Source organism: Doryrhamphus excisus, linkage group LG15 (assembly GCF_037039965.1).
Source record: "Doryrhamphus excisus strain RoL-2023G ecotype Guam linkage group LG15, RoL_Dexc_Guam_v1.1, whole genome shotgun sequence".
NCBI lineage: Eukaryota > Metazoa > Chordata > Actinopteri > Syngnathiformes > Syngnathidae > Doryrhamphus > Doryrhamphus excisus.
Window position 1 is genome coordinate 12,835,948 of NC_136371.1, and position 68,980 is coordinate 12,904,927.

The 68,980-nt window shown below is 44.7% G+C and overlaps 7 protein-coding genes and 2 long non-coding RNA genes across 13 annotated transcripts in view; 5 read left to right on the top strand and 4 right to left on the bottom strand.

The window, feature by feature from the left end:
• Positions 1-588: 588 nt before the first annotated feature.
• Positions 589-26,005, top strand: xkr7b (XK, Kell blood group complex subunit-related family, member 7b). The gene is made up of 4 exons (XM_058051216.2): positions 589-1,299; positions 20,446-20,645; positions 21,149-21,368; positions 21,748-26,005. Exons 1-4 carry the CDS (start codon positions 668-670, stop codon positions 22,550-22,552), a joined length of 1,857 nt encoding a protein of 618 aa, XP_057907199.2. The 5' UTR covers positions 589-667; the 3' UTR covers positions 22,553-26,005.
• A 1,655-nt stretch (positions 26,006-27,660) lies between these two features.
• LOC131104700 (class I histocompatibility antigen, F10 alpha chain-like) lies at positions 27,661-34,003 on the top strand. The gene is made up of 6 exons (XM_078796821.1): positions 27,661-28,170; positions 29,051-29,231; positions 29,372-29,434; positions 33,137-33,186; positions 33,237-33,415; positions 33,496-34,003. The coding sequence occupies exons 2-6, from the start codon at positions 29,108-29,110 to the stop codon at positions 34,001-34,003; spliced, it is 924 nt and encodes a 307-aa protein (XP_078652947.1). The 5' UTR covers positions 27,661-28,170; positions 29,051-29,107.
• Positions 34,004-38,054: 4,051 nt separating this feature from the next.
• LOC131104035 (major histocompatibility complex class I-related protein 1-like) lies at positions 38,055-40,690 on the bottom strand. 3 transcript variants are annotated; one of them, XM_078796738.1, is made up of 7 exons: positions 40,523-40,689; positions 39,665-39,931; positions 39,201-39,479; positions 38,829-39,137; positions 38,560-38,726; positions 38,348-38,365; positions 38,055-38,273 (listed from the first exon to the last, which is right to left on the bottom strand). In XM_078796738.1, the coding sequence occupies exons 1-7, from the start codon at positions 40,575-40,577 to the stop codon at positions 38,238-38,240; spliced, it is 1,131 nt and encodes a 376-aa protein (XP_078652864.1). In that variant the 5' UTR covers positions 40,578-40,689; the 3' UTR covers positions 38,055-38,237. The 3 variants fall into 3 exon arrangements, 2 of the variants coding, with proteins under 2 accessions (XP_078652864.1, XP_057906721.2); XM_058050738.2 differs by having other exon boundaries at positions 38,056-38,273; positions 38,560-38,670; positions 40,523-40,681; XR_013629863.1 differs by having other exon boundaries at positions 38,348-38,726; positions 40,523-40,690.
• Positions 40,691-41,575: 885 nt separating this feature from the next.
• On the top strand, positions 41,576-49,626 carry LOC144901775 (uncharacterized). Its single transcript, XR_013629864.1, has 2 exons — positions 41,576-41,796; positions 41,897-49,626. It is a non-coding gene; the product is annotated as an uncharacterized LOC144901775 (long non-coding RNA).
• Positions 43,152-49,946, bottom strand: LOC131104034 (uncharacterized). 2 transcript variants are annotated; one of them, XM_058050734.2, is made up of 4 exons: positions 49,717-49,946; positions 45,517-45,786; positions 45,035-45,313; positions 43,152-44,867 (listed from the first exon to the last, which is right to left on the bottom strand). In XM_058050734.2, the coding sequence occupies exons 1-4, from the start codon at positions 49,799-49,801 to the stop codon at positions 43,735-43,737; spliced, it is 1,767 nt and encodes a 588-aa protein (XP_057906717.2). In that variant the 5' UTR covers positions 49,802-49,946; the 3' UTR covers positions 43,152-43,734. The 2 variants fall into 2 exon arrangements, with proteins under 2 accessions (XP_057906717.2, XP_057906718.2); XM_058050735.2 differs by having other exon boundaries at positions 45,517-47,034; positions 49,717-49,930.
• Positions 49,947-54,636: 4,690 nt separating this feature from the next.
• Positions 54,637-58,641, top strand: snx21 (sorting nexin family member 21). 2 transcript variants are annotated; one of them, XM_058052114.2, is made up of 6 exons: positions 54,637-54,793; positions 55,879-56,163; positions 56,223-56,397; positions 56,484-56,625; positions 56,690-56,913; positions 56,997-58,641. In XM_058052114.2, exons 2-6 carry the CDS (start codon positions 55,887-55,889, stop codon positions 57,448-57,450), a joined length of 1,272 nt encoding a protein of 423 aa, XP_057908097.2. In that variant the 5' UTR covers positions 54,637-54,793; positions 55,879-55,886; the 3' UTR covers positions 57,451-58,641. The 2 variants fall into 2 exon arrangements, with proteins under 2 accessions (XP_057908097.2, XP_057908098.2); XM_058052115.2 differs by having other exon boundaries at positions 56,223-56,404; positions 56,690-56,855; positions 56,997-58,635.
• Positions 57,850-66,401, bottom strand: LOC131104669 (uncharacterized). Its single transcript, XM_058052111.2, has 6 exons — positions 66,166-66,401; positions 62,443-62,660; positions 61,983-62,166; positions 61,458-61,553; positions 60,908-61,391; positions 57,850-60,759 (listed from the first exon to the last, which is right to left on the bottom strand). The coding sequence occupies exons 1-6, from the start codon at positions 66,190-66,192 to the stop codon at positions 59,822-59,824; spliced, it is 1,947 nt and encodes a 648-aa protein (XP_057908094.2). The 5' UTR covers positions 66,193-66,401; the 3' UTR covers positions 57,850-59,821.
• On the top strand, positions 64,531-66,448 carry LOC144901740 (uncharacterized). The gene is made up of 3 exons (XR_013629830.1): positions 64,531-65,118; positions 66,154-66,351; positions 66,435-66,448. It is a non-coding gene; the product is annotated as an uncharacterized LOC144901740 (long non-coding RNA).
• A 629-nt stretch (positions 66,449-67,077) lies between these two features.
• The window catches only part of LOC131104862 (uncharacterized), an 8,336-nt gene continuing 6,433 nt past the window's right edge, over positions 67,078-68,980 (bottom strand). Inside the window, exons 5-6 of the mRNA XM_058052466.2 lie at positions 68,277-68,368; positions 67,078-67,987 (exon numbers count right to left, since the gene is read on the bottom strand). Of these exons, the coding sequence (XP_057908449.2) occupies positions 67,470-67,987; positions 68,277-68,368 (610 nt within the window). The 3' untranslated portion in view covers positions 67,078-67,469. The remainder of the gene's footprint in view (positions 67,988-68,276; positions 68,369-68,980) is intronic.

The window sequence follows — 68,980 nt, forward strand, 5'->3', positions numbered from 1 at the left end:
TGCCTCTCCCACCACCTTGCTTGACAGTCAGCAAGACACTCTTATACCACCAAAACAGCCCCAAACAGCAGAAAATATTAACAAAATAAAAAAGAACAGCAAAAATGGCAAGAAAAAGCAAAAGGATGACAAAGATGAGATGCTTTTTCTTCTTGACATTTGCATCACTTCAGACGTTCGAGTCTCCAATATGAGCCTAACGTATATGTTTTGTGTTTTGGGGGGGTGACGGTCACACTCAATTCCAAACTCATGATGGTGTCCACCAGGGGGCGTTTGACCTTTACTCCAGCATGTAATCACCTGGATTTAACCTGAAGATGTGTACAGCTTTATGCGACGCTATTAGCTGTTTTTGTTTTTATTTATATACATATATATATATGTAAGAAAAACAGCAGAAACAGACACGTGGTATTCCCAATATTCCATTATTTTGGGAATGTCGTCAAAGATGCATGCAGCATTGATCTGCTGCAGACTTGATCTTTTTGGGGCCAACCTAGCCTAGATCTGCTGCGAGGAACGCGAAATACTCCTTGACGCTTAATTGGCTAATGATGAGGCTAGTTATGACGTCATCCCTCTAAGCTGCTGCACGCCGACAGCCCCCTCCTCTCCTCCAACACCTCCTCCTCCTCCGTCTTTCTCTCCTACCCCATCCAACATGGCCGCTAAGTCTGATGGAGCAGCGGTGGCTGTGGAAGATGACAACCCGCCCAGGAGCCTCTCGGAGCCGGGCCACGCCGCCGCCTCCACCCCCGCTACCGCCGCCGCCGCCGCCGCCGCCGCCGCCCGGCCCCGGCGCGGCCCCGTCGGCGGAGAGGCTTACACGCTGCTGGACTGCTGCTGGGTGCTGTGCGCCCTGCTCGTCTTCTTCTCCGACGGCGCCACCGACCTGTGGCTGGCCGCCGACTACTACCTGCGAGACGACTACTGGTGGTTCGGCCTGACCCTCGTCTTCGTCGTGGTGCCGTCCGCCGTCGTGCAGGTTCTCAGTTTCCGGTGGTTCGTGTACGACTACACGGAGCTGAGCGGCGGGGACGGAGGGGCGGCGAGCGGCGCAGCGGCAAGCGCGACGACCGGGGACGCCGCTTTAGGCACCAAGGACAGTGACCAGCGCGGCGCGGGCGCGGCAGCGGCGAACGCCGCCAACGCCACCGCTGCTGCCGCGTCTTCCTGCTCGCCTGCGGCGGCGGCGGCGGCCGAGAGAGGCGGGCGACCCCGGAGATGTTGCACCGTGTGCATGTGGGTCTTTCAGTCGGTGCTGCACGTCTTACAGCTTGGACAAGTATGGAGGTAGGACACGCGTGGATCTACAGTATGTGTATATGTAGCTGTGTGTGTGTGTGTGTGTGTGTGCACCATACATGCTGGTTGATTTTTGCTCGTGGCAACACACACGTGTCCGCTTCATGCATCAGCACACCCCTGCTGGTGTGCGTGTGCCTGTGTGTGTGCGTTCGTGCGTGTCCAGCTACCACTATTGTTCCACACTATTGTCAAGGTATTTGACAATGTAGTAAAAAAAACCACACCATTGTTTGTTTTGTGAAAAGTAAAGATGGCAACGTTGTCGGAGTGATGTGTAATGTCCATGCCAGGCCAGTAGTTGGCGATGTGGCTTTGCAAAGAACCACCACGCGACACTATTAGCTTCAAAGCTAATATAGCTATGGAAGTCACGTGACTGCGTTGGACCATGAGTTGGCTAGGAAACGTACACGTTGATGGGGAAGTGGTAGAGATAGCGTTTCAGGATGGAACGTACACGTTGATGGGGAAGTGGTAGAGATAGCGTTTCAGGATGGAACGTACACGTTGATGGGGAAGTGGTTATGCGCCAAAACAAGTTTCCGCCTGAGACCATCTTTAGCTGAAGAAAAAGGAAACAAACGCTCAGCGCATCCTCTTTGAAGGGTTTCGACATTTTGGTGGTGTCCTCGTCACTTTCATGTTGTTGTAAAACATACAGGGGCTAAGCTTCTACTAAGCTAGCCACAATCACATCTAGCTCTGCCTGTGCTTTAAAGTATCTCTGGACATCCTGCATGTTACGCTTGTCGTACTGCTACTGCTGGACCAGCCAAGTTCTTGGATGTCAAAGTATAATAATAATAATCGTAATACTGCCATGTCTATTTTGCACTGAACAGGAAGTGAGTGTGTAAAGATCACTTTGCCTGTTGTTTACTTGAAATGTTTGATTTTTAGAAGGCGCGGCGGGCGGCATATGGACCCCGCCCCACAGTGTGGTTACTCAGGTGAACTTACACCCTTAGATGACCTGCATGCCAGCTCCTTTTCAAAGCGAGCATGTGGGATTTGACGTAATTGCGTGCGGAGATTGTAATAAAGAGCATTAATGATCAACAGCAACAAAAGCTGACACATGCACATTAACCGTGAGCCTGAACACAACACTGCCAACAGTTCCTCAACGTCGTCTTCTTATCTGGTTGGTTTCACTCTCTATCTGCTGCTTTTCAAACCCATCCCACCGGCCCGGCTTTGCTTTTTCATGATATTACGGAACATTTTATCATCCCATCCATGGCAAGGCGCACAGCGGCCGCGTCCTGCAGTCTGGGAGCTGTCCGTGGTCCTGAGATAGACAGCACAATTAGAAAAGGCAATTAGAGCAATAACCAATTTAAAGACCAAGACTATTACATAAACCCAAAAAAGCAAAACAAGCAAAAGTCATCACAGAAAAGCTATAGAAGAAGCAAAAAGGCACAGTATCATTACAAAACGCAAACAAAAACTATAAAAAACAGCAAAAATTTAAAAAGGAACAATACAATAACAAAAACAAGGAACATTCATTTTAAAAAGTAGCAAAAGTGCAAAAATACAGCAAAAAGGCACACTACCATGACAAAAAGCAAAATGGCATAATACACAAAACAAAAAGCAATTACAAAAACTGCAAAAAAGGTCAAAAGGGAGTAAAATAATAAACAATAAATACAAAAGCGATTACAAAACGTAGCAAGAGAGCAGAAATCTATCAAAAAGGAACAATACAGTTACAAAAAGCAAACAGCAAATGCAAAAAGAGAGCAAAATGGCTATCAGGAAAAAGAACACAGGGGCATAAGTGCAAAAAGGTATAATAGAATAACAAAAAAGCATTACAAAACTAGCAAGAGTAAAAAGGAGAGATACAATTAAGCAAACAAAAACTCTTAGAAAAACAGCAAAAGCAAAACGTGTAAAAATGCACAATCCCATAAAACCCATAAAACAGGTGAAATCCAAATATAAGTAACCCAATAAAACGTCAGAAGTCAGGGCTAGCTCAAGGATTCTGGATGATGGGCTGTTACCCTGCTGCACTTTTTTTTACACCTGTGTGGCCCTTAACTCATTCAATCCCAGACATCTTTCAAAAGCCATCCCACCTGGCACGGGACACTTTTCATGATTTGGACTCATCTTTCAAGGCACACAGACCATGGTATTCTTGAAAAAGGCTTTCTGTGAAAAGATATCTTACATTCCAAGCATAGTCGGTCTCCAATCATACATAAGCAGAAAGAAACAGTGGCAGTGGTAGTCGGCCATGATGTTAGTTTTCAGGCAATTTAAGGGCTTCCCCTCCCCTGTGCCAGACCAGATCAATCAGGCTCTCCCACAGGGGGGCTGCCTGTGGCGGTTCGGGGTGGACCGACGGCGGCTGTGCCGAGTCAGTGGTACTGCTGCTGATAATCAGCCAGAGTGGATGGACCACTGGCAGCCCAACTACACTTCATCATTCTGTGTGTCTGTGTGTGTGTGTGTGTGTGTGTGTGTGCACACATTATTGCCCTCACATTTCATTTTAATTTCACCGTCCTGTCACTTAGACTCACTAAAATGTGGTTGCCGTGGGTAACGAGAGCTTGACGGTCATTTAACAAATAACAAAGCAACCCGTTTTTTTTATTTCTTTTTATTTACTGCATCCTCAATTGTCATTCATTCATTCAGTCCATTGGAATGCAGGAAAAAAATGTCGGCAGACACATGGCGCTATCATACCAGGTTTAACATAAGCATTGCTAACATTAGCGTTGTAGCAATTGATCTGTTTCATGAGTGGAAACCAATGCTAATGTTAGCCTCATTGCATTTTTGTCAACGACATTTCTTTGGCAATTTCACTGCTGTGTTTTTGTGCAATGACAATAAAGGAAGTCTATCTATTTATTTTAATGAGTATTCAAATATGAAGACAATTAGTGCTAGCTTGCATGCTATTGTGCATGTTAACGTTAGCATAGTAGCCATCATTGCCATTTTTACAGAAACACATGCTATCATGCGAAGTGCCAGCATGCTCACTTAACATCTTTGCATTTATAGCGTGCTAGCATGGTAGTAAGTTTCTCCATTTTTATTAGTTTTAACATGGGCAGACACTTAGCGCATCATACTAGGTTTAACATACTGCAAGCATTGTTTACATTAGCATTGCAGCTATATGGCTGTTTCATCAGTGGAAACCAATGCTAATGTTAGCCTCATTTTAATGAGTATTAAAATATGGAAACACTACCATGCGCTACCATGCTAGCAAGTGCTAGCATGCTCACATTAACATGTTAGCATTGCTACCATGCTACCATGCTACTTATCCTTTTAATATCCTTTTAATCCATTTTCATTAGTTTTAACATTGACAGGCACTCGGCGCTATCATGCTAGGTTTAATGCTAGGTCAAACTGATTAACACTCGTACTAGTGTAACCCTTGCCCACACTAGCATAATAGCATTTTAGCTGTTTCATGAGTAGAAAGCTATTTAAGACTGAGACTTGGTGCTCAGGTGTGAGCATGTTAGTTCGATGTTAATATTAGCATAGTTGCATTTTTACATTTTACATTTTGGTAAGTATTAACACACGCAGACACTTATCTCTACCATGCTGGGTGTTCATTAACATGTTAGCATTGTTATCATGATAATCATAGCATTTCCTGTTGTTTTTATGAATATTAAAATATGAAGACATTTAGAGTTACCATGCTTATTAATTGCATGTTAATGTTAGCATAGTTAGCATGTGTTTCTGCTACTGTGATAATGTTATGTTGCACAGTGATAGCATGGTCATGTTAGCATGTTAGCATTGCTAGAATGCTAACATTAGTGCAATAGCATTTTAATACATGTTCATTCGTTTTAACATTGGCAGACACTTACTGGTATCATGCTAGGTTTAACATGCTAACATTAGCATTGCTAATTGCATAGCTTTTTTGACATTTTCGTAAGTATTAACACACGCACACACATACTTCTACCATGCTGGGTATTGTATGTTAATGTTAGCATGTTATCATTGTTAGAATGTTATTGTTAGCATCATAGCGTTTTACCCATTTTCACAAGTAGACACTTATCTGAACAATTAGTGCTCTCATGCTCGGTACACCCACTATCTATTCAGATCATAAAAGTTGTAATGATACCAGAATAAAGTCAAAATACTGTGGGAATAAAGTGAAAATCAACAGTGGAAGTGGAAAAAACACAGCTGCAATTTTACAAGAATGTAGTCAGAATATCCAGTTAAAACAATCCCAGTTGATCCGCTGCCAAGCTGTGGTTTATTTTTGGGCGGCGAAGATGTCGCGACAGCACACCGCTCCCGATTTTTGACCCGTGACGGACTCCCGCGGCCGGTGTGCGCGTCTCTAAAAGGGCGTGCCTCTCCGTCCGGGCGCACAGAACTTCATGTAAAATTCAATAGAGTTATTGATTATGAATAAAAAGACGCCTGCGGGGAAAGTGTTGATGATCCGCAGCCACCTGCCTGTCTGATGCTCCGACTGATGTTTGTCTGTCAGACGCTGCTGAATTATTCACTGCGGCCCTCTGGGGAGCTGTCAATCACACGCCTTGTGTGTGTGTGTGTGTGTGTGTGTGTCTTTGAACACTCTAGTTCTCACTGCCTACAGGTATGGCAGAGGCTGGCTCAGATAGAACCAACAGAAGCTAGACATATTTTCTCCCTGCTAATCATTGGCCCCGACATCTAAATCGATAGCGATGTTGGCCCAAGTAAGAGGACAGTATTATTATGAACAGACAGGAGGACGTGATTGGAAATCGCTACGCCAGCAAGATAGAGCATCCTTGCAAAATCTGATGATATGTGAGCGTACTGTAGTTTGGTAGTATTTTTCTTCCCATAGAAATCCACTTAATGCTCTTGAAGAACGTACTCATCCCCACCGCGAACGGCAAAGTTCATCTCGTTTTACGGCCTTTTGCTCCAAATGAAGCGCGCCGTCAGAATTGCCTCCGCGTTAGCGTTTTGGAATTCAATCTCCAGAGGAGCGGACGCACTTTGAAAGGCAAACTATTTTGCTGCTGAATGAACTCTGATGGCTTTGGAGCCCATTAGCGGCAGAGCGAAGGAAATCAGCTGTAATTCTCTGCAGCTTTTATGAGATGTAGAGGCGCTCGGCACACTCGCACGCCTCAGATGCCACGCTTTAATGCGCAACGCTGTTGCTTCACGTCGCAGGGACGCGTTCTGCTGAAGAAAGGAGACTCGTCACGTCGCTGTGTGGTGTGCATGCATCACATGTGACAAAACCCATAAGGTCAAACCTTATTCGTAGATCCCAGCCTGCTGACAGATTTCCTTTCTCTGCTTTAATAATGTCTTTCTTTTCTGCGAACATCAATAGAAAGCGGTTTGATGGCGCTGTCTGAGTGCTGCGGTTACTGCACGACTGAAAGTTCATTCACTCAACATTTTCCAGCAGGACGATGCTTCGGCAAGGCGTGATCTGGTGTATGTTTCAACACTTGACGCGGTTCACAACTTTGCAACTCGCAACTCAAGCACACGCTCTGTGATGGGTGGCTCGAGTGGCTCCTGGACCCGATTCACAATATCCAAGTTTCTCCACATTGCTCAAGTACGTGTTGCACACTTTGCAGTTTCTACATGCGCTCTGTGACAGGCGACTCGGGTAATTGATTCACAACCTGTTGGGCATGTGTGAGTTTCTAAGTAAAATGCGCTGAGCATGAACTCGGGCAACTGATTCACGATTTCATATGCTCTGTGATGGGTGACTTGAGTGAATCAAGTACTTGATTTACAACTTGACTTTCTATGCATTTCTACTGGGCGTACAACTCGGTGTATCAAGTACCCGATTCCAAGTGCATCACTGCAGTTAGTAAAAGGATGGAGTCTCCCGTCACTACCTCATAACGTCTGCCTGTAATTGGTTCTTAGGTTTACACTAATTTAAAAAGCATTTCATAACATTTCATTCATTCATTCGTTCATTTTTTACCGCTTTTTCCTCACAAGGAAATCACAGGGCACATGTAGACAAACAACCATTCACACTCACATTCATACCTATGGACAATTGATTGATTGGACAATTTGGAGTGGCCAAATAACCTAGCATGTTTTTGGAATGTGGAAGGAAACCGGAGTACCCGGAGAAAACCCACACATGCACGGGGAGAACATGCAAACTCCACACAGAGATGGCCGAGGGTGGAATTTAACCCTGGTCTCCTAGCTGTGAGGTTTGCGTGCTAACCACTCGACCACCATGCCGCCCTATAACATTTCATAAGCATTTAATTTCATAGTGTAAAAGGAAGCGAGCAGCACACCATGATGAAAGAAGCCTTTTTGTGATACCAAAGTTTGTGACCTCCATGCTGTGTGTGTGTGTGTGTGTGTGTGTGTGTGTGTGTGTGTGTGTGTGTATGTGTGTGTGCGTGCAGTAAACATGCAGTACATTCCAGTTCCTAAGTTCCTATTCCCGATGTGTAAATGCATGCATTGATATTCTGCTGCTGTACTGGAACCTTCACTTCACATTCCAGTGGTGTAAATGCATGCATTGATACTTTGAAAGATGAATCCAGCAATGCTCATATTCTTTGGGAATACATGAATGTGCTTTAAATATGCACAGTAATATTCCAGCAACACTGCTGATGGGAATGCAGTCACCTTGTTCACTTCCAATAATATTGACAAGAATAAGAAGCTGGCTGGAACGAGTACTCGCTTTGAGGAAGATACAGTTAGCATGCCTGCTAACAACAAGTGACACAAGGAAAAGAGATTTGTGTTGTTTTGAGTACATTCCACTCCTCCACTGTGTTGCTTCTATTTGATGGATGGTTGCTGCTGGATCGGGGCCCGCCCTGATCCTGGTGACAGATGAGGCTCTGCGGGAATAGGCCCCATCAATCAATCAGCGACGGAGCCTCCAGCTCTCGCTCTGGAGCGCTCCACTCGCCGGGCCCGTTTGCCTCCCAGCTGGACTTTAAAGGGCAGAAATGAAGCACTTTTTATTCATCACGCATGACTGAAGTGTAATATTTCTCCTCGTGGCTTCGCAGGACGCCGCCTCGTATTTGCCATCGATTGGTGGGGGGAGCAAATACAGTGGAACGTCCAAAATCCCACGCCGTCATCAAACTTTATGAAGTGTACATGTTTGACGCCACATTTTGACATTCTTAAGAGTCATGCTGGTGTACAAGGACGTTACCAGCAGCATGTCATGCACTGCCATGACAACATTAAACTCATCACACAGCCGCTTAACACCCAAGAGTTATACCGCAGGAATATACAAACATAGCAATACAAGTTTCATATGAAACCAACATATTGACGTTTTTATTGTTTTTATTTTATTTCCATATAAACGCTGTAGTTGTCACTGTGTAGCTACAAGCGGGAGCAAATGTGTAGAGATGGAGAAAGAAAGCTTCAATTCTTGGCAGATGGCTCTCGCGACAAGACCCCAGTTATTTGCATCTCCTGCCACTGTGAGTGGAACTGTCACGGTCTACGTCGTCGTTGACTTGCCAGAGAGAAGCGGGAAGGTACTGAAGCACTCGGACGTTCATACAGTGGTACCAAGGCCTACTAGCGTCTCAACTAAGGACCCAGCCGTCTCTGGGCTGACGGTTTGGTTGGAGATGCAAGGTCAAATTTGGGTACGTGTTGCTTGTTAACGGCAGGCATGGCATTAAACATCTATGTCGGGTCTTGTGTCATTTCAGCGCTAACAGCTCTCTGGGCAGCGCTGGTATTAGCAAGAAATAGTAGACCATTGGCTGTGTTGGAAACCGCATACTAACTACTACATACTTCCACGCCCATACTATCCACACTCCAATCCATCAGACAGTATGCAAAGTGTTTACACTACAGCGTACTACATGATAACCCACAATGCATTGCGCTCCTACCCCAGCCGAAATCGACAGGCTGAAGCTGATATCACTTTAGCTCTAAACTCTTTAAATACATCACTGATTTTTTTTTAAAATCAGGCGAGAAAGTGGCCGTTTAGATCCCGAGTGTGCCATTTATTTGTCCAAATACCAACCGGTTACAATTTTGTTCGGACGAATTCGGTAAAATTTAAGCTAGCCGAAGTGAGCAACGCACTTCAGGTTATTTTCACAAAATAAAACACCCCCTTACTTTTCTCATACAAAAAACCATAGTGATAAATCACTGCTTTTACTTTGAAAACAAGAAGCGAACCAACTCACAATATATCCTGCTTGACACCGCCGTTTGGTCCATCCTTGTTCAGCCAACGCTGACGTCCTGTTGCATTGCATCCTGGGTAATTTGAGTGTGAGTAGTAGGCTGATGATACATACTCAACATTTCTGGGGAATGCAGTATGCATCCGGAAACTACTCACATACTCAAAAATGGCATACTGCCAGTGTAGACACACTGCATAGTCTAAGACGGGGGTCGGGAACCTTTTTGGCTAAGAGAGCCATGAAGGCCAGATATTTTAAAATGTGTATCTGTGAGAGCCATATACATTTTTTTAAACATTGAATGCAATAAAATTTGTGCATTTTTATGTAAGACCAACAGTTTTAGATAATGGGCTCTAATTGTGTAGACCAGGCACACTACCGCACGCCAATGGGGTGTGGCCAGCACACTTTCGTGAGCAGCACAGTGTCTAATAATAAATCAAATACTTGTTGCCATTAATACAACTTCTGCTGCTGCATAATTTTGCACCATACTCAGTATATTTCATTCTTTTGGCCATCTTTGCCAGAAGGCTTGGTTCTGCAGCTTTAGCTAGGTGACTATTTGACTAAAGGAGGAAAGTTTATATTTACATGTTGACATCTCAATGACCGAGGTAGACTACAGCATTACCCAGTAATAATCGAGTTTTGGTGTTTGAGCTGGAAAATATCAGGAAAGATGGATATGGTTGGCCGTAAATAGATGGACGAATTAAAATGCATAAAAAAGTTGTTGATTATTTTTAACAGTCATTTCTGTGATGTTTACTTTAAAATGTTAGCAAAAATAAATTTTTCTGGTAAGAAATGCTTGAGAGCCAGATACAGTCATCAAAAGAGCCCTACCTGGCTCCCGAGCCATAGGTTCCCTACCTCTGGTCTAAGAGTTAGTATGAGTAGTAAGTAGTATGAGTAGTATGCACTTTCCAACACAGCCATTGACACATCAGTAAAAGATGACATTATCTTTTATTTTAGTAGGTGTGTTCAGGGATGGTCATAAATGTGGGACAAATCACAGCTGGCATTAAGCATTCATGCCGGGGGGTGTGAATAAGTGATCATAATGGCCGAAGTGATGCTTCTTTTTTCTACTTTAAGCCTCCTTCCTGCTCTTTGCCCATTCTCTTTCTGCAGCTAATCCAGACTTACCTTTCTCTCTGGAGTTGTCATGCATAGAAGAATTAACGAAGCTAGAGCTGTAGCACGGCGTCACTCGGGGCCAATAGGCAGCCAACGCATCGCATTTTCGCTCACAAATTGCGTGCCAAGTGTGTGAACATAACGCTAACAGTGCACAAACTGACACAGCTAGTTGAAACCAACGCTGAGCAGCGTTTCTGTGTGGTAGAAACATACCCTGGACGCCGGACTCATGTGGTGTACGAATAAACGGAGAAAGACGCATGTCATATTTTACGTCAACCGCAAAACTGGAAATAATTATCATGAAATCATAAAATCTTGATAAACTGGACAGAAAAAACAAGTCAGATTTCCGCTCTTGGATTTTTTCTAATTTTGGTTCAGAATCCATGCCAGCCTGACCCGACCATCCCCCGTGCGAAAGCGATGGTTGGAGCCAGACCCTAGAACGACGATGCCCATCACCCCTCCTGCTTGCTCGAACCAGGACATGAAGCGCCAGCCTTTCACTTGACAGGCTGTATTGTGCGACATCATTCCGCTTTGTCTCCAATCATCAGTGGAAGAAAACGTCATGGCGCCGATGAAAGGCAGCAAGAGTCGTTTTGCGCCCTTCCTTTTGTTTCCGACAGCCGTTGTTTGAGCGCCAGTCAAAAGAAGAGACAATAATATTTGTTTTAAAGAGCTGGGGCTGCTTCTCTGGCATGCAGCACACTTAGGGTAGCAAGGCGAGGAAAGACAGAGCGACCAACATGATGAGGAAACGATGGATGGTGGCCAACCAGGAAGAGGAAGAGGATATTTGGTATTTGGACTGATAGCCATAACGATTGCAGCGGAAATAATCAAACGACCCAATTGGATATAATCACTGACAGACAGACGCATGCAAAGCAGCAGCAGCAAAGCAGCAGCAGCAGCAAAGCAGCAGCAGCAAAGCAGCGGTAGACAGTGTCTACAGTGGAGGCAGAAGAGCGGCCTGCAGCATGCAGCTGCCAAGGTCACAGCTTCGATTTCTCACATTTTTAAAGGAAATATTCACCTAATATACCAATTCCTCTTGTGAAGCCGAACACAACGTCGTGAAAATGTACTCGAAATGAGCCCGAGTCGCGCGCACACACAAACACACGAGCATGCTAGCTAAGCTAACGCCTGCTGGCATGCATCTATTACGGTTTAGCCAACTTTGGCCGGCGATGATCGCCAATTCAACCCGATTGTTCCGTTCATTCCATCTTATCTATCCGCCGTCATCCACTGGGCTGGTTTACGTTGTCTTTTATAGCAGAAATTTAAAGCCAGGAATTTGGAATGGTCTCAACGTGGGACCCACATTATCTTTATCATGGTCTTTAAGTCGCCACCCACTGTTAGTGAAGTCATTTTGCTCACATTCATTATTATTTTGTTTTTCCTGCTTTTATTTCAGTCATGAGCACCAAATATAAAGAACAAACACATTTTTGTATATAACCAGCACACAAAGCTTTCTAGATCTTCCACCATCTGCACCTATTCAACTGATTTCTTTGGATTTCCTGCGTCTTTTTTTATGTATTCCACCCACGGCCCGCCTCCAGGCACGCCCACTCTGCTGTGGTTGGTCACACTGCCGAGTGCATAGAAAGAGTTCTGGCTTGTGGCGCTAACTTTATAGAAGTTGAGTTGATAATAAAGGCGATGTATCTTTTTCAAGTGTGGGCTTTGAACATCCAGCCATATTGTGTTGGATCCCCAACCGCATCCGGAAGTAGAGACAGTCCAAGTTCCTTCAAGACGTCTCTCAATGGTAAGTAGCTTAAGTAGCTACGGCATGGGTAACCTCTAATGTGTTTTGCGGGACTACACGTGTTAAAAAAACACTGGGGTAGAGCCACTAAGTGTGGTGGGAAAAGGCTATTAGCAACCTCGCTTCCTCTATGCTATAATGCTACACAGACGAGCGCTTTTGCTCTATGACTTCCACTAAATAAAGACAGTTAGGACACTCGTAAACTGTTAATTACTGCTGGCTCTTCTTACTCTTCCACACCACCGAGTAACGTTGGAAAGGCGTAGGGATTCAACAAGTTTGTGGGCTAGTCCAGCTGCATAGTGAACTAACGTCATAGAAGATTTTCTGTTAACAATTTAAAGTCTTCAACGAAATCAACTGAGACAATGATACATTGTTTACGGAAACATCAAACACAATTCGGAGTCGTGGACCAACCTATTAAAAGAATTTTCCTAAACAATAAAGATGATTTTGATCTAGCATAGCATAGCATAGCATAGCATAGCATAGCATAGCATAGCATAGCATAGCATAGCATAGCATAGCATAGCATAGCATAGCATAGCATAGCATAGCATGGCAGTCCTGAGGCCCAAAAGTGTCAGCTCCTTTCCTGCTATGACCAACCAAACAAAACATGATACCTTCTTGGATGTTGTGCATCCAACAGAAGCTTCATTAGTTTTCTGAGCATGAAAGGAAAGATGGAAGAGAAGATGCTAACGTCCTCGAAGGACTTTGCTGTTAGAATCCCATTTATCGCTCTTTTACTTCCTAGTACTTTATCGTAGTCATGTGAACTACTTTTTATTGAAGCTACAAAAGAAAGAATCATGACAACAATTTAGTTGAAGAAGAGGCACAATAATAATAATATTGTGTTATTTTGAGTGCTGGTGAAGTAGCATGACATCGTCCACGCTCTTGGAATGTCAAGTTCCCGTGCTTTGACGTGAAAAGCGAGCGCTGAAAGACGACCTCTTCTCTGCCAAGATGTTGCACCTGCCTGCCCTCCAGCAGCCGAGTCCTCCTCTCCTTCGGCTCGCCGCTCTTGCCTGTCTTTGCATCACTCTCCTGGTGTCAGCCTTCCTCCTCGTCCTCCTCCTCCTCCTCCTACTCATGTCCAGTGTCGTCACCCAGGTCCAAGATGCATTCCACCTGGAAGCCACGTTGATTGCTATTATTATTTATTGTTATTTATTGTTATTCATTTCTGAAGCAAGCCTGAAAAGATAACAGTAGAGCACTTGAACACCGAGACTTTTTAGATACACTGCAGGAATTGTCTGTTCTGGGGTCAAACTGTGGCCATCGTAGAACTATTGTCAACCCAAAGTGATTGTGTTGAATTGGTGGAATTGGAGGATTTTTATTGGGGGGGGGGGGGGGCGTTGGAACACTTCCCAATAATGGGAACAAAACTGCCCCCAACAAAAATGACACAATAAAATGGTGAACAACATGTTCTTGAATAAATGAATGAATCAGTAAATATGAATAAAAATATATAACAGTTAAAAAAAATTATTTTAAAAAATATAAATGAATAAAGAAATGAATTTAAAAATCCAAATATCCAAAGAGAAATAGAAATGGAAAATATTAATTTAAAATCTGAAAAAAATTAACATTTTATTTGAGAAATATTTTATAAATATATGAATGAAAAATGTAAATAAAAAGACATAGAAAAGGAAAAAGAAGGAAAAAATAAATAAAATGTAATCAATTGTTAAATTAACAACAAATAAATAAATACAAATAAAATAAATAGAAAAGTAGAAATTTAAAATGTAAAAAAAATAATACAAAAATATTTTATGAATTAATGAATTACAGAATCTAAATAAAAAGAAAAGTAAAACTACAAATTTAAACTGGGAATGAATAAATAAGGAAATATATTAAGTATGAAGTCGAAATTTGTTTTAAGAAATATTTCCTAAATAAATGAATGAACAATATAAATAAAAGAACAAATAAAATCTAAATTTTATTTTTTAATTAATAAAATGTATTAAAAAATCATTTAAAATGTATTTATTTAAAAAATATATAACATTTTATAAATTATGATAAATAAATGAACAAACCAATAAATAAACACAAATAAAAAGAAAAACACGAAAAAGGTGTAATTTACTTTAATGAATATCAGAATGAATGAATAATTACAAATTAAAGGAAATTGAAAACATTAAAAGTAAAAACAAGTAAACATTCAAATCATGAATGTAAAAATATTTTGAAAAATAAGTAAAATACATATTGTTAAACATAGTACTTAAGTAAGTGAATTCATTAATAAATACAAAAGTAAACATTGAAATTTAAAATGTAAAAAATAATAAAATAAGGAAAAAACTATAAAAACCAGTTCAATGTTTATTTTTACAAAATCTTTAATAAATAAATTAATGAGCAATTAAATACAAATAAAGTGAATTTTTTTTATTACAAAAAACCCAAAAACATATGTTCACATGAAGTAGTGCGATCATCACGTTAAATGTTCATGTGGACTACTGGCTGCTACAAAATGTAATATTTACATTTTCCACTTTTTCCCAGTCAAAGCATGCAGCGAACGTTTGGAACACCGTATGGAATATGCTAAAACACCTAAACACAATAGCAATAGCAGCAAAGCGTGAGAGGAACAAAAGCATCAATAATATTAAAATATCCAAGGCAAAAGCCAAATGATTGGACGTGGTGGACCTCATATCTACTGCTTGTGTCGGGTTCTAAATGTGACATGCTAGAAGAAACATCAAGAAGTCAACACAATGACCTTCCAAGTGGTACTGTAATTCTGTTTCCATCGTTTTTCCTCCCGGAGCTTTCACACCAGCGTCGTCTGTGCTGCGGGTCGCGGCAGGAAGTCCACGCTAAAAGTACACAATGAGAGAGAAAGCCAGGATGGCGCTTCTAATTTGGGATGTGGAATGAGCATGAAGAAGGCGAGGGTGTGGACAAACAGAAAAAGGAAAGGAGGACGAGGAAGATGGCGGAGACTCATCCTGGCTAAAATATTCCTTCATTAGTCTCCGCTTCATCACAGCTGCCGCTCCTTTCACGTCTTTATGGCGAGTGTGAATGACGCTAATGAGGAATATACAAGCAGGAACATACCACTGTGGGTGTGTGCGTGTGCATGTGTGTGCGTGTGTGTGTGTGATGAAACTAAACGTGTACATCCAGCAAAAAGCGCCGAAGAGGAAGAAACAGCTTCATGGAAAGAGCCGGCCATGATGAGTCGTCATTTTGGGCCCTTCGTGTTGACTTGTGGGCTCACACGAAGCTTTCTAGAGCTTCCCGAATCTGCACCTATTCCAGCTGTGTTTCCTTGGATTCCACCCACGGTCCGCCTCCATGCACGCCCACTCCGCTGTGAGTGGTCACACTCCCGAGGGTTCCTGAGGACTCCCGGACAGCTGCCGAACCCTGCTTTCAAATTTAGTGGGTTGATGATTAATGTAGTGGAAATGTGGCGGATAGTCCGGCTTCATGTTGGAAATGCCGTTGATAGATGACAATGTTTTTCCCTCGCTGGCCGAGAATCAAGCAACTCCAACCACTTATGACCGGAAGAAAGCCGTCGCAAACACAGAAATAGGGCAGGCCGACATTTCAACAGTTGTAGGTCAGAAAAGTGGGGGAGATTTGGTCCTTTTGGTGTAGAGTAAAGTATCTGAAATGTCCACTGGTGTGACTAATAATACGCCAAGTAAGATCCACCAGCAGGGGCGCTGTTTTTACTCGCCTGTAGCAGGTATTCTCAAATGCAGGGTTGAAAAACCATGAATAGGAACCACCGAGCCACACCGAGCCACCAACAGCTTCATGTGCGGTTACTGCTTGAGGATGTACATGACCCTGCCACTGAGCTAAATAGATCCATATTTCTGTCCGCTTCTCGTCATTTTATCATTTCTTCTCATAATATTATGGAATGAAAAGGTGACTATAGGGGTGTTATTTCATGGTGAGAGGACTCTAATAACATTGAAACTGTGTTTACAAGGTGCTAAACAGATTTCCTATTTCTTATTGTCTCTTATGTCTACTATATTGGGTAATATGAGTGTAAAGGTGAATATAGGGGTGCTATTTTATGTCTAGAGGACTCTAATAACGTTGCAACTGTGTTTACAAGGTGCTAAACAGATTTCCTATGTCTGATTGTCTCTTATGTCTACTATATTGGGTAATAGGAGTGAAAAGGTGAATATAGGGGTGCTATTTCATGTCTAAAGGGCTCTAATAACAATAAAATCTGTATTTCGAAGGTCGCCGGCTGGTTTTCTATGCTGTAACTTTGTTAATATTCATAAATAAAGAATCCTATTTGTGAAAATTCCGTGATGGCGGTGGGCTCTGTGTCCAGTTTAGAGCGATAAAGGAGGCATTAGTGCTTCTGCAAATACTGATGGAGGTTAGAGGTTGAAGTGTACAGTGAAGGGATGTTCCTGCTTGCATTAACGATGATGCGTGTCGAGCCTCAAGCATCATAAAATGTCACATTTACTGGCCTCCACGGTGGCTAAGATGCTAACCTACATTCCAGCCAACACCTCATAAAGCCAATCAAGTTGCAAAGATTTAGTTTAGTGTTTCACATGAGTATCCCCTTTTGAGTTGGACTTCCTTGGTCCCAAACCAACACGGATGAATTGAGAGATGTCAAATGTGGGGAGTCCAGGACTTAACCACAGGGGGCGCCACCACTACTGTGTAACCAATATTAACAAGAGAATCCCCTGATAAGGAAAAGCTGAGTGTGTGTGGTGGGTGGGGGGGTCAATATGGTAGTAGTAGGATTAACATCCTGTCAAATGATTCATCTGAAAGCGCCGCCGGCGTTTGGCCTGAGGGGGGCGCTGCATTTGTTTTCTCTGCACTGATTGGCCTGAGGGAAGCCTGCATCACTAGCAGGGGGACGACGTGTTTATTTTGCAACAACACACACACACTTTCTTCTCCCTGGATTTCAAACACACAGCTCAAAATAGCACACACACACACACACACAGCTCACTTGAGTGGCTATGTGGGACAGCAGCTTGGGGATAGACAACTGATTCACTTTGAGTGGCACATGGATATTTATAGTGTGTGTGTGTGTGTGTGTATGTGTGTGTGTGTTATTATGGTAATGTGGTGCTACTCCTTGACATCTCACTGGGAGGACCTTTCTCCTTAGCAGGGACATTTTAGCTGCTCCACACAAGAACAAGAACAGTCCTAACACCAACTCACTGCGTGTGTGTGCGCGTGTGTGTGTGTCTGGGACTCACTGTCCAATATAGCTTTTCCCAACACGTCGCTACCATGGTTACACAGTGACATGAAGACGAGTCGTATGAGCATCCACACTGCTGATCTGTCTCTTTCTCACACACACACACACACACACACATGCAGGATGGATACAATTAGATTTGGTTCATGTTATTTGTGCATATTGAGTGTTTTGTATACAAAGGAAAAGCTAATATGCTAACTTCCTTAGCACAAGCAGAAGCTGATGTCGGTTCTTGTGGTGAAAGGCCATCCTGCTTGGACGACTCGTCAACACGTACGACCCCCCACCCCCGCTTCTTGTGATTGTTGTTGAGGAGTTGACACCAGCAACTGACGCAATGGAGACATAAAGGAGGCTGAGCAAGAGTACATCCTGGCATTTGAATGGTCCTAAGACACTTTTTTATTAGTGTTTTCTTATATTTGTTTAAGTCATTGTTTAGTCTCAGTTTACATGAAGGTACACAAAAACACACCGGTTACAGCGGAACTGATGACTAGGGGTTATGTAATTATTAACTACCGTAAAACGGGGTTAAAAGGGACGGCGGGGTAATTAGGGACAATTTTCGGGAAAATGTTTTTTGAACGATTTGTTCAAGAATCTTTGCTTCTTTGAAAAAACAACACAAAGCAGTTTCCTGTTTAACATGAAAAGGCAGAATTACATATAAAACATTTTCCCAAAAATTGTCGCTTATTACCCCGCCATCCCTTAACCCCGTTTTACGGTACTATTATTAATTATTTTCTGTGCCTTATTGTAAAGTGTTACCCATTATCACTTTCATTTTCCATTAATTCTTACACTCATTGAAATATTTTTTCTTTTTTTTTACTTTCAAGTCATTTTATTCATTCATTCCTTTTATACCGCTTTTTCCTCACAATGGTCACGGGGGTGCTGGAGCCTATCCCAGCTGTCTTCGGGCAAGAGGCGGGGTACACCCTGGACTGGTGGCCAGCCAATCACAGGGCACATATAGACAAACAACCATTCACACTCACATTCATACATATGGACAATTTGGAGTCGTCATTTTATTTGTATTTATTATAATTATTTTGTACACTTTACAGCATCTTTATTTTATTTGGGATTTTTACACTTTCTCTTAAGTCATTTGTATTATTTTTTTTAATTGGCTTTAATTTTTATTTACGCCATTTTGTTTATATTTTTGTCATTTTTCTTTAAGCAGTACTGCATTTATTTGTATTTTTTCACTTTTATTCAGTCGTTTCTATGTAATTTCAGTTTTCATGCTGAAAAACATTTATTTGCATATATAGACACTAGTTTATAGTGTACTGTAGGTAGGTAGAAAGGATACGTATGTCAACCTCCATACCACCCGCGGTTACCAGCTGATGTGGGTTCACGCACCCTCTTGTGGCGAAAAGCGGTAGTGCGCGGATTGTTGCATAATAAACAGCGATTGATCCGCACTCCTCAGCAAAGCGAGTCCAAAAGTGTTGAAAAATCTGCTGCCTTCTCTTCTTCTTCACCGCTAATCTTATTTTCCATTCCTGCTTTCTAATCCCGCTTCGTCACATTTCCCGTCCCCTTTGGAGTAAATTAATTAATTTGATGTAAAGTTCAGTGACTAGTGACGCTTACACTGATTTATGGACGGGGGGTGGGGGCGATCTGGACGCTGGAGGCGGATGCAACGCGGAAAAGGAGGACTTGGTCATTTGGACGAGGAGAAATGAAAGGAAAGGCTGACTGTGTTGACTTTGACCCAGAAAGAAAGGCATCGTTAGGGCAAACAAGCTAAAAGTAAAGGCAATGATGGACGGAGCAGATACAGTTCAACACAAAGCTCCACTTGGGCCCTCGATAAGGGAGGCTGTATATTGATGCAAGGATGCAAGGGCCACTTTATTGTCCAATTCCAACCTTTTTGCTCAGAAATGTTGCTCTCTTTATTCTTGGAAAATCACAGCTTTTCTTCTTAATACATCTTAATATAACCGTAAATGTTGTGTTCGTCTTTGCCGAACATGCTAACCTAGCATGATGTTGCTATTAAAGTGTGAATGTCATGTTAGCACTGTAGCTCACAAGGCTATGCTGGTGTTGCTAACGTTTGTGCTCTCCTCAGGGTTCCGTTGCATGTGATGTGGCATCTATTACGGAGGTGCCTACAGTGCATATGTACACAATAGCGTTTCTTGGAGGCACACATGCACAAACACGCCTCATTAGCACACGGAACAGCGGCCGTGTTCCCAACAGGGATTGCTAGTAGCACTGAGCTCTGAGCTGGGGTAAAATTCCCAATATTCCACCGTGTCGGGCGGTAAACGGCAGTCTTTTTACGCTAAGAGGGAGAGAAGTCTCAGAAAAGCGACAGTTGGAAAGCGAGACGAGCCAATAGATCAATAAAGAGATAAGCCAGTGTGAGATAAATGGATTTGTACAAGTCGACACAATAGAGTGGAGGCGCAGGCAGGCACGGGATAGCGGCAGGCAGTGCTTGGCTAGCAGGTTATTTGCAGAGCCACACGTTATGTGTGTTATTCTTATCTCTCTATTCAAAATGACTTTTCATTCTCCTTGGCTTCATTTCTACACCACAACATGACCTCCGACCAACGTTGGCCAATGGGCGTCGTCACCTTGCTCATACCTTCTTTCGTCAGGTACATCCACGCCCTCTACCTGGGCGCCCAGAGTCGTTGGCACGGCGACAGTTCCCGCCACCGCTTCCACTGGCGGCTGATGTTCGAGAGCGCTGACATCACCATGCTCCGCCTCCTGGAGGCCTTCCTCAAGTCGGCACCACAGCTCGTCCTCCAGCTGAGCATCATGATCCACGGAAACGCAGTCCTGCCGCTGCAAGGTGAGGCCATCGCAGGGAGCTGAGGTCGGAGGTTACACTCGATATGTGTCAGAAACCTTTAAGAACCTTAACCCAAACCTCAAGCTCTCACCCTAATCGCCTGTCCTCATCACAGCGCTACTCCATCTTTAACCATGAACCCAAACCCAGTGAACCTACCTGTGGCTGTGGGATCAAGGGTATCTAAGATACAGGCTCTGACCTCGCCATCATACCTACGCCAATTTCTAACACTAACCATAACCTTAACCCTGACATAAATCCCTAACCCTAAAGCTATGCTAACCGTTAAACCCTTAAGCCTCTATTAATGCTGACGCCGAATCTCAAACCCAACCATAACCCTAGACTTAAACCTAACATCAAAACCCACCCTAAACAAATCACTAACCCAAACACCCAGCAAAGACTTGAAGACAAGAATGCTAGATGTAGAACAACGTAAGATCATTTTTAGCACCTTCTTGTATAAGTAGTCGGGTCCATGTGGTTTCTGGGCACAGGTTTGTCAGCCTCGGCCTCCCTTGTGTCTCTGGCCTGGATGATCGCGTCCTACCAGAAAGTTCTGAGGGACTCACGAGATGACAAGCTGCCCATGTCCTACAAGGCTGTCATCGCCCAGATCTTGTGGCACCTGTTCACCATCGGGGCCAGGACGGTGGCCTTCGCCCTCTTCGCCTCAGTCTTCCAGCTCTACTTTGGAATCTTCATTGTCAGTCACTGGTAAGACCCGTTCTGGCAGAACAGCAGAAGTACTGCTCAGCGTTTCTTCTGTCTTGTTCATCTAGACTTTGCCCAGCCTTGCTTTTTGTGTCTGTGGCTTCCTCAGTCAAATGAAAACCAAATTGAAATATTAGGCAACTGGGCTTCTTGGTTGTTGAAGTATCATTCTGGATCCAAAAGGCTTCTACAACTTCTGGAGGAGTCTCTATATTCACGCCTGTGGTAGGAGTGTCCTTCAAGGGATGAATTTCCATAAATGTCTTCAGCAACCAGTCCAGTTGTAAATGAAACCCTGATGAATTAGCATGACCTGGACGCCACAAAAACACCGGCTGTGTTTGTTAACAAGTCACAGGTTTGTGTTCGATTGGTCTTTCAGGTGTATAATGACCTTCTGGATCATCCAAGGCGAGACGGACTTCTGCATGTCTAAGTGGGAGGAGATCATCTACAACATGGTGGTTGGCATCATCTACATCTTCTGCTGGTTCAACGTCAAGGAAGGGCCCAGTCGCCTCCGCATGACCGTCTACTACACCGTGACGCTGGCCGAGAACGTGGCGCTGACGGCTGCCTGGTACACCTACCGCGGCCCCCACACCTCTGACTCCTACGCCCTGGTGGTGGTGTGCCTGGTGGCCTGCAGCTTCGCCTTGGGGACCTTCTTCATGCTAGTCTACTACTGCTGGCTGCACCCGGACGGGCCGGTCCTGGGCACAAATTGGGCAGGGTGTGTGGACGAGGGCATGGTGGCTGCAGGCGGCGTGGCTGGCGTCATCGATGCCTGCCTCACCCCCTCTCAAGGTTCACAAACAGACATGGTGATCACCAGTCCTCCCAGGACTCTGCCCAGGACTAAAGACACAGGGGACATGATTCCAGGTGAGCAGGATAGGGACAGGGACAGGGATCGGGACAGTTGCCTGCCAGTCTTTCAGGTACGTCCGTCCCCTTCGTCCTCGCCGGCACTCCTCCACAGGACCTCCTCCTCACAGGAGGGCCCTGTGATCCGTATCGACCTCCCGAGGAAAAGGTATCCGGCCTGGGATGCCCACTTTATTGACCGCCGTCTCCGCAAGACCATCCTACTTCTGGAGACCACGTCGGCGGTCAGTCCCAGGATACAATACAGGAGTAGCATGATGGGAAGCAAAGAGGTGCTTGAGTACGAGACCACGGTTTAAGCCAACCACGGAGCTTTTCAGTTTGGAAACATAGTCTGGGATTAAGGCATAGCCTTCGGCCGTGCACAGACTGCCCACGCCAGGAGACGGGGAACTATTTTTACACGAAAAATGGCCGTCAAAACGTGACAGTAAAATGTGAAGCGCAATCGTGGCAAAGGGTGACCCGGCCCAGGATAAGGCGGCATTGGTGAACCGATGAAGGAGAAAGGACTTCATTCTTCACCGTCACAATGAGATTAACGAGACGATGCATGAACACCTCGGACTGTGGAGACCAACCTAGAAAAACAAAAAAGAGTTCCGAGGTTAGCGGGGACACATGCAGTTATTGTGGTGTTTACTGACACAGCCTCTCTCACACGGCTCCGGCATTTATCCGCCTTTGCCTTTTACACAGAACCACGCCAAGGGTGGCATAGCACACAGCAATACAAACATCCCACAGTCAGATAATCACATGACGTCATCATCAGTGTCTGGTGTACTTCCAACACAACAGGGCAGAGATTCTCTTACAAACAAGCCAACCCCGCCGCCCCCACGTTCCGTGTTTAACGCAGCAGCAAAAAGGTGCAAAAATGCCGGATTTGACCGCCAGTGTGGAAGGGGCTGGTTTGATGAAAATTTGGCTTTGGTGTTAAAATGGATAGCAAATGTGGAGTTAAGCTATTAATCTGACTACAAGACGACCCTCTTCTCTACATACTACAGGGTTTGTAGTCATGTGGAAGAATTGGGACACCCCACGGGATGGTGTTAGCTCGTACTGTTGAACTGCTGCTCGCTAAAGTGTGATAATTTGTCAAAACATGCACCGCTATGGTGTTGCCTTCACTACTATTTTTCTTACAAATAGACGACACGGTGATGCCGTTATTAAGCCCCAAGGTTTCTCACAGAGTCCAATGTGCTCTACAAAATACCCACCGTATCTTTAGAGTGTTTGGCCCAATAACCACCAAACTCGGTACACACCTTTATAGGACTGACACGCACATGTGTGTGCAATTTGAGCAAGATTGTGTTTGTGCTTCTGGCCTTAGACCAAGTTTCACCGAGACAACCCAGATGGTAACAATTCTTTTTTTGACGCCTCCAGTGGATTGCACGTTCCTTGCAACCTTTAACGACCTCTAAAAGGCTGTGACGGGGTCTGAGAGGAATCTCCTTGAAGCTTAGCGGAGGCTACAAGTGTTTACGTCACATGACCAAGGCCTGGCAGTGATGTCCAGTGTTAGCTCTGAGCCACCTCACACTGTTGTACAGTCCAGTAAATACAAATGTCAGATATAAGCTACGTAGAAGACGTTGTAGTTACCGTAGGTGACCAGTGACTCCAAGCGCTCGGCAGAGTCGAAATGTCCATACAAGTTTCAAAAAAACAATACTTCTGTCAATACACTTCAGTAAGTATACTGAATACACTTTCTTCCTGAATGTGAAAATGTTTGCGGTTTCGTGCTGCCCCGAATCAATGACATTGGTCCCTCTGTTTTCGTCGGGTTAGGGTTAGGGTCAAAACCAAAACATACAAAAACCGAGGCAATTTTTTTCCCATACCAAATAATGTCCGTGCATCCATCCATCTCAGCCTAAGCAGGGAAGCCCAGAATTCCCTCTCCCCGGCTACTGTATCCATTTTCTCCCGTGTATCCCAAGGCCTTCCCATGCCAGTTGAGACATAGTCTCTCCAACATGTCCCAGGTCTTCCCTGAGGCCTCCTAACAGTTGGACGAACACCAGGCATTCGTCCTGAGGGTATCCTGACCACATCCCCGAGCCACCTTATCTGGCTCCTCACAACGCAGAGGACTTCTCCAGCCACCCTATGGATAAAACTAATTTGGCCAGCTTGTACTCGTGATCTTGTCCTGTGGCTCACTCCCCGAGGTTCCTACCTGACCATAGGTCCTGTATAGGAACGTAGATGGACTGCTAAATTGAGAGCTTTGCCTTTGGGATGCGCTCCCTCTTCACCGCAACGGACCGATGCAGAGTTTGCATCACTGCTGACACCACACCAGTCTGCCAGTCGATCTCGAGAACAAGACCCCAACGTACTCCAAGTCCTTCACTTGGGGCAGGATCTCATCGCCGACTCGGCAATAGCACTAAACCCTTTTCCGAGGGACAACCATAAACTCAGACTTTGAAGAGCTGATTCTCTTCCCTCACACTCGACTGCGAAACAATCCGGTGAAAGTCGAAGATCCAGGCCGCTGAAGTCGCAAAAAACAGAGACCCAAACCTGCAGCCACCAAATCGGATCCCCTCAATGTCCTGGCTCCTGATAGGAAAATTCATACAAAAACTGGTGCGTTGGAAAACCCAGGTTTACCTGTCATGACCATCACATTAGTCACTCGCTTTTTCGTCTTCTTCCTCTCTGCTTTTTACGTTTGGAATATTCTGGTGGTCACTCGCCTTCCGCTACATAGCCAAGATGGCCGTTATCAAGGGTGCTGAGTGTCTCCGTTGGCGCACTTGCGTACTTATACTTAGCTTTTGAGTACATAAGTGCAGTGCACTGTCCTTACCCGGACACTGACCACCCGCGATAGTCGCCATCTTGGCATAATTCCACCTCATTTGACGCAGGGTGAGTAGTTCCCTGAACAGACAAATGGTATGTAAAAAAAAAATGCAAAAAAGACGTCTTTGCGATGAAGCATCATTGGTGGATAAGCGTGGAATGTCTCACTATCGCTTTCTGTGCCAGTGTGAACGCAAGAGAGACTCCCGAGGCGGGTCGTCATCTTTGAGAATGTACATAACGATGGCAGACAGTCGGGGGGAGGGGGGTCACATGACACATGAGACTGAAAAGTTGGACATCAGTGTTGTTGTGGTGACGAAACTTTATGGTGCTGCAAACTCTTATGCCGCCCCCACCGCCCCCCTCCATCATGTGAGACATGATACGCTAATGTACAGAAGTTGTGGGCGGGGCTTGGCTAACGAACCAATCCTGTGGTGTTTGCTGTGGTGATTATTTATTAATAACTTGAACTTTACGGAAAAAATAGCATTCTGTTAATTGATGCAAGTATTTATGTTTATTTTTCTATTTGTTTTATACTTACATTCATTCTTGTTTAATCACTCGGTGGCCATGTCTTTGGTATATGAAGATGTACAAAGTAGATTTTTTTTTACTCATTGCGTCTATACAGTATGTACATAACAGACTAGGGTGTGTGTGTGTGTGTGTGTGCGTGTGTGTGTTGTTTGTGAAGTGTGCGTGTGGGCAAGGGATTTTTTTTTCCTGACGGTGTTATAATTAAATGAGAAAACTATAAAAGAGCTCAACAAGCTGTGCTGATAACTGTAGATGGGAACAATTACTGTAGTAAACATGGCTGAACAGCAGGGGGCGTGTGTCTGCGTCTTATTCCACTGACGTGGTGCGTTTTTGGCATGTTTTTTTTATTGATACAATAAATACATACATAATAACAATAAATATATTTGAACTGTAATAATTTGACATCGTACAGGTATGTGGGACACGGTTGAAGGATTCTGTAACCAGAATGCAACTGGAGCTCCTCCAGCTTTCCCCACACGTCTTCCTCCGCTCTCATGTCTTCCTTTCCAGCCTTCCCTCCAGAGGCGGCAGCAAAGTGTCTCCCTCCGGGCCGCCTCGTTTGATCTCAGCACATCTCGGCCTCCCTCCACCCTGAAGATGTTTATTCGGTCTCCAGCGAGCAAACAAGCAATGTTCCATCTTTCCATCTGTCTTCTCGGTCTGCTTTCTTTTCTTTGTCTATTGTGGTTTTTTTTCTCCCGCCATTCCAGACTTTTCCCCTTCTTTCATTTCCATTTGTTTGCTATATTCCTAATTGTCCCGGGCCTGACTTTGCTATGTCATTTTTTTTAATCCATTTACTACCATTTCCTTGTGGGAAGTGTGCGATAGCTTCAAGGTGATGACTTGTGTGTGTGTGTGTGTGTGTCTGTGCGTGCGTGTGCGTGTGTGAAAGACAATGAGCAGTCTCGGGGCGTGGTTTAATGCGTCAACAAACGTCTCATCAGCAGGAATCGTCGAACAGTCATAGCATAGTATTTCCACTGTGCACAAAGTATTTCTTGTAACTGATTTTCTCACATTGATACTGGCAGGGTGACTCGGTGGTACACTGCCGCCTCCCTGTGGCCAATGTGGCTAACTGTAAGAGAAAAAAATCCCCAAACCGAAACGGTGACGACCACACTGGAAAAGCATTTTATTTCTTTTGTTTCAGTTACACTTGACATGTTGTCACCGGACCAGAAAGATTGGAGATTGCTGTCGTACAAAAATAAGGGGGCGGGGGTCACCGCCTGCTTGGTAATCAGGAAGGATGTCCCTCTTTGTTAGTTTTTAACACAGGACTACATTATGTAGAAAACTCATGAGTCGTACGTTTTTAATCGCCGCGAGTCCGCCATCTTGTGTAGCACAACTTTGTTCGTTTGCGACTTTCGACGTCTTTACTGATGGTCTCTGAAATTCTGGTGATAAGGCATTAAAATGTCCTACTGTGCGCCTGTAAACTACCTATATATGTCTATACACTACGCACGCTGAGCTGCCAAGTTGTGCTACACAAGATGGCGGCGTGTGCACTGAAGCACTGCGCGGCGGCGACACCGCGCTCTGTGTGTTGTGTCGGGGGTGAGCTTTTTACGTCTTTCTATTTCTGTGGTTTTTAAGCCATTACTCATATTATGCTAATATTAATTTCCGCATTCCCGTAAAAGCTCCTTCAGTGATTGGCAGTAAGTTACTTATTGGGCAATGATTGGGTACACTGATGTCACGTGATTTCATCCCGTCCGCTCCAGCGTTTACCCTAAGTGGCCACAAAGGAGAGCTCCATAGCGAGTCCGGCAGAAGACTACTTTGTTTTTAATCCCCAATTCCATTTAATGAGGACACCCAACACAAGACACACGTCTAAAATAAACCATATCCACCTCCAACTTCACGGTGAGTGTGACCTGATTTAAAAAGTGACGTAATCGGCAAGTTGAGTTCCCATTGGTTCAGGTGGTCAACTACAAATGTGGTCTCCTCATTTGCTGGCTTATCATGTTTGCTAGCCAAGCTAGTGTTGGTAAGGTTGTCTTTCTATGTAGGATTCAAGCTAACAAACACTATTTTGTTGTGAACTTGATCATGAACTTGCTTTTCTTATTTGGTATCTGGTAAGTTTACTATTTACACTCTTTAAGCTAACATGACCACTTTGCTCTTCATTGGTGTTCAAGTCAAGTCAAGTGTATTTATATAGCCCTTAATCCCAAAAGAGCCTCAAAGGGCTTAACAAGCAGGCAGCAGTAGATGATAGACAATAGACGACAAACAACATCCCCTGATCTGAACCCCCATCAGGGCAAGGAAAAACTGAAAACCCATTAGGGAAAAGGAAACCTTGAGAAGGGACCGCAGATGGCGGAATCCCCCTTCTAGGATGACCAAGCTGCAATGGATGTCGAGAGGTTAACATGTGACAGTTAAATATAAACAGAGAGTATAATAGTCCAGGTCCAAGATGTAATGCCATTAGGACAGTTGGGCGGCCGCGGGTCTTGAGATGATCACCATCCCTCTGCTGCAGCGCCTCCACAAGGTAGGCCACGTCAGATGTCCAGTTTCGTCAAGGCAACTTCCAAACAGCCTCTCCTGGAGTTTTGAATGAATGTTTTTATTAAGCGAGAAAAAATTGCAAATCTATGTGGCTCCGTGTGATAACTTGCAGTGAGTCTCTTCTAGCGCTGTGGAGGAATTGTTGTCATTCAGCCACATTGGAGGCTTTTCCAGCATGAAGCCTTTTGAAGGTCATGCCACAGCATCTCAATGGGATTCAGCTTAAAATTTTGGTTTGCTTTAGTGGACTTGCTGCTGTGTTTTGGGTCATTGTCCTGCAGAACCAAAGTTGGCTTCAGCTTGAGGTCACCAACAGATGGCCTGACATTGTCCAAAGCAGCAGACCATCACACTACCACCACCATATTTTACTGTTGCTATGATGGGTTTTTTTTAATGCCAGATGTTATGGGACACGTACCTTCCAAAAAGTTAAACTTTTGTCTAGTCAGACCAAAGAATATTTTTTCTAAAGGTCAAAACATAGACGGGCATCAATGTTTTTTTTGTTGTTGTTCAACAATGGTTCTGGTCTTGGTCTTTGTGTTCAGTTGTGTTGTTACTGACTAATATTTACATTTGTGGGATGATCTAAAATATTGCAGTGTGACAAACATAAAAACAATCAGTCACACAACTGTTTAAACACAGTCCAGTCACTAGTAACGACTGGTTGGCGGCGTGTTTTTAAAGCTACCATTGTTTGCTTGGTGTCTGACTCTTAAATCCAAACAAAAGTCAAACTAGAGTTCCTCGTCAGGTTTTGCCGGTTTAGCTTCCATTGTGCTCGCTTTCTCTGCTGCATTGTTGACATCGGGCCTGATTGTGTATAAGAAAACTCTCGTCTTGTTTTTTTCTTTCAGTTATCCACACACTGAAGTTATTCTGACAGCAAGAACAAGAAATCAGAAGCCAGATGGATGAACAAAAGCAGAGTTGAAGAGCCAGATTACTGGCTGAGACAGACAGGAGATGGTTTTGTTCGTGAGCAGAGGTTGAAATGCTGCCCTGACTTTGCTATGGAGGCTTTCAACCAAACTGGAGGTTTGTTTATGTTGAACGTTCTACTATTAAAATATATTTGATGTACTCATACACTTTTTATACTGTAATAAAGACACATTACTGCAGGGATACCTTGTCTTGTTGCTAAGTGGTTACTCAACACTTTGTCGTTCTTTCAGGCGTTCATGCTCTCCAGGTGATGTGCAGCTGTGAATGGGATGATGAGACTGATGAGGTTAAAGGTTGGTTTTGTTAAAACCCTTGTTACCAGGTGGTGCAAGACCCCTTCGTGTGTTGAGGAGGCGTACCTATCTCTCTGACTTCTCAGTTTAAAGGGTTAAAGCCTCCTATGTTAAAAAGGGTGCTCATAAGTCAGGTTGAAGGAAATTCACCCAGGTTTTCACGGCGTAGTTCGAGGCGGCCCCACTACATCCAGACTAAGCACAATGGAGTAGCCTTATTTAAATTGTACCCAGCACTAGACCCTCTACTTATAGCCGCTTGTAGTTCTGTGGAAACTTTACTAATCTATTAGTGATCAGAAGGACCTGTTTATCTTATCATAGGTGTGACCGGAGCAACCTAAAAGGAATCTTCTCATGCAAACAGCTTACTCTTTTATCATACAAGACATAAAAACAACAGAAAAGGTGAATGAAAGAAATTTAATAATAAATTTGGCAAGGGTAAGAAGCAGCAAAATATGTAAAATAATACATTACTTTGTCTTTCAAAATACTGTTGAGCTCCATTCACATATGAACAAAAGTTGTAAAAAATGTCCCAACCGGTAATGTCCAAAGTGGTCAAAAAGGAGGAGTGGGTCTCTACCACACTGTCAGTCTTTTCCCAAAAAGAACAACAACTATGCCACAACAGCATCCAGATAAAAAGAAGTGAAAGTCAAAAGTAAAAAATTGTCTCTTATCACCACTGGAGAGAAAATCCTTATTCCATCAAGGTACTGTCGATAAATCCTCTTTGGTTTCCTGCAAGGCTCAACGTTGCACATGGGAAAAAAGAAGAGAAGGAGCCGCATCTATGTGTGGCTTCCTCTGATGTCCCCAGGCGCTGCTTCTCACTAAGCTGCGCCTTGCTGGTTTAGCTATCAGGTTACACAGTCTGCGTTTCTTCTAACGAGACAACAAGTTGCTCTATTCGCTTGCAGAAGAAAGTCACAGTTTCATAGATAGATGCGCTGCACGGATACTGGGGACTAACAAGGAGGAAAAAGCCCCAAACTGCTTTGGGTGCGGTTCTTATATCTCTTCACCCTTCAGCGTCACAGTTTCAACATTTCTTACCATCTTGGGACAACTCTTCCTGGAACACTACTCTTCCTGGAATTCAAGATGTTTATGAGATGAGGTCGTTTTCAACCAGCAGTGATAAAAAAAATACATCTTTCCGAGCAAGCCTCCTCCTCTCACTGTGTGTGTGTAGGTGTGTGTGTACGTGTTTATGTAAGTGCGGCCCTATCAACACATCACACATGGTGAAGGCTCAACTAACTTGTGTGTGTGTGTGTATGTAGTCCCTCTTAACATTTGCACAATGCATAAAAGAAATACTAAAAGAATAAAAGTATAAAAGAATATACCCTCCTTTTATAAGGCGAGGTTGACCTAAAAATACTAATTGCATAGCCATAAGCCAGGGGTCTCAAACACGCGGCCCGCGGTTCCAAATGTGGCCCACAGGACACTAGTTTGAGGCCCCCGCCTTGATATGAAAGTTTAATGTTAGTGCGGCCCCCACAAGTTTGATATGGATGCTGTATGGTATCATGTACCCAGAAAAAATTATTACGTTTGATTCATGTTCATGTTAAAGGTCAAATAACTGTTAATAGTTATCCTCCCTATCCGTGTGGAAGTGGTAAGTTTTTGGCTATTTAAGTTTAAAGGAAATAACTTGAAGGCTACCGTTTAGGTCGCTAGCTCTCTAGTTTGCGAGTTAGCATGTGTCTCAAGACCCTGCAGTTGTGCAATATGTTGTAAATAAAGAGTATAAATGTGACTATAGTCGTGTTTTGTCATGTCTACAGGGCTCTAATAATGCTTTGTTAATTTTAATCTGAAAAAATAATTTGTCTACCCACCAACTATATGTGGTTTAAGTTTTTATTATTTGCCGTTTTATTATTATTATTATATTTATTTATTACTGATTGATTGATTTTTTTATTCTTGATTTGTTTATTTATTTTTCATCTTATTTTGTGCAGAAAAATACAAATTAAGATATTTGAGAACAGTGGAATGTTTTATCAGAGCTTTTATTGTAGAAAATCGGAACCAAAGCACTGAAAAAGTTTGTATATTTTTTAATGAATGTGTTTTGGGTTTTTTTGAAAACCTGGAGCGGTCCAGCCTTGCCCAGACCCTAGGTCCAGTGGCCCCCAGGTAAATTGAGTTTGAGACCCCTGCCATAAGCACAATCGTTACTGGCTGTAGTTTTATGGCAACATCTTCCAAGGGTATACATAGTGTATACCAGTGATTTTCAACCACTGTGCCGCGGCACACTAGTGTACCTTGAGAAACCGTCAGGTGTGCCGTGAGGAATTATCCAATATCACTTGACAAGTTGTCAGGGTGTGTTCTTCTTTGTGGTGTTTTTCTTCTTCTGTTGTTTATTGGCGGTTGGCAAGCAGCTTTCGTATGCATTACCGCCATCTGTGGAACAGAATCTAAACCCTTCTATACTTTGTTCACAAGTGCAGTTTTATTAAAAAAGAAAATATATATCTATATAAAACATGTCTTGAGTTTAATTATAAAATATTAGCAAGACTGAATTTGATCTTTTCCTGTTTAAATTTATCCCGGGTGCGTTCAGCGCATGCTCAGATATGACGTAACACGCAGATCCAGACGTTCTTCAGTTTTAAAAATGGAGGCCGGCAATCGGCACTGGACTGCTCAGCAAAGTTTGTTTTTGATCCAAACTAAATTTCAAGACTGGACAGACGAAAAACTGGCAATACGGAGTTATTCCAACAAGTGAAAGAAAAACTTGTGGAAGCCGGTATCACGTGATGTTGATGTTTACGTTTTACTGGGCATGCCCTATTGACTATTCTGTTTGATTTTCACGGCACATGTAGACAAGAGATTGGAATATTCCTTTCCATGGATACCAATGTTTCCCAAAAGGTCATTCGGAAAGAGAAAAAGTGGTCATGTAAAAACATGGCTACTGTGGAGTGTCTGTGGTGTAAAGACTGGCAGAGCAATGTAATATTGGTCCGTGTGGCAACACCTACCTTGTTCCTCCGATAGACTTTTTGATGCACGTGTGAGGTCGTGGTGACATTTTGTAACATTTTTGGTTAGTGGTGTGCCACAAGATTTTTCCAATGTAAAAAACGTGCCGTGGCTCAAAAAAGGTTGAAAAGGTTGTCTACAATAGCAAATAGTTACCTTCCCATCCCCCTTACAGCCAGTTACCCTTGGCGGGGACCCTAGACAGGTGCTAACATTCTGGGCCAGAATGTACCTGGACGCGATGTGATGATTTAGAGGTAGCGTCACTCTCCTCAAGTCTTTTCCCCGACTTCATCACCGGATGCCTTTTACGGTCATGCCCAGGACCACACTGGATGCCTTTTACCGTCCTGCTCAGGACGTTGCCAAATACGATAAGATAAGATAAGATATGCCTTTATTCGTCCCTCAGTGGGGAAATTTGCATTGCACAGCAGCAAGAGTACAGAGTCAGTTAAGCAGTACAAAAATACACAATATAGAAAAATAAACAATTTAAACAACCCAAGTATTAACAAAATCAACAGTTTTTCCCAGAGTTGTATACAATACAGTATGTAGATAATACGAAACGAGATGAGATATATGACCAGTCTATACACTGAGATCCTGTTAGAGAGTTAATATGAGGCATTATGGAAATACTTCACATAGAACTTACTTCACCTTTTACAGTCCTGCTCAAGACGTTGCTGGATGCCTTTTTCGGTTATGCCAAGGACCAAGTCCTTGCATAACAGCCAAACAACACTCTGTGCCACAGGATTCTTGACAGTTTCAGGTTGCTTATGATGGAGAAGATCTCCTCTTATTGGACATGAAGACATGGACGTTGACCACTACAAATACAAATCCACAATTTGCTACCAACAAACACAAGTTGGATGAAGACAATCTTTTATTGTACTACGTGAAGTATTACTACACTGAGCGTTGTTCTTCTGAATTGAAGATGTGAACTACAGGAGGAAGGTCCTAACGAAAAGAGGTAGAACCACTTGATACTTTCACCTTTGTAACCACGCCCCCCACAGGAAGATTACTAGCATTACAAGCTACACTCTTTCTACTCTTTTCTCTCCATCGTTCTTCCTTCTCTCCATGTTGGGAAGGAGCTCCATCACTTCCTGTGCAGAGCTTCCAGAGGTGTTTCTCCTCCAGAAGACGCCGTCCTCACCGGTCAGCTGCTTGGCGACAGATTTCTACCCCAACAGAGCGGTCTTGTTTTGGAGGAAAGACGGCCAGGAGATCCACCAGGACGTGGAGCACGGAGAGCTCCTCCCTAACCACGACAGAACTTTCCAAATGACGGTGGACCTGGAAGTGGATATGACGGCCGACGTGGAGAGCAAGTACGAATGTGTGTTTCAGCTGTCTGGCGTCAAGGAGGACATGGTCACCAAGCTGGAGAGAAGAAGCATCCTGAGCAACGCAAGCCGTGAAGGTGAGAAAGTTGTGACCGTTGTGACCGTTGTGGCGGTCATTGTCATCAACAGACAAGGTGAGGGACACAAATGTTGTCTGTCTTCTTCTGGGAGTTGATACTTTCATCCAGGCTGCAAAGGTGCAGCCATGTTTGACTTGACTTTGAGTAGCTTCCACTCAAAGATCCACAGAGACAGAGCACACACTCTCACACACAAAACACGCACCGTGAGGACAAAGTGCACGTCACCTTCTTTCTCTTTCATTTCAGTCAACTACGATCCAGCTGGTAATTCAAACATCTTCTTCTTCTGTGAACATGAGGAAGCAGCTCATGCTGCGTTTGTGTTTGTTGGACAGCTCGTGACGGTGGCATCGAGCTCTGAGAGAGGCTGAAGGCTGAGTTAGCTCACATGGACTGTTTGCACCCCCAAATGTTCTTCTGACTTTTTGAGGATGATCATATGTGTACACAAGTGAACACAAGAGAGATGTCTCCATCAAAGGCCCTTTTCTGGGACGTCATCACACTTGGATATGAGATGGAGAAGTGGTGTGTTCTTCTTCTTTGGCTGTTTATGTTTTAGAAAGTATATCTTGAAATGTTTTGTTAAGGCTTGTCTTGGTGTACCTTCAAGGGAAATGCAGGCTCAGCAAGGGTGCAACAGGAGGTTGTTGTGCTGGCTGAATCCTGAATCCTACTAAAAAGGTGCTTCAAGCTGGAACGTGTGGCTGAATGACAACAATCCTGCAAAGCGGGAACTCATAAGAGACTCATCGCCACAGCAAACCAATCTCCTCCATCCAACCCTGTCTTCTGCATCTGTCTCTCTCACACCAACTACCCTCATGTCCTCCTTCACTGCATCCATAAACCTCCTCTTTGGGCTTCCTCTACGCCTCCTACCTGGCAGCATCCTTCTACCAATATATTCACTATCTCTCCTCTGGACATGTCCCAACCATCTCCAAGGCCTCTAACATGTAATGCCCCTCTGATGTACTCCTTCCTGATCCTATCCATCCTGGTCACTCCCAATGAGAACCTCAGCATCCTCATCTCTGCTACCTCTTTTCAAATCCCAATGTCATCTGCAAACATCATAGTCCATGGAGATTCTTGTCTAAGCTCATGTCAGCCTGTCCATCACCGTAGCAAACAAGAAGGGGCTCAGAGCTGATCCCTGATGCAGTCTCACCTCCACCTTGAACTCTTCTGTCACACCTCCAGCACATCTTACCCCTGTCTTCCAGTCCTCATACATGTCCTGCACCACTTGAACATACTTCTCTGTCACTCCAGACTTCCTTATACAATACCACAGTTCCTCTCTAGGCACCCGTCATAGGCTTTCTCCACATCTACAAAGACACAATACAGCTCCCTCTGACCTTCTCTGTACTTCTCTATGAACATTCTTAAAGCAAATACTACATCTGCAGTACTCTTTTTTTGGCATGAAACCATACTGCTGCTCCCAGATGCTGACTTCTGCTCTTCATCTTCATCTCACTCTTCATCCTTTTCAACGCTCTTCCCACTTCCTGTTTACCAATCTTTGCTACTTCCTGGTCCACAGCAGACACTTCTTCTACTCTTCCTTCTCTCTTGTTTTCCCCATACATCAACTCTTTAAAGTACTCTTTCCATCTTCCCATCCCACTACTGGCATCTGTCAGTACACTTCCATTCCTATCCTTGACCACCCTAACCTGCTGCACGTCCTTCCCATCTCTGTCTCTCTGCCTTGCCAACCTGTATAGATTCATCTCTCCCTCCTTACTGTTCAACCTAGCGTACAAGTCATCATAGACCTCTTGTTTGGCCTTTGCCACCTCTACTTTCACCTTACCATTCATCTCTCTGTACTCCAGTCTACTCTCTTCAGTCCTCTCCACGTCCCACTTCTTCTTAGCTAGCCTTTTTGGCTGTATACACTCCTGCACCTCCTCATTCCACCACCAAGTCTCTTTGTCTGCTTTCTTTCCAGATGACACACCAAGTACTCTCCTACCCGTCTCCCTGATCACATTTGCTGTAGTTGTCCAGTCATCTGGAAGCACCTCCTGACCATCCAGAGCCTGTCTCAACCCCTGCCTAAAAGTCCTACAACACTCTTCTTGTTTCAGCTTCCACCATTTGGTCCTCTTCATCTTCCTCACCATGAGGGTCCTTCTACACCCCCCCATCCTGTGCTGTCTGGCTACACTTTCACCTACCACTACTTTGCAATCACTGATCTCCTTCAGATGACAGCATCTATACAAGCTAGGAGTACACAGGTAGACTACCTACCTGTGTACTCCTACCTCCACTCTTATAGGACACCCTATGTTCCTCTCTCTTCTGGAAGAACGTATTCACTACAGGCAAAGTCAACCACCATCTGTCCTTCTGCGTTCCTCTCCTGAATACCAAACCTGCCCATCACCTCTTCATCATCTCTATTTCCTGCACCAACATGTCCATTCAAGTCTGCCCCAATGACAACTCTTTCCCTTCTAGGGATGCTCTGCATCAATTCATCGAGGTCCAGACACAATTCCCCATCCTACTTGTGGGGCATACCCACTAACAACATTGAACAACCCACCTTCAATGTCTAGCTTCAGACTCATCACCCTATCTGACACTTTCTTAACCAAGTCCTCCTCCTCCATTTCTCTTCCATCTACACCATGATAGAAGAAGTTGAACCCTGCTCCTAAACTTCTAGCCTTGCTACCTTTCCGCCTGGTCTCCTGGACACACAGTATGTCTACCTTCCTCCTCTGCATCATGTCAACCAACTCTCTACCTTTTCCTGTCATGGTTCCAACATTCAAAGTCCCTACTCTCAGTTCTAGGTTCTTGGCGCTGCTCTTCTCTCTCTTCTTACGGACACATCTTCCTCCTCTCCTTCTTTGACCAACAGTAAGCCAATTTCCACCTGCACCCTGTAGGTGAACAGCACCGATGGCGGTCGTTGTTAACCCGGGCCTTGACCAATCCGGTATGGAAGTCTTGTGTTTGATTGGCATAGTTGCTTTGGCAAAATGTTTACGTCGGATGCCCTTCCTGACACAACCCTCTGTATTTATCCAGGCTTGGGACTGGCACAGCAAGGCACTGGCTGCTACCCCATTGGGGCGACATTTGACAACATGCTGACAAGGTAGGCTAAATTAACATAAGCCACCAAGTCCAACAAGCAAGTTTCCAAGCAACAGATAAGCAAGTTCACCAAGCTCCCGATCTAATACCACATCACTGAAAGACAGGAGTAGCCACAACCCTATAGTTGCTCTTTCTATCGACAGCTCTCTGGCTGAAGTCGATAGTAATGTTCACTGGATTCATCAGTCAGTATGAATCAACATTTAAAAACATGTCAAGTTATTGTGACATATACATATATTTATATACTATATGTTACATATCTATACACATATCTGTGTGGAGTTTGCATGTTCTCCCCGTGCATGCATGGGTTTTCTCCGGGTACTCCAGCTTCCTCCCCCATTCCAAAAACATGCTAGGTTAATTGGCCACTCCAAATTGTCCATAGGTATGAATGTGGGTGGGAATGGTTGTTTGTCTATATGTGCCCTGTGATTGGCTGGCCACCAGTCCAGGGTGTACCCCACCTCTCACCCGAAGACAGCTGGGATAGGCTCCAGCACCCCCGCGACCCTGGTGAGGATAAGCGGTGGTAGAAGATGGATGGATGTTGGTTTCACCGCGAGTGTTGGTTTGCTCTGTTTCTCTACAACTTGACTTGTGACTGTACAGATGTTTCTCATTCTGGCATTGTGTCAAAAAATCACACAAAAACCTCAAATCTGGGGAAAATGTGGATTTTTGTGTGTGTGTGTGTAAAAATGCCTAACCTGTATTGAACCCGTCATAGAAGTTAGAATGCAAATGGAAAACGTCCTTTTAACATGTGTACAACAACAAATGCAGTGAAATGCTTCAAGCGACCTCTCATGTTTTGGCTCATTGAATTTTTCCAGGACGAAGGTGGTGTCATGTTTCACTGCCTGTTTACTTTCACTTTCAGGCCCATACAGAAATGGCAAGTCATGGTGCATATTAATCGCACGTCTGGTTTTACCTGACTAGACCTTTAAGAGTTTGAAGCCGACACTTTCAATGTGGGATCATAACCAACATGAAAACCAACAAATTACGAGATGGTGATCATTTGTATGATACTGGAACAATTTATTGAAGGGCCAAGAAGAGGGATGACAATGTCTTGGTTTACACACAAACAAAGAACGTCTTGATGATCCTCTGCTGAACAAAAAAAAACAAGTCAGAAGAACATTTGGGGGTGCAAACAGTCCATGTGAGCTAACTCAGCCTTCAGCCTCTCTCAGAGCTCGATGCCACCGTCACGAGCTGTCGGACACACACAAACGCAGCATGAGCTGCTTCCTCATGTTCACAGAAGAAGAAGAAGATGTTTGACTTACCAGCTGGATCGTAGTTGACTGAAATGAAAAAGAAAGACGGTGACGTGCACTTTGTCCTCACGGTGCGTGTTTGTGTGTGAGAGTGTGTGCTCTGTCTCTGTGGATCTTTGAGTGGAAGCTCCTCAAAGTCAAGTCAAACATCTTTGCACCTTTGCAGCCTGGATGAAAGCATCAACTCCCAGAAGAAGACAGACAACATTTGTGTCCCTCACCTTGTCTGTTCTTGAGACGCTTGACAATGATGACAATGACCGCCACAACGAGGAACACCACAACGAGGACGGCCACAACGAGGACCGCCACAACGGTGATGCTCCATTTGTCTGTAGAGCGGCAAGAAGCCCAAAGAGGAAAACTTCATGGCTACTTAGCATGCATCCTATCAAAGGTCAAGCATTGTTATTGTGACATGGATCAATCATGGTGAACGTTGGGGTAGGAGACGTTTGGAGGACACACCAACTAAATGTGTCTTTCTCACCTTCACGGCTTGCGTTGCTCAGGATGCTTCTTCTCTCCAGCTTGGTGACCATGTCCTCCTTGACGCCAGACAGCTGAAACACACATTCGTACTTGCCCTCCACGTCGGCCGTCACATCCACTTCCAGGTCCACGGTCATCTGGAAGGTTCCGTCGTGGTTGGGGAGGAGCTCTCCGTGCTCCACATCCTGGTGGATCTCCTGGCCGTCTTTCCTCCAAAACAAGAGCGCTCTGTTGGGGTAGAAACCTGTTGCCAAGCAGCTGACCGGCGAGGACGGCGTCTTCTGGAGGAGAAACACCTCTGGAAGCTCTGCACAGGAAGAGCGCCATGTGTGGATGGAGGACAACGTAAAAGTACATTATGTGGTTCTACCTCTTCTCATTAGAACCTTCCTGCCGTAGTTCACAAATCTCTTCAAGTTATGCGGACACTCCTCAGTGAAGAAATACTTTGCATAGTCGAGTTGAGCTTTGTTTTGGTCCAACATGTCTTTGGTGGGGACAGCTTGTGGTTTTGCTGCAGTCCATGTCCAAGTCTTCATGTCCAATGATAGGATGTCTTCTCCATCGTACCCGGCCTGAAACCAACCTTCACTCTCGTCAGTATCTTCATCCCATTCACAGCCAAGCGTCACCTGGAGAACGTGAACACCTGAGAGAAGGACAAAGTGTTGGAAAGCAGAGTGAAACCTCATCACCGTCAGACACACGCAGTTGTCTTTGTCATTATGGGATGGATAGAGACAAGGTGTCAGTGCAGTAATGTGTGTGTTTACTACAAAAGTGTATGAGTACATGAAATATATGTTATTAGTGGAACAGTCAACATCAACAAACCTCCAGTTTGGTTGAAGCTCCTCTTTGCAGTTTCCAGATAATTTCTGTAGAACTGCGGAAGAACCCCGTCCCTCTCTGTCATTCTCTGCCAGTAATGTGGCTCATCTGCTATGATGTTCTCGATCCAGTCCTGTTTGGGTTCTCTTCTCCTGCTGTTGCTGCTGTAGCAGTACATCTCAACTTCATCAACGTAACCACTGTTGGCATAATCTGGAATGTTTGTAACTTCAGAGGACACCATGTAGATATTCTCCAGGATGTGCATCACTGAAAGACAAAAAAACAGATGAGAATTGTGGTCAACAATATTGTACAATTAATACTAATGTCAATTCTTTTTTCCCATTTTTTATCAATTCCCCCTGTGAGTCCATACACGGTAAGTCAGGGGTCTCCAGCCAGCAGTTCAAGTAGCTCTCCGAAGGCTGTATTCATTTATTATCAATCCTATACCAACTAAATTAGCCCATGGGTTCAGTCGTAGGCCACATGGGAGTGTGACCAATCACAGTGGAGTGGGTGTGCCCCTGGGTGGAATGAATGAAAACAGAGCATTTTGGAAATCCAAGGAAATACAGCTGGAACAGGTGCAGATTCTGGAAGATCTAGAAAGCTTTGGGTGCAGGTTATTGTGTGTAGTTGCTCTATAGGAGCCCTCAACTCAATACAAAGGGCCAAAAATGATTCCTCATGGGTCCCCTTTAAGTGAGAAGCAGATGAAAACAATGAAGTGACTCGTGTTAGCTCAAAGACTGTCAATAATAGTCATAAAAATAAGGAGGTCCCGTCAGAAAGGTTTAAGGATATTTGGGATCAGGCAGCACAAAGTGTATTTTGGAGTAAAGGAAGTGGACTTACCAGGCGCCACGCTGTGAATTTCCACAGCCAGAAGAAAGAATAAAAACAAGTTCATGATCAGCTGTCACAAGTGTAGAATAAAACGATGTTTGTAGAAAGAGAAAGTGACGAGCACTAGCTTGACTAGCAAGCACGACATGACAGTCAATGAGGAAACACACCTTGCTTGTTCTACAATTGAACTCAAGAATTTAGCTTGAAGGTGACGTCACTCATTAACTGGTAACGAGCAAAGCCGAAGTCTTCTAGCGCCCCTTGTGGCCACATAAAGAAAATGGTGGAGCGGCTTTCGGTGAAATCACGTGACGTCGGTTTGACCAATCATTGGCTAGGTTCGCAGCCAAAATTATTGTTGCTTCCTGTTACTCGGTGGCAAATTACTCAAATGTCAGGAAAATGATCGAAGACACATTTTTGGTGAAATACAGACCGAGTCTTTCGATAAATATTCAGTAATGTTTTTAAAAATCAGTGAAAGTCGTCCCGTTTTCTATAAGAAACTATTTTGGATAAATGGACAAATAATAATAGTACTATAACTTTTTATCATAAAAGTTATGGTTGGTGGCCATTATGACCCTGGTGGAATCTCGCCTGATAAATCCTCTATATGTACATATGTATGTACTGTGTACATATTTACAGTAACCTACGGAAAATAACAGCAGCAGCGTACCTTGTCATTGTACGCAAATAATAAATACTATACAGAATAAATGTAGTGAAATATCTTCCCCCTGCAGGCAAACTTATAACGTGCTGATTGAAGAGTAGCTTCTTTTCCACAAACAGGCGTCATGTTTCATTGCTTGTTTACTTTCGCTTTCTAGAGCAAACAAAATAGAGCTAACGTGACAACACGATGGCAACATCTTGGTGCATATTGTTATCTGGTTTTACTTGACCGACTTACCCTCAATGTAAATTCATGATTTCAAAATTAGGACATTTTAGACGTCAGTCAACGGGTGTGGATCGATTCCAAAAATCGATTCCAAAGAGGAACCAATGCCCAGTAGTGTGTGTTTCAGTAAGACCTTGAATGATTGGTGAACACTAATACATCACTCAGCCAAGGAGGAAGAAGTCGCCTTCATAAGTTGCCTTTGTAACTCTTACAAGACGCTATTTTACTCCTGTCTAGTCTATGTGGCCAATGATGTAGTATTAGTGTAAGAACCTTTTGGATTCTTAAAGTTGAATAAATACGGTGCCTTTCTAAATGGACGTGCTATTGTTAGCCGCTAACGGTAGCGTGCTAGCAAGTCAATGTGGTCAGTGCAAGTTCATAATTTGTGTTGTGAATGTATTTTATGTTCTCCACGAGATTTTTTTTGATGTAATATTTTAATACCGTTTTCTGTGTTTGTACAGTCCTGACGGCATGCCGCATTTGGTGCATAAAAGGAACATCTCGGTCTGCGCTTTTTCGACTGGAGGGTCGAGTTGGCGATATCACGTGAGGTCAAGTTTGTGCTGTGTCTATGTTGATTACATTATTGTTATGATTATGATTATGTTGATACCGATCCGATACGGATACTTTGTGCAAATTCACTTCACGTGTCTGGTCCAGTTTATCAAGTTCATATATGAATGAAAGAAATGAATAATGATTTGAAGTTACTTTAAAAAGTGTTCCAGTGTACTTAAAAAGTCACAATGCAGAATACACAACAGAAAAAAACAGAACAAGATGATATAAAATGAGAAAAATATGTTTTAAACAAAAAAAAACTTTTACAATAAATGATGAATTATTAAGAAGTATTATGAGAATGATACCACAATATCAAAATGGCCACAGTATGCTGTCTGGGCACTGAACACATGAAATAGGAATGTTTCTGAAATGTTTATTTTGTCAAAGAGTTAAAAAGACAAAAAGGTCGTCAACAAAAACTACCCAGGAAGTACTAGAACCTATCATACTGAAAAAGTTTACAAAAATACAGTATATAGTTACGCAATGTGTAGTAGTACTGTAGTACTGGCTAGACAATCCTTTACCACAAACTGAGCAATTAACAGTTTTTTCTCGTGTGTGTTCTCATGTGACAAGTTAAATTGGACTTCTGACAAAATGAGGCACCACAAACTGAGCAACTAAAAGGTTTTTCTTGTGTGTGTGACCAAACGTTGCTCGAAAGTCCGTCCTTTACCACAAACTGAGCAACTAACAGGTTTTTCCCCTATGTGTGTTCTCATGCGTGTTACCAAATGCTTTGCCACAGACTGAGCAACTAACAGGTTTTACTCCTATGTGCGTTCTCATGTGACTCTTTACATTGGACTTCTGAGAAAATGCACAACCACAAATTGAAATGTTTGTCCTGTATGCCTTCCCATGCGTATTGCAAGTCCACTCTTAAAAGAAAAGCGTCTAGAACAAACTGGCAGATGAAATCATTTTTGCTTGACTTCTTATTTTAGAGGATTGAGAGTGTTTATTGGGAGCGGGAGTCCAAATATTACTTTGACAGTCTGGTTACTGAGTGGTTCTTGGGTGTCATCCCTGCCTTCACTCATATGGACACATATGCACCCTTCTTCGAAGTGGAGGCCTGGAGAGGTCCATGAAGATGCTACAGCAATACACAGTCAATTATTCAATAGCAAACTGACACTACTGAACACACGAAATAGGAATGTTTCACCAATCTTTATTCTGCCAAACGGTTACAAAAAGGTAGTAGACAAAGACTACCCAGGAAATAGAACTTTCCACACACAATATCCTGTGAAAAATACAGTATATATGGTTACGCAATTAACAATTAGTGACATCAACTTACAACTTAATTGTGTATCATTGTGATAACAAAAGTATACCCGGGGAATCAACCTTTTAGAGCAGCATTTTCACCTCTGGGTCCTCATGTGACCTTTCAGATCATGTTTACCGCACACTGAGCAGCCAAAGGTTTTTACCCTCTCTGTATAATGTGTGTCTCTTTGAGGCTACAGTAAGTCTACTGCAAACAGAGCAACTGAAAGGTTTTTCTCATGTGTCAAGTATTGTCAGGTGTTTCATCACATTGGTTGTTTCAATGAACCTTTTTCCCCCGTGTGTGTTGTCATGTATCTTACCAAACTTGCTTCCAAGTCATTGACAAACAGAGCAACTGTAAGGTTTTTCCCATGTGGGCTCATGAATGGGCTCCCACTGTCTTACCAAATAGTGTTGGCTAAACAATCCAAATGAGCAACTATCAGGTTTTTCTCTTGTGTGTTCTCATGTGACAATTGAAATGGGACTTCTGAGAAAATGCAGCGTCACAAACCGAGCAACTAAAAGGTTTCTCTCCTGTGTGCATTGTCATGTGACTCGTTAAAGTGGCCTTCAGAGAAAATGCGGCACCACAAACTGAGCAACTAAAAGGAGTCTCTCCTGTGTGTGTTCTCATGTGTGAGACCAAACATTGCTGACTAGACAAGCCTTTACCACAAACTGAGCAACTAAAAGGTTTCTCTTGTGTGTGCGTTCTCATGTGTATGACCAAATTATGCTTGGTGGTGACTCCTTTCCCACAAACTGAGCAACTAAAGGGTTTTTCTCCCGTGTGTGTTCTCATGTGTGTGACCAAATTATGCTTGGTGTTCAATCCTTTGCCACAGACTGAGCAACTAACAGGTTTTACTCCAGTGTGTGTTCTCATGTGACTCTTTAAATTGGACTTCCGAGAAAATGAGGCGCCACAAACTGAGCAGCTGAAAGGTTTTTCTCCTGTGTGTGTTCTCATGTGAATCTTTAAAGTGTACTTCTCAGAAAATGCGGCACCACAAACTGAGCAACCAAAAGGTTTTACTCCGGTGTGTGCTCTCATGTGACTCTTTAAAACAGACTTCTGAGAAAATGCACGACCACAAACGGAGCAATCAAAAGGTTTATCCCCCGTGTGCCTTCTCATGTGTATCGCAAGTCCACACTTGAAAGAAAAACTTTTAGCACAAACTGAGCAGGTAAAACTTTTTTTGCTTGTCTTCTTTGTTTGAGAGGATTCAGAGCGTTCACTGGCAGTGGGAGTCCGCACGTTACCTTGACAGTCTGTATGGTTACTCAGTGGTTCTTGGGTGTCTTCCCTGCCTTCACCTCCAGTAGAGCGCAAGCTTGTGCTGTCGCTATCCGATAGTGGAGCTAGGAGGGGGTCTGCTCTTGATCCTACACAGTGGTCTACATCAGCTTCTGTTACGTGTTGTGGTGAGCTGCTGTTTGGAGGTGATGAGGTCCAGGGTTCCTCCTCTTCCTTTTTAACGTGGGGGGGCTGTGGCTCCTCATGTTTCCAAGTGGAGCTCACCCACCGCGGCCGAGGTTCTCCTTGACAACCAATCTGCTGCTGGACGTCTGCGGGACAAACAACGCAAATGTCAGATAGGATACACTTGTGACTACCTCATGCACAGCTGGCCTGCCAGAGGATAAGAAGACGTAGCAGGAGAGATCCATGTTGCCAGAAGAGACAAGCAAAAAAAATGTGTCATGACATTTGACAGTGCGGGTCCTCATATCACCTTCACGGTCTGTATTGCTGCTCAAGGCTTTTGGGGTGTCGTCCCCGTCTTCAGCCTCAGGATGAAGGTCTAAGAAGGGTTTGTCTTCATGGTCTTCAGTCTTCACTGACACAACAATCAGTTTTAACTTGGCGAGATCAGCCTCCTCCGGCCCTTGACTGATCCACAGTTCCTCGTCTTCCTTTTTAACATGGGGGGGCTGTGGCTCCTCCTGTTTCAAAGTGGAGCCCCCCCACTGCCGCTTAGGGTCTTCTTGATGACTGACTGGCTGCTGGGCATCTGCAGGAGACATGCCAAATATTATACGCTGTGAAGACATCATGCACACCCGGCGTGATGTACGGACAAGGGGGACGTGTTGCCAACCTAGCATTACCAAAGTCACCCAACGGCTCCACATTCTCTTGCCAAAAAGAGACTAGCAACACATCCGAAGCCACTTTTTTTCCACTGTTTCTCATCAGCAAGAGGCCTCATATCACCTTGGTGGTCTGTGTTGCTGCTCAAAGGTTTTTGGGAGTCGTCCCTGTCTTCAGGTTTGTCGTCATGGGCTTTAGTCTTCACAGACACAACAATGAGCGGCAACTTGGCGAGATCAGACTCCTCCAGCTCGAGAGGACGCTCTCCCTCCTGGGTGATCCAGAGCTCGTCCTCTTCCTTTTTAACATGGGGGGGCTGTAGCTCCAGTCTGGAGCTCCCCCACTGAGGCTGAGGGGGAGGCTCTTCTTTAAGAGCAAAGAACTGCTGGACATCTGCAGGACACAAAGGATAGCTTGTATTAAAAACTGTGGTTAAATGTGAGATCATCCATACGGTCACGCCCATGACAACCATACACTATCGAAGCATCTTCTACCATTTGACACTTTTCAAGTACAATTGGCTTTTTCAGGGTTATCATTGTTTTGATCAGGCTTTGTCTTCAGGTCCATCCCCAAATCAGAGCCAGTAGGTGGTCCTGGAAACATATGGTGGCCCCCAAGTACTATCTTTAGATGTAATCTCTCCCCGGACCCTTTCCACTTCCTGGTGGCACCTCCGCCACCTTGTGGATGTTTTTCCAGCTTAAAAGTGCATCAGATGTGCTGGTTTGTATCATGGAGTTGCATCACCTCTTTGTGTGTCTTGTGCAAAAAACGTAAAGGTGAGTGGCCGGGTTGAAAAAAACGTATCCGTAAATGACTTGAGCATTTTCAAGTGTAAAAATGGCTGAATGATGTCAAATACAAACATCGGGCATTCAGGAGACGCCTTCAAAGACGCACATGTTGATATGTAGTTTCCCCCACCAGCCACTAGTCAGTGCCGGTAATGCTTCATTGCATGTCAGCGCAACAAGGAACTAGCCCTGTGCTAACAGGCAAGTTTCTTTTATGAGCAAAGAAGTTTGGTTGGTGTTTTAAATCAAGAAAATAGGGCGAGATACTGCAACTATTACATCAGTGTACGTGTTACTGCATGATCACAGCATGGATATCAAACCATGCAACGTTTTTAGCGTGTTTTTTTTACAGGGCTTTATAGTCGAAATAGATGTATCCCAATGACAGCATTGTTATCTAGCTGAAATTAACTCATTTTCTCGTGTTATAATAAGGGAGAGAAATATGTGTTCATGTTTCACATAAAGATTGGGAATGATGGGCAAAATAATAAAAAAGTGCACTTCCCCTTTAAAACAACAAAGTTCCCTCTATTCAGTATCTTTGGCTGGTCTCTTCTACGCAGCAGCACGGTGATCCCTGAGCACATTCCAACTGTAGTCAGCAAGCATTCCACAGAGTCCACTTTCCCTGACATCTTTTCTCCATCACTGATATCCTGGTAGAATCGTTGCCTGTATTGCAGCCAAAGGCTTTGTAGGACTCCAGGAGGTTTGCCACCAGCTGCTTATAATGAAATCATAATCTGCCTTGTTGTTTCCAACAAAAGTACATTTTTGCTCCTGTTGATGAAATTTCTCTACATGCACGCATTTTGTCCACTTGCGAGAGAGATTTCTGCAAATAAAAAGAAAACATTAGATGTCAAAACTCCAGACATATGAAAATGAATGTATTGGAATGTGCAGACAGGCTTTCCGATAGAACACACACTACCTTCGGATAAACTAGCATGGGTGCCTTATTTGGCATACATTTCCCATTTTCACCCAATGTTTTCTTTCTTAGCCACCCACACCAAGACAAATGTCTTTTGGACTTTTGGTCCGGGAGCACTTGTAGACCAGTGGAAAGGCTAAAGAGAAGCTAGGAATGTTAGCATGTCTTCAGGGTTAGAGGGGCCCTCAGAAGCATACAATTTGCTGTGGTAGTCTTTGAACAGGATTATGGTGGTTTCCCCCGCTGAGACGATTCACCTCCACCAGAAGTTGATCCACCGTCAAGAATTCACCCGCGAATTCGCCCTCTTCAGATCACCTCACAGATGCTAGATGGGATTCGGATCTGGATTCTGGCTAGGCCATCCCAAAGCCTCCGTCTAAAGCTATTCTTTTGTTGATCGAGGAGTGCGCTTGGGGTCGTTGCCGTTCCTCTTCTTTTTGTGATGCTCTGCCACCATGCTTGACTGTAGCTACAGTATGGCGTTATTCAGCTGATGTGCAGCGTTGGAGTGATGTCCAAAAAGTTCAAACTTGGTTTCACCGGAGCGCATCACATTTTCCCACATGCGTTTGAGAGATTTCTGATGTCTTTTTGCAAAATGAAGCCAGCGTTGGATGTTTTTCTTTTTAAGAGAAGCTTTCCTTCCGTCTTGCCACCCTGGCCGGTGGCCCCGACATTCTGCATGAAGAAGATGGGAGGCTGCTGTCACGTGTACAACACAGACAGTCGTTGCCAGACATTCCCACAACTCCTCCGGTGTTGCCGTGGGCCTCTTGGCAGCCTCCCTGACTGGCTTCCTTCTCGTCTCATCACTTTTGGAGGGACATCCTGTTCTTGGTAATGTCACTGTTGTACCATAGGACTGACATCTTTGAATAACGAGATCCCTCTGATGCTTTGGAAGCTCTCTGCAGGCAATGGCTTGTGCTGGAAGATGTGGCTACAAAAATGTCAGGAAGAACCTACTAGAACAGCTGGACCTTATTTGGGGTTGATCGGAGGCACTTTAATTGGCAACAGGTCGGCGCTTACTCCAGTTGGGAACACAGCCACACCCCCACTTCTAAAAGGGTGTGCACTCTAATCCATCTCAGTTCTTCAGTATCTTCTAAATGTGCAATCTTTCTGATGGATATACTAAATACTGCTATATTAGTGGATTTTTATTTCATTTAATGTAGATGTTTTACTCTCCGACCAATTCAATTATGCATTAATATTCAGTTGCGATATCCATGTCAAAATGTACTTACATACTTGTGGCACCATGGAAAATATAATAATATAATAAGTACGATAACTGTTTTTCCATCAAGTTATCCTATTATTTTTTTCATATTAAAGGGTACTTCATCCTCAGCAAAGGAAACCCCCATCCACATACTGTACAAGTGTTGCAGTACTGCATTTCGTCAACGGGTGGCAGCCGCGGCAAGAGTGGGCACTGGGGCGCTGACTCTCCCGTAGTAGAAGAGCGCATATGATTCAATGAAAATACCATTCAGTGTTCCGCTTCAGCATTATGTCCATGGTGGGTTTGGCCGCCATGACAGAGAGCAGAACATAGAAAGTTTGCACTGAGAACATGCCATCGGTACACTTTTCAGTCTTTAATTCATCAACTAAAATATCCAAAAAGTTCCCAAAAACAAAGACATGTATGTGTGATTATGTTGTAGATCTGGAAATAAACAGAATATTGGGCAGGATTTAAAGTGTATATTGTATGGGACTCCCACACCATATATCTCGACGCTGATTTCTTTCTAGTCTGGGTGACTAGTTGAGAAGTCAGTGACGATTATTTCGATTGTTGTCAATCAAATGTACTAACAATGCCATTACTGAAATAAATATTGGATTGTGTAAATTGTGGAGCAAGAGCGTATAACTATTTTATACTCGTACTTGTTGCTAGCTAGTAAATACATCGTATTTTATTGTCCGCCTAGCCCCGCCCACCTCGTTTACCCTGTGTCATGGCGGACTTTCAGCTGAATGCCATACTTCACTCCGTAGTCAAAGGAATGGAAAGGCCAAGTTAACTGGGAAATCCGTGGTACAGACGCCGGTGCTGACTGTGTATTTCTTATGTGATGTTCCAGGTGGGTTTGTGTATCAAAAAGTGCATCTGTTCTTATCAGCATTTGTATATTAGTTTGCCTGTTAGCAATGGCGCTGCATTCCATTGCCGTCATCTGTGTGGAATATTGGCTAATTATATTGGCTAATACTAATACTGGCGTTAGCATAAACGGCTACTGTGAGCCGCTCACGGCGCCATTGTGAATACGACCCGTTCTTATTCCAGTGATATTCAGCTATTCTTAAAAAGGTGTTTATATTGTCAAATGTTCCATAATTGCAAAGTGTATGGCAGATGTAGCTGTATGTCTACACAAATGATGCAATCAAAATGCCATTCATTCAGACGCCGGTGCTTATTTGATGTTTCAGCACGAAATAAACATTCATGGAACACCTTGAGGAACTGTCATCTTCATGTGTGTAACATCGTGTTAGCAATCTCCCATTCGATGGCTGCAAAGTCAGCTGAAATGGAACATGTAAATATACCTTGAATGTGGAGCACAGTAGAATCCTGTTGTCGTGCCTCATACCCTTTTCTTGACCGCGAAGGTTCTTCCTCGCCCGACGCCATTGTTCTTGCAAACAGTCCAGAAATGTTCCTCAAGTAGTGATGTCGCCAGATGTGCCGCAGCTCCGAAGAAAACTGTGAAAAAAAGAGTAATGGAGATGCGGTTTCCGCGCAGGCTTGCTTCCTCGAGGGGCGGGGTCTGTATGGTGACGTCAGAACCACGTGACTGATTCAGGAAGTGATGCGGTATTTATTTATTTTAGGGGAACAGAACACAAACAATGAACATACAAAGAGTATATACATACAAAAGTGGCAACAATTTCAAGCAAATTCCAGAATAAAGACAAAACAGGCAAAAAGGACAAAAGTAACGGCAGACGATAAATAAAAGGCAATTAAAGTAGCAAAATACAAATAAGGGGAGTAAAAATACAAACAAGAACTTAACCAGGGGTTCCCATTAGGTTCAAAACACTAATTGTGTCTGATAGTTCCACAGCTTGTTTTTTTATGAACGGTGGGGAAGGAGTGATTCTTAAAAACTGGCATTTATTAATTAAAAAAAAATTGCAGAATAATGATCACATTCAGTACATTTTCATGTTTTTTTCCTTTTCCTTCATGTGCCAAAAAAAATCTCTTTAACTTTTTAACCATAAGTCTGCAATGTCGGGGAGTCCCCCCCCCCCCCCCCCCATAAAGCTTTACTATCCAAACTTCAAAAAAATTAAAACTAAAACAAGTGTTCAGTGGTCTCCATGTCCCGATGACAAAAAGAGCAACCATTATCACCAATGCTGAAACGACGTCTAAGAAAATTTTTTGATGGGTAAAAACCAATGAGAGTTTTGTAATGGACGTGTTTGGCTTTAGGGGAAATTGGGGGTTTTATATCTTACTTCTGATTTTTTCCTTTTGAGACAGTGAAAATTGTTGTGAGATTAAGGTTGGGATTGAACCTACAAGGAAAGTGAAAATTAGTAAATAATTCCCTAATTTTAGTTAGTATAACTACAAATAGAACTGAATTAGAAAACTTTTACATTTGGGAGACATTGCAAAATGCAAATGTCATTTAAAGAAGCAGACACATGTTGGGAAGAATATTCCTCACCAAGATGGAATGTGTTTCTAGAGTTATTTATCCTGCATATACATTAGAAATTCCTAAATCAGCAACCAAATGTATTAACAGGCTCAATTTGGATTTCATATGGAAACAAAAGACACAGTATATTAGCCATTATATCAGCCTTAATGGCACCCCCAAAATAAATTGGCTTAGGTCATTGTTAAAACATCACAATAACATATGGTTCCATATCCCAAGTCAAATATTCTCAGACTTGGGGGGCATCAACCTTTTGCTAAGATGTGACTTTGACATTAAAAATGAGCCATAAAATCTTCCTCTTTCCCCCAACAAGTTCTACTACATTGGAAGCTCATTTCTAAACATGACCATAGCCCACACAACATTCCCAAATGGAATTGCCGTTACATCAAAATTTGAAATACATCTGTCTTTATCCAAAAATGGTATGAAAAAGGCGTTTGGTCGGTGATGCACTTATTCAATATTATCAACAATAGAGGTATTATGACTTTTGAGCAGTTGACTTACAGTAGTTCTATCATTTAATCTATGTTTTCATCAGTAGAAATAGTTTTTAGTTGTTCAAGGATTTCAGTACAGAACTGTTCGTAAGGCTTGACTTACATATCCAGTAATGTAAGTTTTTTGTTTTTTCCAATTAATATGTGACATTGATCTGTATTAAGGCGTGATCAGTTCAAGGTGCAGCGGAGACCTCAGCCGGCAACCATATTTTGCTAAATATTACTTGAGACAAGCCAGAAATCGATTGGAGATCTAGCTGAGCCATCTGGTTTGAACCAAGAGAAGGATTGGTAACCTCCAAGGATCTGTTAGGTGAAGCTCTAAACAGAGGTTATGAAAAAACACATTAATATGATGACATTGGAATTTGGAGGGTTTCCACCTCGTTCTGAGAGTTCTTAAACAATAAAACTACGCCATCCCATTTGTTTGTGCCATGACAAAAAATGATTAGAGCAAAATGTTGGATCTGCCTCAACATGCTATTGAAATGTATGAGAACTTGCCGACTTGGCAATAGCCTGTGACGTCATCGTTTGCGTTTACGTTTATCGTTTGGTTTCTAAACCTCCCTAATAGCAACAAGAAGGCATTTCTACAGATTTGAGATTTTTTTTTTATTTCGTTGTACATGCTCATGTACATGTCATGTACATTCCCCCATGGCATTGCGCGTCCGTGTAATGAATGTGGCAGACATTTTCCAGTATACGCATATAACGGATTTTGCTTATATCGGACAAAACCAGTGGGAACAATTGAATCCGATATATCCGAGGTTTACTGTAAATCGAATATTGAGTGAATGGACTGTACTTAAAGTAGACCGATAAGGATTGTAATACAAAAGGTTAGAAACACTAAATCCCTCCAATTAAGGTAAAAAAAAAAGTGCAGACCTCCAAAACAGTCATTGAAAATTGTATCCAAACAGATTAAGAAAGGAACTGCCCATTTAGATGAGGACATTCAGAAGAGAATTGTATTTTACGTAATATTATCATACCTGAGATTACGGATAAGGGGATGTAAATGACTTATTGACTCTGACACTGAAATGATCCAATTTATTGGCTAGCTTGTTGATAGCTCTCCATGACGGCGTTGCTGTTTCCTTCATCCTTGTTTAGCGGTGTCGACACTTTGGTGGGTGTAGGAGGGGTCTTCCTTTTGGTTGACTCCATAGAAACATTCACTGCATAACCATGATCAGTCCTTGGGGAGCTTTTGAGGTCCACCATTAGCTTAGCAAAGGTTTTGGCCTTTGTCTTCAGCAGCTCAGGTCCGTTCAAGAAAAAAAAGCTCTAGACGACAGAATCTTTCTTGTAGCAGTATCTTTCATCTATTTGACGTAAATAAACAGGGGACTAAATGGGCATTTTGGGGATTTAGTTTAAGTTACCTGCTCAGAGCACAGATAATAGCGGCGGTCTCAGAATACAATATATTTGTGATCAGTCGAATTTGGGTATGAATTTCATGTCAAGTTAAAAAATAAAACAAACTTTTCAAAGTTGAAGTCTTGGCTTGGCGATGAATGTCTTTCTTACCTTTATGGTTAGAAATAGTTTCAGTACATATTGCACGATGTTTCCACACAGTCCACGTTGAGGTGAGGAGCCTGGAATGGTGACATCAGAACCACATGACAGATGCAGGAAGTGGTGCAGATAATAGCTTCATTTATTTAAGAAGTGCTAAAGGACAACGTTTGATGACCAATACTCACCAACGACTGAATGACTTTTGGATTTCTAGAGCAATTTGGTATTCTGCTGGAAGAAAATAAATATTGATGATGGGGCGGCATGAAAACGTTGCAAGTTTGCGGGTTTGATCCTCCTGTGATCATGTGGAAGTACACTATCTCTGGGCAAGATAGTGAAGCCCCGGTTGGTCCTGATGCTGCGTCATCAGTCGGTAAATGTGCTAAGTGAGTGGAAAAGCACTCTACAAGTGGCTATAGTTTCCAATTACAGTCTTGGGTGAAAATAGGAAACATACTACTCTGTGTCTACAAGCTTCTATGGCATAAGTTGGACTCAAGCAACATGCTGCCACCTCCCGAAGATCATGGCGCCAATCAGTCTTGTCTTAGATTCCCCTGGACAGTTTCCCAAAACACATACCCCATCTGGAAATTGTTCAAACGGATGTGCAAGGCCTCGGAGGGACTATTTTCCCAGGGTCTCTGTCGATGTGTGTATGTGGGCTTTCATTTTGCACCAGATTTACTGCTGCTAAGTCTATGTCTACTCACAGGGCAATACAAACAAATAGCCTGATCAGACAACGGTACCCGGGTTGAATTGCACATGACGGCAAGCCGCTGTAATTAGTGCTGTCAAAGGGCTAAACTTTTACCCAGATTAATCTGTTTTGTCAGTAATTAGTCACCATTTGCAACTATCTGAAATATGCCCATTTTTACTGTATTTAATGAAGAGAAAGATAAATGACAGGACAGGTTTATACATCACTGGTCTACAAGCCAAATCCTTCCAGACCAAAAGTAGGGACATTTGTCTTGGTTTTGTCTTGGAAAGAAAAAGTCAGAAGTGCAGATCGTTTCCAAAACACAGCCTTGGTTGAAAATAGGAAATGTAGTGGTTAGTGCTCAGGACTTCGGCGCAAACGCCCCCGGGTTCGAATCTCCACTGGTAAGCATCAGGATGGGCATCCGGAATAAAAAGTGCTCAAGCCAAAATCAGTATACGGATCAAAAGATCCAAAGTGGGGATTTCGTGATTAGGAAAAGACGAAAGAAAGAAACAAATATGCCAAATAAATCTCTGGACAAAATGCATGCATGTACATCCACGGTAGCAGAACCGGACTTTTGCATCAGGGTTTGTTGGAAACTACAAGGCAGATAATTACAACCAGCTGAAGTCCTACAAAGCCCTTGGCAGCAATATGTCACGGAAGATACACTTTTTGCATTCCCATCTAGAGAAGGAAGTGGTGAGCACAGGGAAGGATTCCATCAGGACATTGCACCTATGGAGAAAAGATATCAGGGAAAGTGGAACCAATCTATGCTTGCTGACGACTGCTGGAATGTGGTCAGGGATGACCCTGCTGCTCAGTAGAAGAGACAAGACGAAACCCTCCTTTAGATACAGAGTATATCATATATATATATAAAATGTGTGTGTGTGTGTGTGTGACAAATACATTTGATGCATGTTTATGGAGCTGCAGCTCAAACAAAGCAGGTTTAGATGTTTAAATAGGCCGCGCTACGTACTCCAATACAGTAGGTGGCGGTAGAGTCCTCACTCGTGGCTTCAATCCGCCATTAAACCACAGGAGAGAAAGGAAGACTGAAAAAGATCACCAAACAACAGTTCGGGACCGAAGTTGCCAAACTTGAAAATAACAAGCGAGAATGGACAAGAATCGGGGGGCAGATTGAACCTCCGTCCCGGGTGAGTATCCCAGATCCCGAGCAGCTGACTGAAGCGCTCTTCATTATCTGCGAACAAACTTGTTGGCTTGTGTGCTAAATGTTGCTAACACACCCCAAATCAGAATCATTATCAGCTTTTGCTATATTATCAGCTATTGGCCATCTAGGAATTTCACTCAGGTCTAATGTCACTTTGAAGCACAGTTAGCTTTAATGTTCGACGTGAGCGACAGTGTTTAGTCTGTACGTTTGGCCAGATACTGAGTACTTAATGTGCCCGTCCATATCCTGTTAAATGACGCATGTCACTAAGATGCAACGCTATTTATCTTGACGTTGTGGTACCTTCAGGGACACTTTGTAAACGTCGATTGTGCTCCCTTGGCTAGACTCAAGCAGTGTCTCACTCCGACAAAGTGATCATTTTGTTTACGCATTCAAACGTGCCATGTGTTTTTCATTAACGCGGTTGATGTGGTGACTCACAGATGATATTAGACACTTTATACGCCATTGCTTGCTTACGGTCTTACTGACTCAGTTGGGGTGGGCAGATCGAGCCAATGTCCGTGTGTGCTATGGGTATCCGTATCAGATCCATATAACCGTCATGTATTATATTCTGTTTCTTTCTTTCGATGGGGCACAGGAGTGTTTGGTTGTATCTTGAGCAAACAGCTGTATCCAATAAAAAAAAGTTGTTATTCTGTTGCTATTGTAACATTCTTATATTGTCCGTCATCTGGGTCAGGGATGTCCAAACCTTTTCCACCAAATGCAATATGGCCCACCTCGACTTTCCAAGGTGGAGGAAAGAAACATTCCAGAAGTTTGTCTTCCCTAGAGAAGACGCCAGATGTTTTTTATGCCGTACGTCAGATTGTGAAAGCACGTCAGTGTGTTCTTGCTGTACTGAGCGAGGTGCTGCATTATTTACACGTGACATCCTTCCGTTGGAAAGATCTGGCAGTGCTTCAGGAAGTGGATCCATGCAGTCCAGCCTCCCTGCGCTGCTTCTGACCCGTCTTCTGCGTGTCCGTGGGCAATGAGAAACCTCCTCATGGAAGGTTGCTAACTTTTCCTCTTTATTTGTCCTCACGCCAGGCGGCGCCATGGCGTCCCGGCTGCTGGACCGCTTGAAGCGCTCGCTCTTCAAAGAAGGCCAGGAGGCGGGGCCTGAGCAGGAAGCTGCCGGTGGAGACGCAGCGAAGGGGTGGAGTGAGGACTGCTGGGAGGCAGAGCTAGAAGAGGAGGAAGAGTGCGTGACGGAGCGACTCGGCGGCACACTCTCCTTCAACAGCCGAGGAGGGGATGAGGGGGAGGGGTCGGGGCTGGACAGCGACTCTGACTTCCTGGGGGAGTCCGTAGAGGAGGGGCTCAGCAGTACAGGTGAGGGGGCAAGACTCGGGATGGGCATCCACTTGATTGAGTCATTCATTTTATTTTAGACGCCAGTCCCGTCGGCCCCGCCACTTCCAGCCTGCTGACTCGGCAGCTTCATGACAGCTGGCGGAGCCTGCATGGGCTGGGCGACGGAAGCCCCACCCCCAAGATGCAGCGTCAGGCGGACACTTTGTCTTTTGAGGTGACGGACGCCAGCGTGGTCCAAAACGACTCCTCAAAGTACGTGGTGAGTTGAGAGGCGAGGGGTGGTCACACGTCTGTGTCTTGGCTTTGTGTCTGGGATGGCGCTTGTGCTCTGCCGCCAGCTCTACACCATCCACGTCATCCGGTCCGGAGGAAGCGACAAGACCCCGGCCGTCATCACCCGCCGATACTCTGATTTCCGGCACCTGCACGCCACCCTGCGCCGTCAACACGGAGGCCAGATGGAGCGTGTCGTCTTCCCACGTAAGAGCTCGGGAGGATGTGGTCTTGAGGATGTGCCACGATCACTTCCTGTTTGCCTCCACAGGAAAGAAGCTGCGCAGGAACTTCACGGCCGAGACCATCGCCAAGCGGAGCCGCGCCTTTGAACAGTACTTGTCTCACCTGTGCTCCCTCTCTGGCCTGGAGGGGGCTTCCTGCCTGCGTCAGTTCTTCTACCTGTCCGACCTGCAGACTGCACAGCTGCTCATCAGGTGACGCGTCTCTTCCACAGGAAGTGGTGCTGTTTGCTAGAAGATGTCATCACATTTTGTAAGGCTTCAATGGGAGTCAGCGCTGCAGTAAGTCCTCACAGACACTTGGAATGTTTCTGATCTGACTTGTCTCGTGTCCAGGGTGGGGCGTTACCAGGACGCTTTAGGTCCGCTGCTTAACGCCAAGAGGCTTCAAGACAAACTGGGCGGGGCCGTCTACTGCCCTTCTGACCGCCTTGCCCCACCTCCGGGCTCCTCCCATTGGTTTTTCACGCTAGTGGGACTGTCCTGCTGTTTCCAGGAAGTGGACCAGCTGGAGGAGGCCCGAGATCACGTGGCCCACGCCCTCCTGGTTCTGACGCCCCCTGAGGAGAAGCCACTCCCACCACAGATGCATCTGGACAGGCCACACCCTCTCCTGCTGCCACTCTTGCGGGCTGCCGTGCGCCTGTGCTGGCAGACAGGAAGAGACAAGCGGCGGTGGGAGGAGTTGTTGTGTGGGGTGGAGGAGCAGTGGGCGGGCCTTGAGGGTCAGCCAACCCTCAAAGAGTTTCTGGTCAAATGTAACTTGCACGAGAGTCAGGAGCAGGGCTAGAACACCGTGCGCACGCATCATGTGTACACGTGTATGACCACGGTCGCGGCACCATACTCCGCATATATGCACATTTGGAAATGGGGCATTCGTGTTCTTACAAGATAACTAATTTATTATTGCTAGAGGTTATATAGATATTATTTTGAAGATAACTTGCAGTAAAGCTAAATTTTGTATCAGATATCACATGACGTGATTATTTCATGAAAATATATTTGTATTGCGTGAAGTTTATTGTGCTGATGTCAATCCTTAGTGTGTGTTGCTTGAGGAAACTTGCTGCTTCGATGGTGGATGGGGTTGCCATGGAGACCGTTGCGCATGCTGCGTGAGGGACGAAAATAGACCAGCGATTTAAGGGAACACACACGTGACCACATTTTTTATTTCCTGCATTTTGTTCATTCCAGTTCTCCCTTTTTGAGAAGTTGTTGTGGTTGCCACGGCGACGGGCTTGAAAGACGCATCAAAGAAAACCCATCTGAAGAGTACACGCCGTGTGTTTATTTTCACAGACTGTGATTTCTAGCGCCACACTGTGGTCACTTTGTTGATTGGAACATCTTGTGTGAGACATTGTGTTGCCAGCTGTCATACTGCGGTGTGACCTGCGTACGAAGACCTACGTGTTCTGGGTCTGTGCTCTCCTTGTTCGTACGGTAGAAGATTTTTATCAGACAGTGTGGGTCGGTGTCATGCGTCTTACTGTGCAAGTCATGTCACGTGTTCATCAGCAGAGGCGCATGCGTGACCGACAGAAGCGGAGTATGTTGGGAAAAATTTGCAGTGGCGGTAAATGTGCCCTTGACAAACATCGCCATGGCGACAGCGAAGAGCCCAGTTGTCCTAGAAACAGCAGTTGCCCTGGCAACAGGAGAGATGTGAAGCAAAGACGAGCGTGCTGGTTTCTGTCACATTGTGGACACGCTAAATCGCCTTTGAGCCTCCGAATTGTCATAAACGGCGACAGCATGTAGAACTGTGACCCTACGCCGTTGCCAGGCTTACTACACAGAAGTACCCTAAAACTACTCAAATCTTTGCCAAGGGTAAAGAAAACATGAACGTGAACCAGGTTAGCAGGCTGTTTCCTGATTTCATTATGTAATTGTTTAGTACGTCCTGTAGCTGAGAAGATTAACGAAAGTATGAGGGTGCAAAGTGTGTTTCAACAACAAAAAACTAAAAATGACTTGATTGAGCCGCACACACTTTACTGACGGGCACATGGCGCCTCACTTCCTGTTTCATGATGACGTAGTCAGCAACCGGGAAGTGCAAACGCACGCCTTTCACCAGCGGGACTTGACTGAAAGTTGACTTCTAGAACGTTTCCTGAGTGTCGTTGAAGGTGCTCCCCACAAAACGAAGAAGCCAGACGCCGCAACACGTAGGAATGTCTTATTAACGCCATGACATGGTTGGGAGGTCACATGCTCTTATTGCTCACTGTCAGCACAAATGTCAACAAACACATCACCTAGCGTGGAAAACTGAGGAACCACAGTACTCTATATATAAAAATAATTATCAAATATACCAGATTGTCCACAAACAAAGGTTACACATCTTTGGTGACTAAACTCTACAAAGACTTCCTGTGGCACACATGCACATAGAACGTCATAAACATCTCCACAGGCCTTCTTGCTGAGACTTCTACCTATCGTGTAATGACACTTGTATCTGTGGAATATTCATTTGTTCGGGACTTTGTAAAAAAAAAAAAAAAAAAAACCCTAAAATGCTGCCAGTCGTTCTCTAGCATTCCAATATTGTGCTGGATTGATGGTTTTAGCTTCAAATTGGATCGTTGGTCAGAACTCTTTGGAAGAAAGTGGGCCAACATGGACCTGAGGGCAAGCTGAAGTTCTTCTGGTCCTCAGGTGGTACTGCAATGTCCGTCTGGTTTTGAAGAGGTCTGAACTTCAGACTTCTGCAGTTTCACTCTGCGCGCACCAATGTTCAGCTGCTGTGGTCCCCATCGCCAGTTTTTAGTGCAGGTTAGGTTCTCCCCTCAGAGGAGCTTAGAAGTGCTGTAATGGTCTTCTCACTCTGATGGGAACAGAAGCTCAGTCAGGTATTTCACGTTCAGAAACCTGTGGTGAATGTGTACCTCCAATATTGCAGACTCATCAGCGCCGGCAAAATCTCTGAGCATCGAATTTTGGTTCTGCAGCTTCTTAAAGAACCCCAATGGTCCTCGGAACGTATTGCTTGATTCTCCAACATTCTTTTGACTTGGTGCCGAAACCAAGTAAAGAAGCCTGGTTGGACCACTCCTGGAATAACTTTTTGGTATTGAAGTTGATGACAATGTCGGCTCGCCTGAGCAACGGTAGCCATGGCCGTGCGAGGCTGCGCCCCCTCAGACAGTAGTAACTGAGAGCAGAGGGCTGGGACAGAGCGGAGTGTCGGCCTCCACTCTGGTCCCGTGAGTCAGGAGCTCCTCCACCGTGGTCCAGTCATCCAGCAGCTTGCTATTCCTTAGCCGGTTCTGCTTCCTGTGGCTGAGCTCAAGAACCATCTGAGAAGACAGTGAACCCTGACATACACCCGCTGCCTCCTCACCGCCACGGCGCTCTCGGTGTTGCCGTGACAGTGCCAGGTGACGTCTCCTTTCTGTCCGGTTCCAGTACCGGCCAGCCCACGGCCCATCATCCCCTTCGTTGTCCCCCGGTCTCCCCGTATCGCCCCGCATCTCTTCGTCAGTGGTGACCTCGCTGCGCTCCCGGGCCAGCCTGTATGCCCGGGCTCGGAGCAGCTGATTCCTGACTGACTTCTGATTGGACTGTCGGGAACGAGGGGAGAGCGGAGAACGATGGCTCGTGTGCGCCCCCGCTGTGCTGTAAAAACGACCAGCAGAATCTTTTTGGATGCTGGTTCGATTCCCCAGAGTCTGAAAACCACGCCAGTCTGTTGGATCACTACGAAGCATTCCATGTCTTCTCAAGTCTTCCTCCCTGCTTCGGCCCATGCTCTGGCAGGTTCTGGTTGTGTTGGGGTGACCTGTCATGCTGGTTCTATCTATGCTGAGGTGAGCGGAAGGCAGACAATTCATTGGATAACTGGCCCGGCTCCTGGGAATCAGTGTGTTGCTGGCCGGACGGGGTTGGCTGCTGTGGGCCTGCGTCCTCACCGTGTCTGCTTCCATGTCCACAGGGTGGCTTGCCCTGCGGCGCTGTTGGGCCTCACTTAGATCCGTTACTGTTCGACTTCTTCCTGGCGCCTCGATGGTCCCGCCTCCTCGTCCTTGCCGCTCCTCCAACCATAGAGCTCTGCGCTGGCAGGGCTCTGTGCGGCAACCTGGTGGCAGAGAGGAATCATCAGGCTGGCTGTGACTCTGATTGGACCACAAGAAGAACCACTGGATACCCCGCCACCGCACTTGGAACCCCAAAAGAAATTCATGACAGACAGAACTGGCATGCTTCCATGGTGGAGGCTTACTCACCAGCAGAGGGGGAGGGTGGCGAGAGGTTGCGAGGCAAAGTTGGACTCCTCTCAGCTCGGTGGAAGTGGACCGTGGTGGTGGTGCTGTTGCCCACCGTACAGCGTGATGACGGCGGCGCCCCGGCCTGGCTTATGGGAGTGGTCTCAGGGATGGACTCCAAATCCCAGCGTCCTTTCTGCTCTCCGGGGGAGTGGCCTGAGCGCAGATGGTGGGCGTGTCTGTGGATCTTATGGAAACACCTGTGCTCTCCGGTGCTGACACTGTGGAAACCCGAGTCGCTGGGTTCCGAGGAGATGAGCGACTCGGAGGAGGATGAGGAGCCTTGTGAGGAAGGGGTGTGGCCGGGTAGCGATGACATGGCATCTGTCTCGGCTTCGGAGAGCGCCACCCGTTGATGTGGGCTGTCTGGGCCACATCCCAGACCACTGTCCAATTCGCTGAGGGGAAGGTATCCCAGAGGATGCCAGGGAGGGCGGTAGTCCGACTGGAGGGAAGAACATTTATTTCTGAGAACTCGATTACATCCGCGTTTTGGAATTGGAAGCCCTACCTGCTTGGGGAAATTCTTGTGCTCCATTTTCTCAGAGTTGTAGCAGCCAAGCAGACAGCTCTCTGAGTTGGGCTGATATGCGGACATTTCAGGAGCCTGACCAAACACAAGAATGGAATTATAAAACTTTACATCGCAGGTACAAGCAGCCAAAATGAGTTTTCTCCGTAGGGTGGCTGGGCTCTCCCTCGGAGATCAGGTAAGAAGCACTGTCAACTGGGAAGAACCCAGAATAGAACCACTGCTCCTCTATACTGATGAGGAGGCTCGGACATTAGGTCAGGATGCCTCCCGATTGACTACCTGGGGAGGTGTTCAGGGCCGTAGGAGGCCTCGGTGAAGACCCAGGACACTTTGGAGAGACCTGGGAAAGCATCCAGATCCGACAGGAGGAGCTGGAAGAAGTCACCGGGGAGAGGGAAAGTTGGGCTTCCCTGCTTAGGCTGCTGCCCTTGTGACCCACCTCATGGGGTGGATGGATGTATGGATGATAAGAAAGCTGTTACGGACTTATCAGTCGCTCACCTGACAGTCCAGACGATCCAGGTGGTCCAAACTGTATGAGACACTGGGCAGGTAGTTGGAACCATGATGGTGTTGGCTGTTGGAGCCTCTGGACAGGTAGCCATTGGTGGGGTAGGTGTCAGGTGACATCATCACGGTGTTGTTGGCGGCGTACACGTTGGACGCCATGTTGTCGTAAAAGTGTCTGTTAGGACGACAGTCACTGATTAGCATCATCTTCTGCACTGGAGAGTCCAAATGTTCATGAATATTCAGTCTTCAAGTTACACGGCCGCTGTCCCTGCAGTCGCCTCATGAATATTCATGAGAGCACCAAGGCGCCATGCAGCTTCTTATGACCTTGCTGACAAGGGAACTAAAGTACTGAGTGTGGTGATTGACCACCCAATCTACTTCCTGAAGAAGCTTGGTCCCTGGTCAAACTACACCGACCAAAGCAACATATGACCCCCTCACCTACCCGGTGTTGTAGCCCTCTGCTCGGCCCTCCTCGGGCTCCATCAGTCCCATGGCTCTCAGGGCCTCCCAGTGTCTCTCTGAGGGGGTCCTGCTGTGCTCCACACGCCGCCTCCTGTGCCCCGCCCCCCTTCTGCCTTCCAGCTGCATGCTTATTGGCTGGCCGTACTGGTCCACAAAGCGCTGCTCCTCCTTGTGCCTGTGGCGGGAAGGTGGGCGAGCCTGCAGAGCATGATGAGACACATCGATAACTCTCTAAGGACATTTTAAGCCAATCAGAGAAAAGAAAAAAGTCCTGGGCAGCTGGCGAGGCTACCATGAAATTGCACTGGGTGCAAAATGACAAGATACTTTTGGGGCGGGGTTCTGTTGGGTCCCACAAAGAACAAAACGTCCTATATACAAGCTGTAGTGCAGAAGAATGCACCTGCCGGGTTGCCAGGCGACACGCTACGCTTCTTGTTTGCATTACAGCCTCTCCTCCCAAGTGGGTCGATATCGAAGAAGCCCCCTCGGGGCTCGTCTGTTGTCTTTATTTGGCGATGCTGTTGTTACCATGGTGACAACTCAGCGCTAAACACAGCAAAAGTTGAATTGTTGGCAATATTGAGGACTCTTACAGGATGCAGGGCAGCCGCCCTTCTTAACCCGGTTCGACTCTTCACGCTTACTGTTCAAGGCCTCGGGATGCACGTGCACAAGCACACACACAAGAGTGCACGTGCATGGCAATGCTCCCTGGAGAAGAGCGTTGCGCTCCAGTGCACTTTGACATTAACACAAACTGATTTAAGTCTCGCTTTGTCCTTTTTGGCTTTCACTCATTCGTTACCACTCTCTGACACACACACACACACACACACACACCATAACAGAGTCAAGTACACAACGACACTAACACGACACGTCATTTTACTCACTTATCTTCCTGGGAGCTTTTATCACAAGGTTATGACAGTCAACCTCTAAAGTCGGGTCCAACCACTTGGAAAGATACTCCTCTCAAGTCGCACCATCGTTCGGAGGTCAAACTGTCACCTCACCAGAGCTCAGTTCAGCGAGCATCAAAGGACTGACAGAAAGGATTAACAGCATCACCGTACTTGTCCCTTGTCCGCTAAGTTAACGTAGCCAAGTTGACATAACTTAAAACTGACTAAATGAACTTAAACACAAATATCAGGCATTCAAAGTGAAGGAGTATTTGAAAGATACGTTGTGATATGTCATATTCTACATTGGTCGTTGGGTGTCAGTTATGTTACATCATGTTATATTGTTGAGCAGGAAGGACAGTACTGAAATACAACGGAAGTAAATAAGAGACAAGGAGCTCTCTCAATGTAAATGTGGGAGTCTATGTACAATATTGGGTAATAGATGTGCAAAGGTATAGGACTATGGGGGTGTTATTTAATGTGGAGTATAGTATAATCTACTATCTATGAAAATATTACATTTTTAAATAATGAGGCCTACATTTCAGAAATTCACTTGTCGCAGTCGGGTGTGCAACAGCCATAAACAAGGATGGAAACATTGCATCATTGTGTGATTGTGCTGACGTGAGGAAGAGGAGGAGGAGGAGGAGGGTGACTCAGTCTTTCTCCTCTTTTGGACACAACAATCAGTTTGTCAAACAACCTTTGTTTTGCCAGACATTTTCATATTTGACTTTCTTTTAGGAGCGATTCAAATGTTTCTCATAGCGTCGTCATCGCTGGTGTGGTAGAAAGACGTCCGGTGGGGCCTGGCAGGCAGCGCCTCGGCCCACTAATGTCAACATGTCACACTGACTACAGTCAAACGTGCTTTACATCCACACAAAGTAGGACAACGTGAACGCGACTTGGAGACACATAACGTGGATCACATGAATCACCAGACATGAAATAATCATTCATTAAGTGGATAATGAATCATACACACGTTGTGGTTGCTCCTGCAAATACATCGCGGTTCACCTTTCGCTCATCCGTTCTTAGAGGGGAGAATGTGCTATCCTGGTGTTAAACCATGCCAAAGTTTCAGATCATGAGGGTTGCACATTTTGAAGTGAGCACTTGGATGGCTCCAAATGGTCGGTTTCAAAAGGCGTGGTAAAACTGCCCCTTCATGATGTCACAGAGGGGCGGACTTCTTTATTTGGTTCGTAGTTAGGAAGCACTTTGGGCGTGTGACCAATCACAGCGCAGTGGGTGGAATAAATTAAAACACCGTTTTGGTAAGCAGCACAAAGCCTAGGAAATCCAGCAGGAATAGGTGCAGATATTGCTAAATATAAGAAGTTTTCTATACGGGTTATCGTGTGTAGCTGCTCTATGGGATACCACAACTCAATACAACGGGTGGAAAAATTAACTTAAATTAAATTAAAGACGATTCCAAAAGCATCCAGCTCTCACAGCCGTCTGGTCGTCTGTATAATGCCAATAAATATAGAACCTCAACAGTCCTGATTGGCTAAAACAGAATCCGCCCATGGTGTTCTGCGTTCTGATTGGCTGTAGACAGTTGTCAATCAATATCCTTCATGAAGTCCTGCTTGTTTCCTGTATGGTCGGTAGCTGCTAGCAATCGTACTAGCTGAATGAAGGCAGAAGTTACGCGGCTGTAAATGAATATTCGGTTCCCGGAGGACGACAAGGAACAATTAATGTTTTAATGGATGTCCGATCTCGTAAGTTGATCACGAAATTTTAACTTTGAGAGTGTTCAAACATGAGATAAATGTAATGAAATGTTAATGTCTGTTTGAGAAAAGTGTAAACAAAAATATAGTTGGCTACTCCACGGATTTCACTTATTGCGGGATATTTGGGAAACCTATCCCGTCCGCCATAAAAGAGGGAACACTGTAGTCTAGTCCACCCGGGGCTTGAAACCATGAAACCAGGGCCCACTGAAAACTGCACATTTTCTGGAATTTAGCCCATCATCCACAATCCTTATGTGAGACATGAACTGTGTGTTCTAAAGGTATTAAAACAGATGAAGAGAGGCAGCTCATGAATGCACGTAACAGGACACACCTATTCGGCCGACAGCGCCCACTTCTCCAAAAACCTCCAACAAGGAACACATATTATTATGTGGATAATAAAGCGCACTTTTCCTTTAAGGAGGCATGGAGTGAGGTTCATGTTAACAGAATGCTAGATAGCCAGCCACAAATAAATGCACCAGTTTGCAACAAATATGGCAAATTTTTCTGGACTATAACACGAACTACCGGAAGCACTCACAGGCGGCCCTGTCTTGCTTTGTTGTATTTGCTCACTTTTACCTCTCCCTCAGAGTTTGTAGAAATGACATGCACACACGTCAAGACCACTTATGACAAGTTACCACCACAAATAGATTGCTGTCCTTTGGGAAGCACTGGGTTCCACAGTCTAGCCCGTGTAAACAGCTTGTGATGATATTGTTTGACATTATGCTGCAAACAGTAACATTAGCCAATTTTGTAGCTGTGTTTGATGCCATAATGTGGTCACATGACATGACCTCGGCCAACAACAACATGAGGGCGTCATGGCATCATCACATGACATGTGACATCATCACCGCCCGTGTTTGCTGTCGTGTGACTTGCAGACAGGGAGAGAAACGGGCTGGTGTTTATCGGCGGCTCCTGACAGCTGTTCCGCCTCATTGACGGCTGTTTCCACGGCGGCTACGATCACGTGATGAATGACGCGTCCTCTCCCCGCAGGTGGTCACTCACCTTGTTGCGAGTGAGGCGACACCCCATGCTGGTCGCGGGCCGAGGTCAGAGGTCACCGGAGGCGTCAGGAGGGTGAAGGGGAGAGAGGAGGAGTTGAAGTCAGCTCACCACGGGAACACGCAGCTGCCATGATGGCGCCCCATGGCGAGGATGGCGATGATGAAGAAAAGCCAGCGAGTGATGGAGGTATGCAGAGGAGAGTGTTCCTCCTCCTTCGCTCTCATCCACCTCCTCCTTTTCATCCTCCTCCTCCTCTCTCTGCCTCCAAGCGCTGGCCAATCGCAGAGGCGGGATGCAGCCGGGCGTTGTGATTGGTGGAGAGCAGCGCCGCTGTAAACATCCATTCAGGCTTTTTCTCTCTACGTCCTTCGCCGCTCTTCACACTCCTCCTCCTCCTCCTGCTATGCTGAGCTGACATTCCAACACACAGCGACCGCTTTCAGGGCTTTTGTTGTGATAGTCACACTTCCTGTTCTGCTTGAAACGCTGCATGTCAGCTCACAGGGACACAGTTACACGTAATAACACTAGATATTACACAATATTATTCAGTGAGGACAAGACAAGACAGAGACGTCTGTGGGGGGGTTTGGATGTGGGGGAGGGGTTGTTGAGAAGAGCGATAGTGCTTTCATGATGTAGTCCCTTTGCTCCTGTCATTAAAATCTTGGTGTCTAGTCTTACATTTGCTAAGCAGGTTCTGTGCTCAGAGTTAGTTTTTCCACCTTAGGCTCCTGGCCAAAGCAGACCTTCACACCTTCATCAGCTCCAGGCTCGATTACTGCAAAAACATCTACGTACTTTGTAGCATGAAAAGTGTTAGCCTGGTTATATTAATGCAAATAATGCTAATAGCATAGTCGTCAGTGGAAAGCATCCATGAAAGGAAGCTGTTACAATAACATGGACACATTCAGCCCGAAACACAACATGTCTTTATTATCTTATATACAACTCTTGAAGCTAAGTTGACTTCCTGTGCAGAACGGCGAGGAATTTGAAGCGTTTGAGATGTTTGCACTTCCAGCAGGACTACACCATGTACAGTACGTGCAGCGTAGCGTTACACGTTCGGGACATTACACAAAGAAAGGTCGTTAAAAGTTTCAGAAAAGAAATACATGTGTCTCCTTCTTTGCGTTGACAGACGATGTTTCCATGGAGACAGCCAAGCTCAGCATCATGCGTGGGTCCTCACACGTATCTACAGACTATATTGATGTGATATTGAGCTGCTCTGCTTGAGCGGGTCCCAGTTTGAGTCCGCGCGACCAAAAAAGTGGTGGCAGGTAAACAGCCGTGCACTAGATGTGAATGTGCATGTGTGCCAGCAGCAGGATGAAGGTCAGACTCCATAAAAGCATCAGAGAGGGGGATGGAGATGAAGATGATGAGTCAGAATCTGCCTGTATCTGGAGGATGTCCTCTTTTATCGTGAGGATCTCTGCTTTGAGTCCGTCCGTCCTTCTTTCTTTTCCTGCCTTCTCGTCCTTGTCCGCTAACTCCGCCCCCTTCCTTGTCTCCGCCTCCCGCTGAGCTGTTGTGAGGACTTTTGGGGGCGTGGCCCTTGGAGGAGGCGTGTTTGGGGCAGCAAGGTCCTGGGATGGGGCCAAGGTACTGGTGGTACTGGTGGTACTGGTGGTGGTAGTTGCAGGAGTCGTGCTGGCGTCTTCTGGGTGGAATGATTGTGTTGTTGCCGGAGGAAGAACACCCTGCTCTTCTTCCTCTTCAGGCAGGAAGGCGGGGTCGGATGTCTCAAGAGGGGGAAGAACAGTTGACTCCTCTTCTACAACTTCACCTTCGTCCTCCTCCGTGTCGGGAACTAAAGAACCAAAAAGGAAAAGCTGCATCAGCAAATGAAGATATGTCCGACACTACTTTTCACAATATGTCGAGGGCCAATAAAAATGGCCCCCGGGCCGCACTTTTGACACTGTGACATCATCCGATTCAGATTGAGACATAACAAAAGTTCAAACCACATCTTCAGAGCACAGTTTGACCCTGGAACAGACTGTTTCTATTAACATGGTGTCCAAATAGCAACACAATGGTGGACTGTGTTTGTCCTTTCGCTGTCGATCGTAGTTCTGTCCAGAATTTGGTCGTACCGCAGAGGTTGTTTTCACATCTTAGCAGTTTGTCCGGACAACTGGAGCAGGAGTCTCCTTCCACGTAAGGACGCTCGCCTTCATAGTTCCCCCTACAAGCAAACACACGGATCAGCATGCAGACAATCTGGCGTCCGCCAGGGGGAGTGCTTGCTTAGCTCTAGGACGGGAGTGTCCACTGGGGTCAGCATGGTGAAAAATGAATGGGATGTTTGGTAAAATGTTTTTGTACATAGATATGCAAAGAAGTTAAATATATTTCATCTCAGCTTTGTGTTTGTGTGTGATATAAGCTTTGTGTCTGATATAAGTGAAAAAGCATATGCTTAGTATGAAAATTTGATCTTTAATTTCCCAGATTGCAACTTTCTCCTTAATCTTCCGAGTTTTTCTTCTCCAAATATGATGACTTTATACTCATAGTAATTTGTGTTTATTCACATAATATTGTAACTTTTCCCCAATGGAATTTCCTGCTGACGACAACCATATTTCACCTCTATGGTTGATATTATTTTCCCTTATACTAATACTACACGTTTATTCTCGTAAAATTGCATTTTTTTTATCTGGGCTGTTTTTTCTCAAACTATTTCAACCTTCTTCTTGTCAATTTCCAATGTAACTGGCATAATATTTTTGAGCTTATTATTATCACTTTTTCTGGCAACCTAATTTTCCCCCAAACTACTTTTAAAAATAAC

Bases quoted from the DNA above. Each gene is read 5' to 3' on its own strand.
- snx21 (XM_058052114.2), top strand. From the start codon at position 55,887: ATGGCGTCCCGGCTGCTGGACCGCTTGAAGCGCTCGCTCTTCAAAGAA. The intron at 56,626-56,689 runs GTAAGAGCTCGG...TTGCCTCCACAG, and splicing joins GGAGCGTGTCGTCTTCCCAC to GAAAGAAGCTGCGCAGGAAC. The intron at 56,914-56,996 runs GTAAGGCTTCAA...TCTCGTGTCCAG, and splicing joins AGAAGATGTCATCACATTTT to GGTGGGGCGTTACCAGGACG.
- LOC131104669 (XM_058052111.2), bottom strand. From the start codon at position 66,192: ATGGGGTGTCGCCTCACTCGCAACAAG. The intron at 62,661-66,165 runs GTGAGTGACCAC...CATGCTCTGCAG, and splicing joins GTCGCCTCACTCGCAACAAG to GCTCGCCCACCTTCCCGCCA. The intron at 61,392-61,457 runs GTAGGGCTTCCA...TCTTCCCTCCAG, and splicing joins ACAAGAATTTCCCCAAGCAG to TCGGACTACCGCCCTCCCTG.
- LOC131104035 (XM_078796738.1), bottom strand. From the start codon at position 40,577: ATGAACTTGTTTTTATTCTTTCTTCTGGCTGTGGAAATTCACAGCGTG. The intron at 39,480-39,664 runs GTTTGTTGATGT...TCCTTCTCTCAG, and splicing joins GAGCTTCAACCAAACTGGAG to GTGTTCACGTTCTCCAGGTG. The intron at 38,727-38,828 runs GTGAGAAAGACA...GACCTTTGATAG, and splicing joins GAGCAACGCAAGCCGTGAAG to GATGCATGCTAAGTAGCCAT.
- LOC131104700 (XM_078796821.1), top strand. From the start codon at position 29,108: ATGAACAAAAGCAGAGTTGAAGAGCCAGATTACTGGCTGAGACAGACA. The intron at 29,435-33,136 runs GTTGGTTTTGTT...CACCTTTTACAG, and splicing joins TGAGACTGATGAGGTTAAAG to TCCTGCTCAAGACGTTGCTG. The intron at 33,187-33,236 runs GTCCTTGCATAA...GATTCTTGACAG, and splicing joins TCGGTTATGCCAAGGACCAA to TTTCAGGTTGCTTATGATGG.
- LOC131104034 (XM_058050734.2), bottom strand. From the start codon at position 49,801: ATGGCGTCGGGCGAGGAAGAACCTTCGCGGTCAAGAAAAGGGTATGAG. The intron at 45,787-49,716 runs GTATATTTACAT...TGTGTCCTGCAG, and splicing joins TACTGTGCTCCACATTCAAG to ATGTCCAGCAGTTCTTTGCT. The intron at 45,314-45,516 runs GTGATATGAGGC...TGTCTCCTGCAG, and splicing joins CAGCAACACAGACCACCAAG to ATGCCCAGCAGCCAGTCAGT.
- xkr7b (XM_058051216.2), top strand. From the start codon at position 668: ATGGCCGCTAAGTCTGATGGAGCAGCGGTGGCTGTGGAAGATGACAAC. The intron at 1,300-20,445 runs GTAGGACACGCG...TTCTTTCGTCAG, and splicing joins CAGCTTGGACAAGTATGGAG to GTACATCCACGCCCTCTACC. The intron at 21,369-21,747 runs GTAAGACCCGTT...TTGGTCTTTCAG, and splicing joins ATCTTCATTGTCAGTCACTG to GTGTATAATGACCTTCTGGA.